The sequence below is a fragment of the Protopterus annectens genome, chromosome 1.part0 (genome assembly GCF_019279795.1).
Source record: "Protopterus annectens isolate FY-2018-M chromosome 1.part0, PAN1.0, whole genome shotgun sequence".
In the NCBI taxonomy this organism is placed as follows: domain Eukaryota; kingdom Metazoa; phylum Chordata; order Ceratodontiformes; family Protopteridae; genus Protopterus; species Protopterus annectens.
The window spans coordinates 740,575,178-740,645,938 of NC_056725.1; the positions used below are offsets into that span (position 1 = coordinate 740,575,178).

At 38.5% G+C, this 70,761-nt stretch overlaps 1 pseudogene; it reads left to right on the top strand.

The window, feature by feature from the left end:
• Window positions 1-6,502: 6,502 nt before the first annotated feature.
• On the top strand, window positions 6,503-50,828 carry LOC122794509 (annotated as a pseudogene).
• Window positions 50,829-70,761: the final 19,933 nt, after the last annotated feature.

A 70,761-nucleotide genomic window follows, 5' to 3' on the forward strand; every position in this document is an offset into this window, starting at 1 on the left:
GAGTAAAGGAGACTATGACCTCCCTTGATCTAGATGAGAATCCTTCATGATAAGGTGGGCAATGTAGAAGGTCTTCCTGACTACTTTAGCTACATGGGTGTCTAACGAGACTACTATCAACCTGGGTCCCCAGGTCCCTGATAACTTTTTCTGTGCTCAGTGGATTGTCACCTATTTGGTAGCTAGGGGTAACCTTGTTTTTCCCGAATGGTATGACTATGCATTTTTGGCATTTAACTTTAGGCGTGGCTCTGGCACCAGTTATCCATTCCTGTGAGACCCTTCTGAAGGATATCTGTGTCAGATGTGTTTTCTACTATGGCGCCCAGTTTGCAGTCATCTGCAAACTTTGTCAGCCATAACCCTCCTGTGTTTGCTTGTACTGGAAAAGTAGATGCCAAACAAGAGTGGGCCCAGGACTGAGCCCTGTGGGACACCACTTGTGACAGGCTTTGAGTCTGACATGGCGCCAGCAACTCTGACCCTGTGGGTTCTGTCACTCAGCCAGTTTGCAACCCATCTTGTGATGTATGGGTTAACATTTAAGCTGATGAGTTTTTCAATGATACCCGAGTGGGGTATTGTATCAAGGCCTTAGCCAGATCGAGGTAGGCTGTATGGACTGCCTTTCCCTCATCAATGGCTTTGGTGACTGTTTCAAAAAGTCAACCAAGTTTAAAAGGCATGATCTGCCTTTGACAAAGCCAAACTGGGTTGGATCCAAAGTCTGCAAATTCCCTATGTCTTTATTTATGAGGTCCATTATGATCCTCTCCATGGCTTTGCAGATAAGGCTTGTCAAGCTAATGGGCGGTAATTTCCAGGGTCGGTGGAGGCACCGCCTTTGTGAAGTGGGACCACAGTTGCAGTGCGCCACCCCTGGTAATGTATCCAGAGGTAAGACTTTGATTAAACAGCTGTCCTAGCTGTGGGTTTAATTCCTCATTGAGTTCGTGGAGCACACAGCCGGGACACCATCAGGTCCCATGGATGCTGTGTTTTTGCTTTGGAGAGAGCAGTTCTCACTTGGGCTGGAGATGTTTGGGGGCTGCAATCGTTTGGTATAGATATCTCTCCTTTGGGGAGGGGAGAAGTTTGCACTGAACCTGTCAGCCAGTATGTTGGCAATGTCTGTAGGATCAGTAATCTTCACATAATTTTGAACTAGTTCTGAGCATATCTGAGAGTTTCCTCCTAGGTTTCTAACATAGCTAAAGAAGGCCTTATGATTGTCTTTGAGTCTTTAGCTATTTTTCTCTCGAAATTTGCTTTGGATGATTTTATGAGAGCTCTTAGTTTTTACTTATAGTGATCAAGGGTGTCTTACCTTTTAAGGATTTTGCTCTATCTTGTAGTAGCTTCCTCCTTTGTTGTAGAGTTTGTTTATGGCTGGGGTCCACCAGACTGGACGCTTGCCTTTGGTACAAAGAGTCTTTGTTTTGCTTGGGATTGCCTTATCCATGCAGTCCTGCAGGTGCTGGTAGAAGGCATTTGTAAGTGATTCAGTGGCTTGAGTACTGTTTTCCCCGGTTGGGGCGTTAGCGTTAAGGAGACCACACTAGTCTTTAGAAGTGTGAAGTCGGCTTTGAGAAGTTCTTTACTGTGGTCTTTTTATTTCAGGTGGGGTGGGATGAGGACCTCCAGCGAGATTAGTTTGTGATCTGATCTCACCAGTGAGGGTATACTTCGGTGTTGAACATTGTGCTCCCATGTTCGTGATGATGAGATCAAGTATGTTATCTCCTCTTGTGGGGATGGTGACTAGTTGTTCCATGGCATTTGAGTTTATGAATTCCAGGAACTTTTGGGCTAGGGTGTTTGGGCTTGAGTAGTGTTCCCAGTCTATATTAGGGTAATTGAAGTCACCTAGTATGATGGTGTTTGGTGATACATTTATCCCCTCTAGTGTTTTCAGGAAGGCCATGTGAGGTTCCTGAGTTTGTGAGGGTTCCTGAGATCTCAGGCATAACAGCATGCATTCATATCGGTGTTTTAAGAATGAAGCAGTAGTGTCACTTTAAGAAATTCCATCATGGGTTTGAATTTTGGCGGGTTTTCTAAGGAAGGCTTGCTATATAAACAAGTATGCACTACTTTTAAGCTGTTTGTCAGTTTATCTGAGGAAGTCTAACCATTGAGTTAGATGAAAAGTGTTGTATAATTTTGTTAACGTTTAGCAGTTGCCTAAGCAGATTTATCTTGAACCTGTGATTAACTTTTGTAATGGAAATGGATGAATGGTTGTTGCAACTGTGTGAAACAATTGGGCTTGTATATGTTAAGCTAGTGAATGATTGAGAGGAATCTAGTTCTGTACCTATGGGTGATGAGGTCAGTTGTTATATATTTTTTTCATTTTTGATTTTGATTTTTTATATGTATTTATTTATTTTCCAGAGCTAGCTGAAGTCCAAGCTGATTTATGTTACTGACAGAGTAATTATTTTGACAAAGGGAAATCTTTTTTTAAATTATTGCTTGTGGATATGCTTAACTACCTCAGGTTTTTGCTTGATGTGAGTGTTTTAGCCTTATTGATTACTGCCATTATGAACATTTTGTTGGGTGTAATAATAATCCCATAGTTGTTGTACTTGATGAGATTTGTAATTGAAAAATGCTGTTTTGCTTATTAATAGCCCCTTTTTATATCTGTGGTAAATGAAGGATTGCTAGTTTCCTTTACTTTTTTCTCAAGGTAGGTATTTGTCATGTTGTGAAAGAATATTTGAGAAGAACTGGAAACTGGAGTTGCACTTAGGTTGGCTAGTCACTGCAAGCAGTCAGGGAGGTAAGTTCCTAGATTACGGCACCAATACATTTCTAATTTACAGCTTGGTATGCAAAGAATGCTGAGAACTGTCCATGAAATATGTAAAACCACTCTAGACAAAAAGCAGAGGACACATCCAGTACCCCTGACTGAACAAAATTATTTACATGAGTTGCCCTTTATATGGGATGAACTTAATGAAAGAAAAAGCCCTGAATTTCTATTTACAAGAGGAGGCTATAGCCATAACCTCACTTTGGAATGCTGAGGAAAATACTGACTTGGTTAACCTTCAGATAAGTCATGTCAGATTCAATAAAGCTTAGGGGGAAGATAAAACACAAAGTGGAACTAGAGGAAACACAGAACATTAAATCATCATCCAAAGCAACCGAACAACCCCACTGCTTTATGCATAGCAATGATCTACTATACAGGGAAACCAAAGAGAGAAACAGAAACTGAATCAGTTTTTAGTTCTAAAACCTTTTAGAACACTTGCAATGAACTATCAAACAGTCACATTCTAGGAAGTAATTTAGGAATGGACAAGACACTTACTAGAGCTTTGGTTAGCTTTTATTGATCTGCTATTATGAAAAATATAGAAAACTTTTGTACATCCTTCCCAGAGTGTCAAATGACAGCAGCCATTCCAGGATTTAAGAGGACTCTGATACCTTCTCCCATTGTAGAGGTCAATTTTAAATGTGTAGCAATGGGCATTCTGGGTCCACTTCTACAAATGAAAAATAGTAATTAGTATTTCCTGATAATTATTGATTACGCAACAAAAACTTTCAAGACAGTACCCCTGCAAAAAATTAGTAATGGCCTTTCATGGGGTAGGAATTCCCCAAGAAAGGCTTACTAACAAGGGCACCTTATTCATATCCAAACTATCACATCTATCTTTTGTTAATCAGGTTAGTCTTATTTTGTTAATAGCTTCTTTTCAGGGGGAGACCCAAGGATGTAGGTACTATGAGCAGAAATTTGGCCAGGGCATCAGGGAACCTCCCCTACCCTTGGTAATAGGGGGAAACATTTATGTGTGACACAACAAACTTCCTGTTCCTGTTCCAGGCATGGAGGTGGCCCAGAGAAACAGAGAAAAACATGGCTGATTCAGGTTTTGCTGAAACTGAAATGAAAGTTGCTGAAAATTGTAGTGAAAATGGTAGAATTGCTGCCAGGCATTTTTTTCTGATGCTGTGGGAGCAAAAAAAGTGACATTGGAGGAAAATGAGTTTGTGAAGGAAAATGAGATTGCAGCTGAAACAGAGATGGATTCAGTGGAAAACTTTCAGAGGAGATTATTTGAAGTAGAGACAGTTACCTCTAAAAAATGCATAATTACAACACTCCAACTGGGGGAGGGTTTGCAGGATATTAACCAAAGTGAACCAGAAAAAAGAACAGTAATTTCATGAAGTGACATAGTGGAAAAAATAAATGAAGAAAAAGAATAAGAAGAGAGTGTACTAGAAAAAGTTCCGGAGACAAAAAGTTATGCACAAACTTTTGGAGAAGGAACAAAGAAGAAAGAAGAAATAAAAGAAACAAAAAAGAAGCATACATTGCATGTGAGCAGTAAAAAAGAAGAATGTTTGGACAGGTATGAGGTTTGGGATTCTGTCATAGCACCTCTCGATGTCAAAGCAAAAGAGTTAAGAGCATTTATTTTAATAATAAAGAGATTTTTTTGTGACTTGATATTCAAGATGGGGCAAGCCATGGAAATGTTTTTGGGTGCATATGAACAAAAGACAAATATTTATCCATGGTCAAAATATGTGGTGCATGAAAAAAAAAAAGAATTATGATCCAGTTTAGAACTGAAGTTGAAGCAAAAGAATTGAAAGAAAATGTGTTAACTATATGTAAAGAAGTAATAGACACTATAAAAATATATGATGAAAGAAGACTATGGGCTGGAGAATCAGGATTTGTAGTAATACTGAAAATGGAAAATGATAATGTTATGTACATACCTAGTATTATTAATGTTCATGGTAATAGGGATTTTGCGAAATACATGGGCCAACCAAAGACTTGTTATTTTTGTGGAAAAAGAATAATTGAATCAAAGATGTTACTTATGTGGTAAAATAGGGCATACTGCAAAAATGTGATTTAAAGTACAAAAAGTGTGGCAATACTGGTCATTCATGGCTAGAATGTGAAAGAATGTGCAAGAAAATGAAAATGAAGTTATAAAGGAGAAAATGATAGCAGAATGTGTTATACAAGAAAATGTACAAAAAGATGTAACTGATAAAGAGGTTGTACATGAAGTTAAAGAAAGTAACAAGGAAAAAGAAACAGAGAAGACAAGTGATGAAGAAGGTGACTGGTGTACAGTAATAAATAAAAATAATTTGATTGGGAAAAGAGTTAAAGAAAGAAAAATAAATTGCAAAAATATTAGGCTTTTAGAAAATAAGAAAGGAAAGGGATAACATTTTTATTATACTAACTGTTCTAAAAATCTGAAAATAGTAGCTTTAAATGTGAACAGTATGAAAAATCTTAAAAGAAGAATAGGCATACTACAATGTTGTGCTGCAGTAGATGCACATATTGTTTTAGAAGATATTGGATCATTAACAGAGGAAGAAAAACTTTGGAATGGTGTAGTAGTTTGGAACATGGGGAAAGAAATGTGCGTGGGCATATGTATGTTATGTCAAGAAAGCATTAACCATAATGGAACTAGGATGAATTACTGTAATAGACTTGAGACGGAAAAAAATATATAATTATAGCTTTATATGCATATGTAACAAAAAATTTGAGAGAAATGATATTTAAAATATTCTTGAATATGTTTCTGTATATATGCACATTATAGTGGTGGGTGATTTTTAACTGCAATTTAAGAAAAAAATAAGAGCAATTGTGATGTTAAAATGGTTAAAGAAATTGTGAGAAGTAGAAAGTCAAGTCTATGAAAAAATAACCACTGGACCTATAAAAGGAATGAAATTAGGACATAAATTGATTATTTTTAATATCTGATAGTTTAAAAGTAAAAAAAGGAATTATGTATGCTGAATTTTCAGATCATGTGGCTATATGGGTTAAAGTTTATGAAAATGAAGAGTATATAAGAATAAGAAAAGGAATAAAGAGAATTATTGGAAAGGAACTTTTTAGAAAAGAAAAAAGAACTTATGCAATTATGAAAAAATATATATGAACATGAGAGAGTTTTATGAGAATTGGATTGTTTGGTGGCTTCATTTTAAAGAAAAATATAAAAAAAGTGGTTTTAGAATGTATAAGGAAGAAAAGCAAAAAAGAAGACGAGAGATATACGATATTAAGTCAAGAAACTTTCACAGACTTATTAGAGAATAACAATTTATTTCATGAAAAAGAAAAGAGAAATATATAAAATTAATCAAATTAAAATTAACAACTTGATATATAAACAAAATTATTGTTTACAAGGAAAAATAGAAGAGGTAGTACCATATTTGAGTAAAGTAATAAAAGAAGGAAAAATGATAAGACCATTAAAGAATAAGGAAGGTAAGCAAATAAGACAGCAAGAAAGAATATGTGAAACAATTAAAAAATATGTATTGGAATTATTTGTTAAAAGAAAAAAAAAACACAACAAATTTATACAGGTGAAAAATGAAATAACAAAGATAATGAATATTTAGAACAAAAAAAAAAATAACTATGAAAGAATTGAATGAAATTCTAAAAGATATTACCATGACTTTTGCAACAGGACTGGATGGAATTGAATATGGTATGTATAAAAAATGAAGTGGTGGCAAAAAAATGTAGAAGTTATGAGTGAATGGTTAGAAACTGGAATTAAAGAGAAAAAAATATGCACAGGAGTTATAACATTTATATTTAAAAAGGAAATAAAGAGGAGATAAAAATTGGAGACCTATAACACTGAATAATATGCATTATATTTTTTTAATGAAAATAATAAGAAAAAGGTTACAAATAAAGGATAGAATATATGAATAAAATGTATTCAGAAGAAAAGGAAAAGGAAGTCAACAGTTATTATGGATAATAAGAGAAATAATTGATGATATCATAAATAAAAATGTAGAAGTGAAGGCTATGATAGGCAATATAAGTAAAGACAATGATAATATTCAATATAAATCATCATGGGGCATTTTACAGGCATATAATGTAAGCAAAAATATTACAAGTAATAACATCTGTTTATAAAAGGAACTATGTGAAACTAAATGTAAATGGCTAGATTGGGAACGAAATGAAAATAGAAGGTGGAATGAAGCATGGCTGCCCAGCTAGTAGTGTAATTTTCTCATTAGTTATGAATGTAATAATGAAGGAAATTAATAAAATGCCAAACATCGGTGGATACAAAATGATGAAGGAAGTGCAATTGTCAATAATGTATAATTATGCAGATGGTATTGTACTAATATAAAAAATAATGTATAGATGGAAAAAGTAAATGAAAAATTAAGTATAAATTAAAAATATAGTTTAAGTAAAAGTAAAGGATTTGGTTTTGAAAGTGTGATAAGAGGTATTGAGTTAAATTAAAAATATATAGATATATTAGGAATAATATTTGGAAGGAATGAATTCAGACAACAATAGAATAATATGCACAAAAAGTAAAGTATATGACTAATTTTTGGAAATCACATAGATTTTCATATAGAAAAAAAGCACACTTGTTGAACACTATGGTAATAGGAAAAATTGTTTATGTTGCTAACATATATATGATTCATATTATGAAACAGAACTAATGATGACTATATTTTCTTTTATATGGGGCTCTAGAATGAATCAAGTAAAGAAAGGGATTCTATATATGAAAGAAGAGAAAGGAGGTTTTGGTTTAATAAACCCAATAGTACATGCAGCATCTTTAATTTTATATACAGTATTAAAAGGAATTATGAAGGAAAGTAAAAACTTGATAGAAATGATACTATATTATAAATACAAAAAATTGTGAGAAGGAATGGAAGTTAAAAACGAAGTAAAAGCATTGTGAATGAAGAAATGAAAAAGTACCAAAACAAAATTGTGTTATAAAAACAATATATATATATATATATATATATATATATATATATATATATATATATATATATATATATATATATATATATATATATATATATATATATAAGTGTGTGTGTGTGTGTGTGTGTGTGTGTGTGTGTGTGTGTGTGTGTGTGTTGTGTGAAAAATAGAAAGGAATGGTATTTAAATATTATAAAAGCATTTTATTGCATTGATCCTTGGAAACATTTAGAAATAGATAAGAAAAGAGCCATAATGATGAAGTATAATAATTATAAAAAGATTAAAGAATGTAATGATATTTTATGGAGCTTGTCTATTAGAAAATAGCCAGTTAAGGCAAATATGTCCTGCTAGAAAAAGCAAGATAAAATATGTAATAAATGTGGATAGTTTGAGACTACTGAGCATGTGTGTTTGAAATGTGAAAGAGTTAATAATTTGTGGAAAGAAATATGTAAGTATAACAGGGTGAAAAGTCTGTTAAAAACTGAGCAAATTATTATGGACATAATATAATTTGGTTATTACTGAGCAAGAAAAAAGGAAGAAATGAAGAAAAGGCACACGGCAATGTTTTATATCTCATGGACTATGTCAAATGAGAGACAAAATGAAGTCAAATACAATGGAAAATAGGCTTTGACAAAGATTCTAGAGAAAATAATGTTTTGGTTTTGGATAAGTGTGGGGGGAAATGCTTAAACTGAAGTTTATAATGTATGGAGATTTGTAAATATATGTAAATTATGTAAATATGTAAATAATATGTATTGTATATAACAATAAAAACCCTACTTGTCATTAGTGTAAGTGGGACCATTTTGGACGAGCAACTTCCTGTTTCTGTTCCAGGTGCAGAGGTTGCCTGGAGAAACAGGGAAGCAGATGGAGAGAGAAGGAGGTGATGGAGTAGTGAAGCAAATGAAGGAGAAAGCAAATATCAAGACCAGAGAATGTGTGCAGGATTCTGATTAACTGTTTCAAAGAAACCTGTTTGATGGTGAAGATTCAGCAAATGATGAATGTATAATCATAACCCACCAGTCAGGAGGGTTGCAGGGAAGATTTACTTAAAGAAATGGTGGTGCAGAGTGAGCCAGAAAATGAAGGAGATGTTTCCTAGGGGGACATTATGGGGAAAATACAAAAGGATGATGCAGAGACAACCCTGAAGAATAATGGCGAGACAGAAAAGAAAACATATGTAAAGAAAGTAAAAGAAGGCAAAAGTGGAGTAGCAGAAAAGAAGGCAGAAGAAAATGAAAAACAGAGGTATGTGGTAAGGATTCAAAGTAAAGAAGACAAAGAAATGGAAAGGCATGAAGTGTGGGGTAATTTAATAGCTCCTTTGGGTATAAAAGCTCATGAAGTAGAAGCATTTATTATTATTAACAAAGAGGTATTTTATGACATTATATTTAAGGCTGTTTTTTCAATGGAAATTTTATTGTAGAATATGGAAAAAAGAAGACTGTTACCCATGAAATCTCTAGTTGATAAAAGCATTTAACAGGGAAACAAAAAATAAGATTCATGTACAATTCCTAAAATAAGTAGAAAGAGAAACTTTGCAAGGACATTTGAAAGCTTTATGCAAAGAAGCACTGCACATTGTAAAACTTTATGACAAAAGGGGTGTGTGGACTGGTCGCCGGGATTGTAATATTGTGTTAAAAATAGAAGGAGAAAAAATCATACATATAGAAAGCATAGTAAATGTGGAGGGGAATACGGGTGTTGTAAAATACTAGGGACAATCCAAAACAAGTTTTTTTGTTTGGAAAAGAACATTTGATAAGTAAATGTGACAAAAGAAAATGTTATATATGTGGGTAAATGGGGCATGATGCAAAAAATGTGAATTGATATGTTATAAATAACTAACTTGGACATTTCTGGGTGGATTGCAAAAATGAAAATAACAGTAAGGACAAAGAAAAAGAAAGAGAAGAAAATGAACAAAGAGAATGAAATTTAGAAGCAGTGGAAATAGAAGAAAAACTGGATGAGAAAAAAACGAATACATACGGTGTAGAACAAGGTTTTGAAATAAGTGATTACGAAAACATAAACTGGGAGGAAAGAAAGAGAAAAATGAATTCTACTGGTAAAAGAAAATTTACAGGGATAAGTGCCAAGAAAAAAAGAAAAGAAATGGATGACAAATAATATATCTAGCTAAAAATTGTGGGTTGGTCTAATGATTAAGGTGTCTGTGTCACAGATCCAGGGTACAGTGTTAAATTTTCACCTTTGCGAAGGAAAATGTGTTAGGCTTAGAATGGTCTATTAAGAAAGCTAGCCCAGTACATAGTTATGAATTTATGAAACCACAAATCTAAGGAAAAGGGAAAATGAACATGTTAGAGTGTTTTCTGTAAATGTGAGCAGTATGAAGAATATAGTAAAAAGAATAGCAATTTTGGAGTGGTGTAATATGTGTGATGTAGATATAATTATACCAGAAGACACAAGATTTTTAACAAATGAAGAAAGATTGCAAACAGAGAAACTATGAGGAGGAAAGATAATCTTGAATTTGAGGCTCTCAATAAAAATCTGCTCAAGCAACAGAGATCTCCAAAGCAGAAACGCAATCAACCTCCACCCCCCAACACAACCCAAATGACACCAAGCCCACAAACTCAGTGTGCCACTCAACTACAGCCCATAAGGTATAACAACGTACCCAACACTCTAGTCATAGGTAACTCTATAGTCAGGCACACTGATGTTCCACTCACCAGGCTAAACAAGGAGAAAGTTACTGTCAGCTGCCTGTCAGCTGCCAGGATCCGCCACATAATGCATGCACTCAGGTCACTCCTCAACAAATACAAATATGACCCTGTCATTGTCCATGTTGGTGTGAATGACCTGAGACATACCTCCCTGGACTACATGAAAAGAGACATGGAGGAGCTCTCCGATCTTGTAGCCCAGGCAGGTATGACCCTAGCCCTGAGTAGCATCCTGCCATCACAAAGAATTATACTACAGTACAAAGAAAAAATGATTGACTTCAACAATTGGCTAAGCTTCTGGTGTCATTCTAAGGGGATCCAGCCAGTATCTGTCTGCCTGGGATGACATGATTGACAGACCACGATGCTTTGGCAGAGATGGCCTGCACCTGTCACCCTTGGGATTCCAGATAATGGCTAAGGCTCTTGCCACCTCTATAGTGCCTTTTTAGGCAAGGTTCAAATGACAAATTCACCACTGTAACAGGTACAAGCAAGCAAAATCTGAGGGTAATTCTACTCAATGCTAGAAGTCTAAACCTCAAAATGCATTCACTTGAGGCACTCCTTAAAATGGAGAATATTGACATCTGTGCAGTGACAGAGACCTGGTTCAAGGCTCCAGAGAGCACCCCTGCATTACCAGGCTATAATTCATACCTCAACTTTCAGCCACCTAACCTGGACAGAAACACTAAAGACGGAGGCATGTCCATATTCATTAAGGATATCCACACCTCCAGGCTAGTTGCTCAGCGTAATGCATTCGAGATTATCCAAGTGCAACTAACTCTGGGCAAGACTGCAATCCAAATTGTAACTTGCTACAGATCTCCCACTATGCCCCAGGATTCCCAATCCTCATTTCATGATACACTGGAAAATATTAAGGTACAACCCAACACCCTAATAATGGGCGATTTCAACTACCCCACCATTAACTGGGAAAACTACTCATGTACTAGCTCTTTTGCTCAACATTTTCTGGAATTCATAAATTCCAGTGTCTTGGATCAACTTATCCACACCCCCACCAGGGGCAGAAATATCCTAGACCTGGTCATTACCAACATGGGTAACTGGTGTTCCACACCAGAGGTCAATTCCTCACTGGCCAGATCCGACTACAAGCTAATCACCCTAGACATCCACATTCCGTTCCCACCCGCCATTAGGGAAACCACCGTAAAGAAATTTCTCCAAAGCCAACTTCACGCTTCTTAAGACAGAAGTGACAAACTTCACGACACCCACTCAGACAGACAATAAAGGTATGACTGCTGAATCCTACACAAATGCACTTTATAAGCACTTACACGAGTGCATGGATCATGCTATCCCTAACAGAACCAATATGCTATCCTCCAAAAAAAGGAAGCCGATCTGGTGGTCCCCTGCCATAAACAAACTTTACAACAGAAGAAAGAAACTGTTGCAAAAAAGAGTAAAATCGAATTGATTGGAGAAACTCCCTGGTCAGCCTCAGTAAGAAGCCGAGATCCCTCATAAAATACTCTAAAGCTAGTTATGAAAACAAAATCACCACTAATTCTAAAGACCTCTACAAAGCATTCTATAGCTATGTCAAGAATCTCAGTGGCAACACTCAGATCTGCTCTGAGTTACAGCAAAATGGCACTAAATATACAGAACCAACTGATGTTGCCAACATCCTGGCAGATACGTTCAGTGCTAACATAACCCCCCATCTCACCCCCTAAAGGGCCCATCTCTATACTGGAAGAATGCAATGTTCCTATAATCATGGCTGCACAGGTAAAAACCACATTCTCCAAAGCCAAGAACACAGCATCCATGGGCCCTGACAACATCCCAGGTTGTGTTCTACATAAACTACAAAATGAACAGGCACCCCATCTAAGCACCGTGTTCAATCATAGCTTCACCTCAGGCTTTATGTCCACTGAATGGCACACAGCAATGTTTATTCCACTCCACAAAGGGGGAGCCACCAGGGACCCTGGGAACTACAGCCTCATTAGCCTAATGAGCCTGGTCTGCAAGGCCATGGAACATATCATCATGTTACTTATAAACAAAGACTTTGGTAATCTCCAAACTCTGGACCCCACCCAGTTTGGGTTTATGAAAAGCAGATCATGTCTCCTAAACCTGATAGACTTCTTTGAAGCAGTCACCAAAGCCGTAGATGAGGGTAAGGTACTTTACACAGCCTATCTAGATCTCGCCAAGGCTTTTGACACCATCCCCCACTCTGGAATTATAGATAAACTCACTAAACTAGGCATAAATCCCTATGTCATAAGATGGGTTGCCAACTGGCTTACTGACAGAACCTACTCTGTATAAGTAGCAGACTCTAAATCCGACTTCAAACCAGTGACAAGTGGAGTACGACAGGGTTCAGTCCTGGGTCCCCTCCTGCTTGGTATCTACTTTTCTGAAGTACAAGCTAACACAGAAGGTCTTTGGCTAATGAAGTTTGCAGATGACTGCAAACTAGGAGTCATAATCAAAACTCCTAATGATGTGGAAATCCTACAAAAGTGCCTCACTGAGACAGATGCCTGGTGTCAAAGCCATGGCTTCAAGCTCAATGCCAAAAAGTGTATTGTCATCCCCTTTGGTAAAAACTCTGTATCCATGAGCTGCCAGATAGCCTAGGTGGTAGTCTACTTAACACCAAAAGTGTAATAGGAGAACTTGGGACACAGGTGGACAGTAGTCTCCCCTCTACTCGTCACTTATTAGACCCATTATAGAGTACAATGTCCCCTTTGGTATGCACCTCACAAGACATCTACAACAACTGGAAAGGCTGCAGAAATACCTTACAAAGAGGATTACCAGACTCAAACAGATGCCCTATGCAGACAAAAAACTCCAGCTTTACTCCATCACATATCGCCTACTCAGAGGCTATCTCTGCCTAACATACAATGCTATGTCAAACCCAGAGCTACTGGACATGCTCCACTTAAAGAAATCCCAATCCCTCTGAGCTACATGCTATAGGGATCTAAATCTTATCACCACAATAAACAGAACATGCTGGAGGGATAGTTTCCTGTCCCAGAGACTTCCCATACTCTGGAACAAACTACCTATCTATATCAAACAAAGCTCCTCATTAGCACTCTTCAAAAAAATCTTGATGATTGGCTGGGAAATAGGAAATTCACCCCAGGGATCACCTCTGTGGCGCTGCTCGGCAGGGTCACAGGAAAATAATTTTCTTGGGTGGCGAAATCCAGGGTACCTTTTTGGCTAGGCTTATATAGGCCCTAGGGCCAATAGCCTAGTACCTACCTATGAACCTATGAAAAATGAGAGATGTTCTGAAATAGCTGTATTCTATAGAAATATAGTAAAGATATTAGATGTAACTTTAGCAAAATTGGGAAGATTAACAATTCTAGATTTAAAATGGAAAAAGCAAGTGTATAGAATTATAGCATTGTAGGTTTATACTAAATCTAAAGAAAGGGAAACGTATTTCATCAAATTTGAGACTGTTGTGATAAATATGAATGTGAATATTATAATAACAGAGACATTTAGTTGTGGTTTTAATAGGCAAGCATAAAAAGAAAGGAAATTATATGACAAATGTTAGAAGTTAAAACTTTAGGACAAAAATTCAAAAACTTACAAAAAGAGTATGTATAGAACTGAAATAGATCATTTTATAGTATCAGAAAGTTTAGCTATAAGAGAAGGAAACAGGATTTTCTGATAATCTTGCAATATGGCTAGATATAAAAGAAAACAAGGAATATATAAAAATATGCTAAGGAATAAAAAGGATAAATAAGAAAGCATGGAATGATGAAGGAAAGAGATTAGTAATACAGTTAACGAAAGATCATATTACTATGAGAACATTTTATAAAAATTGGTCTGAATGTTGGCGATACTTCAGGAAAAATATGAAAAAAACTTTTTTTACAGTGGCAATATGATGTGAAAAAAGTAGAGAAAGAAAAATATAAAAGAACATTAAATGATGCATTGGAACATTTAGAACATAATGATAGAAAGTAATTTGACAAAGGAAAATAAATATTTGAAAGAAATCAAGAAAAAATACAAGAATTGTTATACAGGCAAAATATTTTTACTAAGAAAAAGACAAGAAGTATCAAGTTACTTAAGCAGAGTAGTAAATGAAGGTGGTAGTGTAATGTGAGAAATAAAAATGTAAAAAAGAAATAGAAAGAATTCAGGAAAAGATTATAAATAGTGTGCTACAATATGTGCAATAAATGTTTGAATTTCTTTCAAATTTGAAAAAAAAATCAAATTTCAGATTTGAACCTAAAATTGGAAATATTATGAAAGCATATATACTATAAAGGGAAGGGTTGTCAAGAATTATTAATGATAGTTAGAGAAATTGCGGATGATATTATGAGTGTTGTTGCCTCACAGTAAGACGCTGTCCAGTTCGATTCTCAGCTAGAGAGTCTTCTGTGTGGAGACATGCATGAATGGGCATACCTTTGTTGAAGGTTGTGCATCAGGGCTGGCAGCTCAGTATGTAAAAATCAACTGCCAATCATTAGCGGACCGGAGTTCTGCTGTGGCGGCCCCTAACCGGGAAAAGCCGAAAGACACAACAACATTATGAACAAAAAAGAAAAACCGAAAATCATTTGACACAATTGGACATGAAATTGTATGGGTGATAGTGAAAGAATATAAGTGAGAAATATGGGAAATTATGTATGTCAGCATATAGTAATAATAAAGTAAAGATAATTGTAAATGGCTGGTTAGGGCAAGAGCTACATATGAAGAATGGTGTAAAATAGGGATGTCCAGTGAGTTATATATTCTTTGCATTAGTTACGAATGTGATAGTATGTGAAATAAATTACAAAATGAAGGAGTTGGGGTATATAATACCTGAGGGGTTAAAAATTCCAGTCCTGTTAACATATCCAGATGACATTATAATAATTGCAAAAAACTAAATTTGGATAAAATAAGTATTAATTTGCACAAATAAGTCTTTAGAGGTGATAAGGATTACTTTAAATAAAGAGAAAAGTAGGTGATGTAGTAAAGATCGGGAGTATATATTTCACAATGAATTAAATTTATGTGTAGATATAACATTTGGGAATAAGGATGTAAGTAAGTAATAAAAGACAGAACCCTCAGGGTCAGAGTTGCTGGAGCCATGTCAGACTCAAAGCCTGTCACAAGTGGTGCCCCACAGGGCTCAGTCCTGGGTCCACTCTTGTTCGGCATCTACTTTTCTGAAGTACAAGCAAACACAGGAGGGTTATGGCTGACAAAGTTTGCAGATGACTGCAACACATCTGACACAGATATCCTCCAGAAGGGCCTCACAGAAACGGATAACTGGTGCCAGAGCCATGGCCTGAAGTTAAACGCCAAAAATGCATAGTCATACCCTTCGAAAACAAGGTTACCCCTCGCTGCCATATAGGTGGGAATACAGTGAGCACAGCAAAAGTAATCAGAGATCTGGGGACCCAGGTTGACAGTAGCCTTCGTTTGACACTCATGTTGCTAAAGTAGTTAGGAAAACCTTCTATATCACCCACCTGATCATGAAGGATTCACATCTAGATCAAGGAGGTCATCGCCCCTGTACTCATCACTCATTAGACCTATGATTGAGTACAATGCCCCGCTCGAATGTATCTGACCAAACACCTGATGCAGCTTGAAAGGCCCTAAAAGTTCCTCACCAAAAGGATAAAGGGTCTCAAAAATATGTCTTATGCTGCCCGACTGAAAGAACTCCAGCTCTATTCAGTCTCATACCGCTTGCTCAGAGGTGACCTGTGCCTGACATATAAGGCCATGTCAAACCCAGATTTGATGAATATGCTTCACCTCAAAAATCTAGATCCCTCAGAACCACAAGGCGGAGACTTAAACCTTGACACGGTTATAAATAGAACGTGCTGGAGGGACAGATTCATCACCCAGAGACTCTATGCTGTGGAACAAAATCCCGGTACATGTGAGGCAGAGCACCTCTCTGGCCTTGTTCAAGAGGAATCTTGACCAATGGATGGGAGATTGCAGATATACCCCAGGGATTACTTCAGTGTCACTGCTTGACAGAGGCACAGCAAAATGATAGGCATAGTTTTTATTCAAACTAAAGGGATGGCGAAAGCCACATAACTATGGGCTAGGCTTATAAATGCCCTTGGGCAGATAGCCTAGTATGAACCTATGAACCTATGAACCTATAAGTAGATTTCAATGGGAAAAACACTAGAAGAAATAAAGCAAGCATGTCTTTTCTGGAGAACATATAAATTATCATTAAAAAAGCCTTATTTGATTAATTCAGTACTGATGAGAAAATAGCATACTTAGCAAGTGTATTTATATTGCAAACAGTATTTGAAAAGGAATTATTGCAGGTAATTTTTTTTTTTTCATTTATATGGGCTTCTAGATTAAACACATTAAAAAGAGAAATTTTTTTTATGCAAACAAAGAAAAAGGAGGTTTAGGATCAATTAACCCAGTGGTATATGCTGCTTCATTAAATTTGTAAAAAGTGTTAAAGTGGATAAATGAAAAAGATGAGAAATTAATAGCAAAACTGTATAAATGTAAATATGATAAATTTGGGGGTATGGTAAAAAGAAGTAAAACAGAAAAAGAGTGTATAAATGAAAAAATAAATTGTTACCAAGAAAAAAAAAATGTTTTTGTGGAAGATAAAAATTGATGATATAGAAAAATATAGAAAAGTATGGTATAAGAATGTAATGATAAAACATTACTATGTAAAACCACTGGAAAATCTAACAGATGAAAAATTAAAACTATACAAATAAGAAGCAAATGGTGTAATCACAAAGTAGAATATCAAGATTTTTTGTGGAGACTAGTAATAGATAAATTACCAGTAAAACGAAATATGCAATATAAAAAGAAAAGTGATAGAATATGTTTACATTGTCAAGAAGAAGAAGAAACTACATATCATTTTTTAAATGTAAAAGAGTATAACATTATGGGAAAACTATATAAAGAAGATTTTTTGAATATATAAAATAAGTGGATAAAATAAACATGGATATGATTAAATATGGATATTATAAGAATATAAATAAATAATATGTTAAAAGAATAGATAAAAAAGTTATTTTATGTTATATGTTTTGCATGGTATGAAAAATAAATGAAATTATGTTTAATGGCAAATAGATTTCAGCAACAATATTAAGTAAAACAGATGGTGGTCATGGAAAAAGTAGTGGGGGTCTAATCAGGATGAAAATTTAGCATGGTTGAATTGGAAATTATGTATATGTGTAAACAGATTTGTACATTTATATATTTGTGCATACAAATAAAGGATCCCTACTCTTTTTGATAGGTATGGTGGGATCTTTTGCATCCACTCATGCTACCACCATCTCAAGCATTGGACCTTGTTTTAACATCTCATCTGAGAGACAACACACTCAGGAGTGTAGCATCCCCACTTATACTACAATGCAGTGTTAAGTAATTGATCTACCTGGTGAAAGTGTAGAACCCACAGCCTTCCAAACCAAAGGCAAGTGTGCTATCTGTTGCACCACTGACATTGATGTACTAACTTTGACAGTACTGTAAATATGGAACAACTAAGGACATTGGTATACCACCCTCAAAAACTGGATAGTTTGTTTTATCAAAACTTTAATGTATGCAATAAAAAAGGCTGCAGAGTTAAATGGGAAAAACTGGGATGATCATGTGCCATGTTTTATTAAGAGAAATACCTAAAGCATCTGGACTCATAGTATTTGGATCGGGTTCAGGCGCCTAAGCAGCAAGACATTTCCCTGTGGTACATTTCACTGGGGACACATGGCTGAAGTGACAGTCAGCTGCAGAGAAATATGGCTGTTTGCAAATTCCCTGTGGGCAAAGAGAAGCACATACTGCCATGCTCACAGCTTTAATAACCAAAAGCATGGAGGCAGAAGAAGTAATGAGTGTTGTGCTCAGTGTAGAGTACATACTTATGTAACTACATGTGTGTGCTACAGCATGGAAGAAATCCTGCAGGCTAATGTAGTCACATTTATGCTCCAGTACACGTTTTAGGTAATGTTCCCTAGAGAATGTAAAAGGGGTAATGGTCCACACACACCATTTTTTAAAGGTACTGCCCATTGTGCACTGCATTTGTACTGCCACTGACATGCCCTCTGGCCAGCCTGCTGCTGATGCCTGCCATATTGCCTGCTGTCTCATGTTCCCTTGGGGACCATGGACATTGTTTCCCCCATGACTTTGGGTCTTGAAGCTGTGGGCATGGCAACACATTCTTCTCTTTGCCCACAAGGAATTTGCAAACAGCCATATTTCTCTGCAGCTGACTGTCACTTCAGCCATGTGTTCCCAGTCAAATGTACCACAGGGAAATGTCTCGCTGCCTAGGCACCTGAACCCATTTGAATCAATATATGGTAGATATTCCCAAGGCTTGCTACATATGGATGAAAAAACACCACATTTAAAAGTGTAATAGGACATTTTATAGATCTATAGGACAGGTTAAGAACTGTAATGCCTGTAGTAAGATAACATATGGAGAAGGCAGAAAAGGGAACAATAGAGAACATGTAACAGTACTGCTCATCTGAGAAAGTTCAAACTAAATGCAGTTTTTTTTTTACTAATCATCACTGACAAGTTCCTTGCCCTTTTTGAAGTGATAGAGAAAGTAAGTGAAATGAATTATAAGGTGAGCCAGCTGGAAAAGGTGAAGCTAGAACAACTGCATCACATAAGTGTTCAGAAACCATTGAGAAAAACTTCTACTAAAGTTTATGTAATAAGCATATCTAGAAGGGAAGGTAAAGATTGATTCAAGTTCCATACATTGAGTAGATGAATTGGCTGAGAAATATGGCAAGGCCAGGTTTTTTTGTGCACTTTAGACTTAACTACAGCCTACTGGTAAATCCCTGTAGCCCCAGATATTAAGGAGAAAATGGTATATTCCACACTAGATGTGTTCTTAGTTTGGTCTCCATGGAACACCTACTACATTCTGAAGAATGATGGACAAAATCCATATATTCACATCAGATATGTGGCAGTTTATCTGTATGATGTTATAGCTTTATCTGATGACTGACAGAGCCATCAAACAAGCTAAGTACAAGTTAGGTGCAGCAGGAGCCCAGCATCTGGGCTATCAAATAGGCTGGGGAAAAGTGAAATCACAGGTGAAAAAATTGAAAATATTCAAAAGTATCTGACATTATCCACAAAGAAGCAAATCATCCTTTTTTGGGCCCGACCAGCGATAATCATAAACCAATCCCAATGTCATTACTATAGCTTGCCCCATGACTGAACTTACTGAAATTAAGTTTATAAATAGACTAATGAAGTGGAACAGAAATTATGGCAACTAAAGAATATGCTGTTTGGAGAACCCATACTCATAGACCTGACTTCCCAAAACAGTTCTTAGTGCATGCCTCTGCATCAAATAGTGATAGAATATTACTTTTATTTAATGCAAACTGCCTGATAACTGTGCATTTGGACTTGTGTTTGTCCAGGAATCAATAGCATTGTAGTTATTTACCTTTGCAAGACTGTGAGTGGTCTGGCTTATTGGACATTGGTTTTGTACTTTCCTGTCACTGTTTTTTTTTTTTTAATCGAGAGCTTGAATTGCTTAAACTGTTGCCAGACTATTTTGAGTCATGTAAAATTTTCACAAATTGTAATACATTGTTTTCCTTTGAATTCATTTATCACTTACTTTGTTCTTTATTTTTGGATATGGGTGTTACTTTACCCTTTCGTATTATACACAGAGTATACTTATTTTAAATAACTTACACATCTTTCAATATTCATCATATATCATTGTATTATTTCTCTATGTTTGAATTAAATTTTTGTATGTACTTAGGATAGATGTAGTCTAGTAAAGGTGAAATTAAATTAAGTTTCACTTTGCACAATCTTTATTTTTTCAATAGTACTAGTTGTAGTTGTGGTTGATATTCTTTCATGCTCTTTTAATATATTCATCTTATAGTCTATAATTCTACTCTTCAGCTTTCTGAAAGAATACGACTTAGTATGATTACTTTACCAACATCTCTGTCGTTAGGGTGCAAACATTCTCATGCCATTTCTATTCTTATTCTGTCTTCAGCCTGTAAAACTGCAGCGTTCCACAGTTTTTGTCATTTTACTATATCTTTCTCAGCTGATTTTTTATTTAGCATTTCTTTTAATTTGTGTCAGTATTGCAGTCAAAGTTCACACTTTGCCTTTCAACCTCAGGCTTTTGCTATAGCTCTTTAAGATCACCATATCTGTCACAATTCAATTAGTTCTATTAAGTGATTAGAATACAGAGAATGTGGACCTGAAATTATGCATCTGATTTTTTTCTCATGTGAAAATCTTTTGAATTCCTCAATTTTGCATTGTGGATCATCATTATGCATGATAACAATAAGTCTTCCTTGTCTAAGGAATGTAGTTTTTCATGGATGACTCAAACATGCACGTTTTCTGTCTGCCACTGTGATTATCTCTGTGAGCTTGCAAGAACAATAATCAGAAGAAATGCCATACAGGACTTTGAAAAACAAACAAATGTATGCCATCCTGAATACATGGACAAAATTAGACTTCACTACCAATATGATCATGTACTGTATATTACTTGAACTATCTGAGTTAATATTCCAGGCTAATACATTCTATCACTATCTAATGTATCTTATATTGAATGATTCAGAGTATAAAAGATTATTCCAGATAAAATCATTTTAGCTAGCAGATCTAAGAGACTCTGTCTATCTCTCTCTCTGACACTCTCCTTGTGGGAGGAATAAAAACATCTTATTGAAGTTTCCAGTAGTTTATTCAGTTAAGCAGGTTCATATGTTCATAGGTGTGTACTAGGCTAATGGCCCTTGAGCCTTTACAAGCCTATCCCATAGAAGTGCCCTGGCATTGTGCCGCCTGATGTTAGTTCCCAGTGCCTCTATCAAGTAGAGCCACTGGAGTGATCCCTGTGGTGAACTTTCTATTTCCCATCAACTCATCAAGATTTTTCTTGAAGAGGACCAGTAAGGTGCTCTGCTTGACATGTAAGGGAAGTCTATTCCAGAGCATGGGCAGTCTCTGGGTTAAGAACCTGTCCCTCCAGCATGTTCTGTTGATTGTGGTAATAAGGTTGAGGTCTCTGTAGCATGTGGTGCAGAGGGATTGGAATTTCTTTAGATGTAACATTTCTAACAGAGCTGGGTCAGACATGGCTTTGTAAGTCAAGCAGAGATCACCTCTTAGTAGACAATATAAGTAAGAAAATAGCTGGAGTTTTTTGAGTCTGTCCATGTAGGACATGTGTTTAAGGCCTAGGGTCCTCTTTGTGAGGTACATTTGCAGCCTCTCCAGCTTTTGCAGGTGTCTAGTGAGGTACATGCCAGATGGGGCATTATACCCAATGATTGGTCTAATGAGGGAAGAGTAGAGAGAGAGATGATGACCTCTTTCTTTCTGGATGCAAAACCCTTGGTAATGAGATGTGCCACATAGAAGGACTTTCTGACCACAGTGGCAATGTGGTGATCGAAGGAGAGGTTGCTGTCAACCTGTGTCCCCAGATTTTTTTAAAATGCCTTCAGTGTTCAGTGGACTCCCATCGATGTGCTAATTAGTGGGAACTGAGTTTTTCCCAAAGGCGATGATGACACCTTTTTTGGCATTAAGCTTAAGACCATGGTTTCGACAACAGTCTTTGGTCTCAGTGAGGCCTTTCTGTAGGATGTCTGCATCACTTGGGGGTTAATAATGGCTCACAGCTTGCAGTCATCTGCGAACGTGGTCAGCCAGAGTCCTTCCATGTTGGCCTGGACATATGAGAAGTAGATGCCAAACAGGAGAGGATCCAGGACCGATACCTGTGGAACTCCTGAGTGGTATCACAGGTCTTGGCCAGATCAAGGTAGGCTGTAGGAACTGCCTTACCCTCATCCACAGCTCTGGTGACTGACTCAAAGAAGTCAACCAGGTTGAGCAGACATAATCTACCTTTCACAAAACCAAATTGTGTGGGATCTAGAGTTTGGAAATTACCTATATCCTTGTTAATTAGGTCAATGATGATGTGCTAGATATCAGACTCATCAGGCTAATGGGGTGATAATTCCCAGGGTCTGTAATCACTCCCTCCCCCTTTATGGAGAGGGATGACTGTAGCAGTGCACCATTCGGTAGGGACAGAGCCTGAGACAAGGCTGTGAGTGAGCAGAGCACACAGATGCAGTTCCAGTTCACTTTCTAGTTCATGTAGAACACAGCCAGAGATATTGGCAGGTCCCATGGATGCTGTATTCTTGGCATTGCACAATGCAGCTTTAACCTGTGCTACAGTAAGGCTGGGTGCCTAGCATTCTTCCAGTACTGTGATTAGTCCTTTGGGGGGGTAAAGTTGGCACTGAATCTGTCATCCAGTATGTTGGCAATATCTGTTGTCTCAGTATAGGAGGTATGATTATGCAGTAACTCAGACCAAACCTGGGTATTGCCATGGAGAGTCTTGATATAACTATAGAATGCCTTGTGGCTGTTTTTAGTGCCTGCTGCAATTCTGTCTTCATAGCTGGCTTTAAAGGTTTTGATGAGGGATCTCATCTTTTTGTTTAGGCTAATAAGGGAGTTTTTCCAGTCTTGGGACTTCACCTTTCTCTGAAACAGTTTCTTCCTTCTGTTGTAAATTTATTAATGGCAGGAGACTACCAGACTGGCTTCCTTTATTTGAAGGAAAGCATCTTGGTTCTGTTGGGTATGGCTAGTTCCATGCATTTATGTACGTATTTGTAGAGGGTCCCTATTAAATCAGTGAATGCTCAAAATGGCAGGTGCTGTTTAATCAACCCTTTTTACTCGAAATGGCAAAATCCTGAATACACAGAATAGCGATTTTTTTCCAAGGAAGAAAATTCACTGGGCCATTTTTGGGATTTTGCCATTTCCTCCACTGTGGTGCGATCACGAAGTTGATATATTTAAGTAGGGAGGGTGTCGGGGGGTGTGGGGGGGTGAAGCTCTCCATTTTATTTTGTGTTTGTGTTTTTTTTTTTTTTTTTTACGGAGCAGTGATTTTTTTCCCTGGAAAAAAAAATTGCTGTTCCGTGTGTTTGGCATTTTGCCATTTCGACATTTTAGGGTTGATTATACAGTGTTTGCTATCTGAAGTGAATTAATATAGACCCTTCGTACAGTGCATCGGTGTATGATTCGGCAGTCATGCATCTATTTTCCATTGGCATGGGTACCGTCAAGTTAGCCGCCTCCGTTTTTAGGAAACCAAAGTTAGCTTTGGAGAAGTTTTTTTATGGTGGTTACCCTTTCGAGGGGTGTGGGTGAGATGTAGATTTCCATGGTGATTAAGGAGGAATTGACTGTTGGTGTAGAGCAACGTTTGCCCATGTTAGTTATAACCAGGTCAAGGATGTTGCTTCCTCTAGTGGGGGTAAGAATGAGCTGGTCCAGGGCATTGGAACTGATGAATTCCAGGAAGCTTTGGGCCAGTGAATTGGTGCATGAGTAGTTTTCCCAGTTAATGGAGGGGTAGTTGAAGTCGCCTAGTATGCAAGTGCTGAGTTGGACCCTCACAGATTCCAGGGTGCTTAGGAACATGGAGTGAGAGTCTTGGGACATAGTTGGGGACCTAGAGAAGGCTACAATCTGAATTTCTGTCTTACATAGTGTTAGCTGCACCTGAAGTATCTCAGATGCATTATGCTGGGCTACTAGTCTGGAGGTGTGCATATCCATTATGAATATGGAGATACCACCACCTTTGGAGCTTCAGTTCATGTTCTCGGGCCAAAAAGTGTGGAATGAGTTATAGCCTGATAGCACAGGGGTGCTTTCTGCCACTTTAAACCCACAACACAAATGTCTCCATTTTGAGGAGTGCTTCGATTGAGTGCATCTTGAGATTTAGACTTCTAGCATTGAGCATCATGACCCTCAGATTGCATTTCTTCATAGCTGTTATGGTAGTAATTTGCTCTTGGGAGCACCACCTAAAAAAGGCACTATGGGGTAGCAAAAGCCTTATCCAGTACCCGGAAACACAGGGGTGACAGATATAGGCCATCTCTGGCAAAGCATTGAGGTCTGTCAGTCATGTCATCCCTAGCAGACAGATACTGGATCCCCTTAGAATAACACCAGAAACTTAGCCAATTGTTGAAATCAATCATTTTCTGCTTATACTGTGGTATCATTCTGGATGATGGTAGGATGCTGCTCAGGGCTAGGGTCATACCCGCCTGGGCTACATAATTCGAGAGCTCCTCCATGTCTCTTTTTATGTAGTCCAGGGACATGTGTCTCAGGTCATTCACACTCATATGAACAATGACAGAGTCATACTTGTACTTGTGGTGGAGTGACCTAAGTGCATGTGTTATGTGTTGGATTCTGGCACCTGATAGACAGCTGACTATTACCTTCTCCTTATTCAGCCTAGTGAGTGGGACATCTGTGTGCCTCACTGTTGAGTCACCTACAATTAGTGTATTGGGCAAGCTGTTTTGCTTAAGGGCTTAGGTTGAGGGGCACACTGGGTAGGTAAGCTATGTGTCATGTGGTTTGTGCTGCATTGTAGTGGTTGAGTGCATTTCTGCTTTGGAGTTCTCTGCTGTTTAGGTAGATTTCTATTGAGAACCTCTGTGAAGGTGGGTGTGTGATTTGTGTTTTTATGTGAGAGCTATGATGGTGGGTGTTCTGGAGGGCTAAGTGTTCCATGTGGTGTAGCGCAGGTGTTGACCTTCTCCTCTTGACCAGTGCATGGCTTCTAATATAGAGTTATAAATGCATCTTTCACAAGTCTGAGTGTTGGGAGGAAAGAGGAGAGGGCTGTCTGTGTACATGAGGCAGTTGCTACACTGCCTCAGAATGCCCAGGTTCACCAGGATAATAGGAGAAAGCACAGGGAACTGTCCTTTAGACCTGCAAGGAGGGATGGTCATCATTACTAAGTCTTACTGGAACTGCTTCCTTATAAGACATCTAGTGCTGATAAGACTTATGTGTGCTACAATAATTTCTACAAAAAGCCTGATGAAGTGCTAGGCAAATAAGCTAATTAAAGTGCCAAGAAAGAAGAGAACTAGCAAGATCTAAGGGAAAAATTGAAGAGCAGACTTTCTGGTACTGGTAATAGTTTATGTCAGCTTAGCAGCGCTGGGAAGCACACAAACCTGAGCAAACACTGGCTTTTAAACCTAAAATTTGAAAGGGATTGAAAAACTGCCCAAAACAGTCAATAAACTACAATTTCTGGGCCAGAAACCACTCCTGTTGTGGTAGATAGGCTACTTAGTGCTTACCCCTCCCACTGATAAGCTAGAAGGCTTCCCTCCAACACAGAAAGGTCTGGGGCACTCAGAAACTTACAAAACAGTCCTGGATACAGCAAATCTATAACTGGACTAGACTAGTTACAGGAAAGGTAGGAAACAAGCTTAGAACTTTTTTTTTCAGAAAAGCAGCTAAACAGTAATAAAAACACTTTAAATGCAATGCAAGCTATCACACATGTGTGTAACAATATTAAAGCAAATACAGTTTAAATAAATGCAGTTACATTTAAAAATGACTTAAAACAAGTGCAGAAAGTAGTAAATTCAGAAATAAATCAAAATGCAGACATGTAAAGTCTTTCTTTCTCCTTCCAGTTGCTCTTGTAGTATGCAGGATGCCAAATCTGGATCTGCAGAACTTAGGTTCTTGTTCTAAATGGTGTATTTATTCCTCCACAGGGAGGGTATCAGAGAGAGAGTCTCCTAGATCTGTAAGCTAAAGTGATTTTATCTGGACTAATTCTTTATGCTTTCTTTCATGTTAGTCCTGTCACCCTCTGGGTCACAGGTGGGATACCAGACTTCACTCAAACCCTCTGTTTTATATTGAAAGATTAATATAATTATGGCTTTATATTTGTGTCTACCATTTACTTAGGAGAGAATATTGCTTATTATTTAAGATAATCAAATCAGAAATGTTATAACTGAACCATAGCTAGGTACTTTGTACATTTTGCCTTAATGGCACCCCTCAACTCTAAGCTGATGACAAAAAAAATATTGCTAGCCTTGAGGACCAAAATGAATAAGTAAGTAAACAAATAAAAAAAAACTCTTCTTTGAAAACTGCAACTAACTGCTTGCTACAAATGTAAACAGGTGATTTGCTACAGGTATGTAACACACACACTTAAGACCTGGCCACAAATACAGTATCAGCATTCATTTCTAAATGCTGATACTGATCTACCAGCCTATCAGCATCTAAGGATCATACCTCTTAACATGTTGCACCTAGGGTAGTTACCCCTTTTCCCAGCCTTAACTATGCCTATATGCTACAAATAATAACAGGTACAGAGTTGTATATGCCAACATGGGAGTTAAGGAAGAGCTCTGTAAAAAATATAATTACAAAGGGACTCATATATTACACAAACTATTCCTAAGCTATGGAATCAAACTACTAAATCAGGTAAAGTTTGTGTAGAGCCTAGATGAGTTTAAATACTTACTTGACAGATGCTTAAGTAACAGAAAATGCTTATACAATATTAGATAGTAAGGATTCCTAGATTATCTTATAGTCTGAATGCTGGAAACTGTGAACTTATGATTTTATGAACTTATGAACTTGCTCTTTCATTGTAGTTCACTATTCCCAGATGTGATGCATATGTCTTCCCAAGCATTTGTCTTCTTAGCTGACTGGAAACTACTATATAGTCCATTTTGAACAGTAAAGTCTAGAAAAAATATTTCTTCCCTGATAATAAAATAATACTGTATTTGTTGCTTTCCAATATTATTCAGGCAGGCCACTCATTGTAACAAGTTTAGTAATTTCATTTCCTAGTCTACTTCAAATAATTGTTTATGTACTTCTGTTTAATATGTGTAACATATCTGTTATTTGTGTAGTTTCTTCTCCATTCTGTGATTTGCTTTCAGATCAAATGTTTGTAAATTAACACCTTCTGCAGTCTTGGAGTTACCTTGTACAAAAAAATCTAAATGCCCTGTTTCTATCATAGATGTATTCATTAGAATACCTGAAACCCATGCAATGTAGCTAACAGTGTCAAATATCCCTTTTGTGCATCTGTAAATGCTCTTGGCTGTGAGATCTAACTGATCTATTCCATTGCAGGATCACAGCTCCTGTACCATACTTGTAGCACAGCTGACTTATTCACATTATAGTATTTTAATGTTGGTGCTTCTAAATATTTTTAAACATTTTTGAGCATTTCATAACATGTTTCCTGTTCATGTAACCGTTCTTAGGCTACAGCTTATGTTAACAGTTTTCTTAGTCACATTTTATCTTTAATATCCATGTCTGTAGTAGTAATTTACTTGTTCTGTCTATCCACAGCCTTTTAAGATTAGATCTGTTTCTCTTAATGGCTGTCTCCTTTTACCCCATTTCTTACTCTACAGACTGTTCTGAGTAATAAATCTCATGGAACTTACAAAATTCACTGTCTCTGGGTCTATTTTCTTGCTCAGTAAAATAAGCATTTATAGTTTCTGCAGATGATTGTGCCTTTCATACAGCAAATGGTCATTTTTGTAGGGTCTCGATAACAACTCTTGAGAATCACTCTAAATGCTGCTATTTTGTGTTTGCCCTCTTCAAGAAAAGTAAATGTTTATCACTCTTTATGGCTTCTTCTACATTGACCAAGAGAAATGTAACACATGGTTCATTTTCAGACATCTTGGCTATTCCACTAGCAGTGAGGAATAAAGTAGATTTCTGGATTCAAAACTTCTTGTGTTATGACTATTTTCAATGCAGTGAGAGTGTTCTTGGTGGCTATCTAGCTAGGCCATTATTCCACCAAAAATTATACTTCTGTACTTCAAAACATAGACACTCTTAAAAAGAAAATATATTTCTTTACTTCTAAACACTTATTTCTTGCACTATGTGATCTAGATAGCAGTTAAACAACTCAAAGAAAATGATGACGTGAGCTACCTCCATGAGATTTTCAGTCATACTGAATGTATAGAAGGACTGTGGTCCATGTGGAATACTGTTTCTTTTACTTAGCTTACAGCATTTATAACTATATAAACATGCATGACAATAGGTAACATTTCGTTACACAAATTATGATGGAGAGGGTAGGAATGGAGTTGGGTACAAACTATGGATACTGCATATGTTCTTGTGCACAGAATAAAAAAATGCCTGACTATGGCAAGCACTGGAGTTATTCAGTAAAACGTTACTTAAAAATGCCAGGAGTAGGAAGTAATTACAATAAGTCTATTGCTCCTGCATATTTTCCCCTTGAACTTCTTGAAATCTCATAACAGGGTTATTAATACCACTGTAAACATAAGAACTTAATATGCCCTGAATAGCATCAGATTTAAAGTCAAGGAATTGAAAGAAACACAATTTTCTGCATAGGCTGTTTTAAATCCATCATGTTTCTTATATAATGCTGCAGGAATTTAGAACAGCAGATTGAAAAAAAAGAGAAGCTAAAATGCAAATATGGTTTAGTGGAGCATAAAGCATGGAAGCTACTACATGATAGAGCAAAATCCCAAAAGGGAAGGCATCTCTGATCAGTACTAGCAAGAAACTACGATCCCTCATAAAATCATCTAAGGCCAGCTTCAAAAGAAAAATTGTACAAGACGCTAAGGATAATCACAAGGCCTTCTTCAGTTATGTCAGGAACCTGGGTGGCAACTCTCAGATATGCTCTAAGTTAGTGCAAAATGACAAAAAATACACTGAACCCACAGACATTGTCAACATCCTGGAAGACAGGTTCAGTGCAAACTTCTCCCCCCCAAGAAAGCAAATGTCTATCCCAACAGAGTATAGCCTCCCTGACATCACAGATGCACAGATGAGAGCTGCCCTCTCCAAAGCAAAAAACACAGCATCAATGGGACCAGAAGGTGTCCCGGGCTGCATCTTACATGAGCTTCAAGAAGAACTGAACCCTCATATAAAGTCACTGTTCAACCTCAGCCTCACTACAGGATATGTACCCAAGGAATGGCGTACAGCAACAGTGGTCCAGCTCCACAAAGGCGGTGCTACAACGGACCCCGTAAACTATCGCCCTATAAGCCTGACTAGCCTGGTCTGCAAAGCTATGGAGCATATCATCATGGAACTCATAAACAAAGACATTGGAAACCTCCAAACACTGGATCCCACCCAATTCGGCTTTGTTAAGGGCAGATCTTGCCTCTTGAACCTGGTCGACTTCTTTGAAACAGTCACCAAGGCAATAGATGAAGGGAAGGTAGTCCACACAGGCTACCTGGACCTTGCAAAAGCCTTTGACACAATACCCCACTTGGGCAGCATAAATAAGCTCACCAGCTTAAATATCAACCCCTATGTCACAAGATGGGTTGCAAACTGGCTCAGGGATAGAACCCACATGGTCAGAATTGCAGGTGCCATGTCAGACTCTAAACCAGTTACAAGTGGCATCCCACAAGGCTCAGTCCTGGGACCTCTCTTGTTCGGTATATATTTCTCGGAGGTACAGGCTAACACGGGAGGACTATGGTTGACCAAGTTTGCAGATGACTGCAAACTGGGTGCCATAATCGACTCGCCGACTGACACAAGCTTCCTCCAAAAGGATCTCACAGAGACGGATAACTGGTGCCAGAGCCATGGCCTAAAGCTAAATGCCAAAAAGTGCATAGTCATCCCCTTTGGGAAAAACAAAGTGCCCACAAACTACCACATAGGTGGAAATCCATTAAGTATGGAAGAAGTAATTAGGGATTTGGGGACCCAAGTAGATAACAATCTCTCCTTTGACAATCACGTTGCCAAAGTGGTTGGAAAGACCTTTTATATAGCCCACCTTATCATGAAAGGGTTCACATATAGATCAAGAGAGGTCATTGTGCCCCTCTACTCATCACTCATCAGGCCCATAATTGAATACAATGCCCCATTTGGGATGTACCTTACCCGACACCTGCAGCAACTGGAAAGACCCCAAAAGTACCTCACCAAGAGGATCAAGGGACTTAAACAGATGCCCTACACAGTTAGGCTAAAGAAACTCCAGCTCTACTCAGTTGCTTACCGCCTACTCAGAGGCGATCTGTGCCTGACGTATAAAGCCATGTCCAACCCAGATTTAATGGACATGCTCCACCTCAGAAAATCCAAATCCCGTAGAGCTACATGCTCCAGAGACTTAAACCTCAGCACAGAAATAAATAAGACATGCTGGAGGGACAGATTCATATCTCAGAGGCTCCCCTTACTCTGGAACAAAATCCGAATCCATGTTAGGCAGAGCCCCTCAATGACCCTTTTCAAGAGAAATTTTAATGAGTGGATGGGAGATCGTAGGTTTACCCTGGGGATCTTTTCTGTGTCCCTACTAGACAGAGGCACAATAAACTAACCTTAAAAGGGCTATCTTCTGTGACCTACTATACAGAGGCACAGTCAAATAATCTAAAAGGGTGGCGAAAGCCAAACACACTCTGGCTAGGCTTATAAATGCACTAGGGCAGCTAGCCTACTATCAAACTATGAACCCATGAACCTATTAAGCTGAAAATTCTGTTTTTCGTTCTGAAAAATTAGTCTTTTTCCTTGTTGGCTATCTCAAACCCTACTTTCATTGCAGAAAGTATGGCTATGATACAAGTGACTTTAAGCAGGTATGTTATCTGCTGTGTGGATAAAAGAAATCATGTGTGGAATCAATATAAAAAAGTGTGGTGTGTAGTTTAAGTATTATGGAACAACATAGATTTCACTGTTGTACAAAAGCTGTATGTCACAAGCATGACAAAACAAAATTTACTCAAACCACTCCTCATTAAAGAAGAAGGGGTTTGTTCAGAAAGAGGAGGAAGTGAAATGTGGCTGCACCAGGAAAAAAAAAATAAGTGAATAGAAAAGGTATTTCCAGATAATGAGATGATGCAATTTCTGTACTTACAAGTTTAAAAGTATGGATAGTAACAGCTTACAGGAGAGAAAAACTGATGAAATAAATGAAGGCCCAACTAGAGTTCATGAAGGAAATAAGTTTACTGTTGGCTACAAAAGATTTTCTGAAAGATAAGTAACAGTATTCTGCATGCTTCCCTACTTTGTGAAAGAGAATTTAAGCAGTGTTCAAACACCCATAACAAAAGAAAGCTTCATAGATGAAGTACAGCAATACAAGAGGAGGTTTATGAACAAGGTTTAGAACCCCGCCAGTGTTAGAGGAAACTGTTTCTGAAGTAGCAAAAATGTGAGGTAATGCTAGAGCTACAACAATGATGCAGATGAAAGAGAAAGAAAGGAAGTATAAAAACATTACTGTTATGTCATTAACTCTGAGCTCTCTGATCATGTAGCCCAGCCTGGTATGACCCTGACCTTGAGCAGCATCTTACCCTCACCTAGAATGATGCCACAGTACAAAGACAAAATGATCGATTTTAACAATTGGCTAAACTTTTGGTGTCATTCAAAGGGGATCCAGTGTCTGTCAGCCTGGGATGACATGTTCGACAAGCCACGTTGCTTCGCTAGGGGCGGCTTGCACCTGTCACCACTGGGATTTCGGATATTGGCAAAGGCTCTTGCCACCCCCATAGTGCCTTTTTTTGGCAAGGCTCAAAAGTCAAACCCACCCCCATAGACAGCACAAGGAACAAGAAACTAAGGGTAATGCTGCTAAATGCCAGAAGTCTTAACCTCAAGATGCATGCACTCAAAGCTCTCCTCAGTATGGACAACATTGATATCTGTGCAGTGACAGAAACCAAGCCTCCAGAGAACACCCCAGCACTACCAGGCTATACCTCATATCATGCTTTTCAGCCCCAAAACCCGGACCAAACCACAAAAGGAGGGGGAGTTTCCATATTTATCAAGGATATCCACACCTCCAGGTTAGTGGCATTGCACGAAGTATCGGAGACCATCCATGTGCAACTAACAGTGGGCAAGACTGCTTTTCAGTTTATAGCATCCTACAGACCACCCTCTCAAAGTCAGGAATCCCATTCAGCTTTCCTGAAAACATTGGAGAACATGAAGATCTCTCCGAACACCATTATATTGGGCAACTTCAACTACCCAAACATTGACTGGGAGCACTACTCAAGCCCCAGCACCTTAGTCCAAAGATTCCTGGAAATTATAAACTCAAATGCTATGGAACAACTAGTCACCACTCCCACAAGAGGGGACAACATACTAGACCTGATCATTACCAACATGGGGACTCTATGCTCCACACCAGAAGTATATCCTCATTGGTAAGATCAGACCATAAATTAATTTCACTGGATGTCCACATCCCGACCCCACCCACAGCCCAGAAAACCACAGTGAAAAACTTCTCAAAAGCGAACTTCTCACTTCTCAAAACCGAAGTGTAATCCTTCAAGGCCCCAGGGTCAGTGGAAACTACAGCCCAAACTGCAGAATCCTATATAAATGCATTCTACGGACATCTCCAGGAATGCATGGATCATGCTATCCCAAACAAAACCAAGACCCAATCATCCAAAGGCAGGTGTCCAGTCTGGTGGACCCCTGCCATAAATAAACTGTACAACAGAAGGAAGAATATACATGATAAAGCAAAATCCCTAATAGGGAAGGCATCTCTGATCAGTACTAGCAAAAAATTACGATCCCTCATAAAATCCTCCAAGGCCAGCTTCGAGAGAAAAATTGCACAGGACACCAAAGACAATCATAAGGCTTTTTTCAGTTATGTTAGAAACCTGGGATGCAACTCCCAGACTTGCTCTGAGTTGATTCTAAATGACAAAAAATACACTGAACCCACAGACTTCGACAATATCCTGGCAGACAGGTTCAGTGCAAACTTCTCCCCCCCCTCCCCCCCCAAAAGAGCAAGTATCTATCCCAGCAGAGGGCTGCCTCCCAAACAACTCAGATGCTCAGGTGAAGGCTGCCCTCCCCAAAGCAAAAAACACTGCTTCCATGTGACCAGATGGTGTCCCAGGTTGAGTCCTACATGAACTACAAGAGGAACTAATCCCTCAAATAAAACAGCTATACAATCTCAGCCTCACTACAGGATATGTGCCCACAGAATGGCGTACAGCAACAGTGGTCCCACTCCACAAAGGTGGAGCCTCTACAGACCCTGGAAACTATCACCTCATAAGCCTGACTAGCTTAGTCTGCAAGGCTATGGAGAGGATCATCATGGAGCTCATAAACAAAGACATTGGGGACCTACAGACACTAGATCCTACCCAGTTCGGCTTTGTCAAGGGCAGATCCTGCCTTTTGAACCTGGTTGACTTCTTTGAAACAGTCAGCAAAGCCATAGATGAAGGGAAGGTAGTCCACACAGCCTATCTGGACCTTGCAAAGGCATTTGACACAAAACCACACTCGGGCATCATAGATAAGCTATCCAGCTTAAATATAAACCCCTATGTCACAAGATGGGTCACAAACTGGCTCAAAGACAGAACCCACAGAGTGAGAGTTGCTGGAGCCATGTCAGACTCGAAACCGGTCACAAGTGGCATCCCACAGGGTTCTGTCCTGGGACCACTCTTGTTCGGTATATACTTTTTTGAGGTACAGGCAACGTGGGGACTATGAGCTACCAAGTTTGCAGACAACTGCAAACTGGGTGCCATAATCAACTCTCCAGCTGACACAAACATCCTTCAAAAAGGTCTCACAGAGACAGATAACTGGTGCCAGCGCCATGGTTTAAAGCTAAATGCCAAAAAATGTATAGTCATACCCTTTGGCAAAAACAATGTGCCCACAAATTACCACATAGGCGGAAACCCATTAAGTACAGAGAAAGTTATTAGGGACCTGGGGACCCAAGTTGATAGCAATCTCTCCTTTGAAAACCACATTGCCAAAGTGGTTAGAAAGACCTTCTACATAGCCCACCTCATCACGAAGGGTTTCACATCTAGATCAAGAGAGGTAATCGTGCCCTTTATTCATCCCTCATCAGGCCCATCATAGAATACAATGCCCCTTTGGGATGTACCTTACCCGACACCTGCAGCAATTAGAAAGACCCCAAAAGTATCTCACCAAGAGGATCAAGGGTCTCAAACAGATGCCATATGCTGCTCGGTTAAAAAAACTCCAGCTCTACTCAGTTGCATACCGCCTACTTCGAGGCGATCTATGCCTGACATACAAAGCTATGTCAAATCCAGAATTAATGGACATGCTCCACCTCAGTAAATCTAAATCCCTTAGAGCCACACGCTCGTGGGACTTGAACCTCAGCACAGAAATAAACAGAACTTAATGGAGGGACAAGTTCATAACCCAGAGGCTCCCTTCGCTCTGGAATAGAATTCCAGTTCATGTGAGGCAGAGCACCTCACTGAATCTCTTCAAGAAGAATCTCGATAAGTGGATGGGGGATCGTAGGTTTGTCCCAGGGATTACTCCCGTGTCACTATTAGACAGAGGCACAGTAAACTAAACCTTAAAAAGGGCACAGTATACTCAAATCAAGGGGTGGCGTAAGCCATACAGAATCAGGCTAGGCTTATAATTGCCCCAGGGCAGATAGCCTAGTATGAACCTATGAACCTATGAGAGCATATTTCAGAATCAAACCAGGCAAAAGGGAAAAAAAACGCAGCCTTATAGTTGAAGGGAAAAAGAAAATTGAAAAAATGTGTCACAGAATATTAATATTATTAAATCTATTAAAAGATGGTGTGACTGTTTACAATTATGGCTTAGGTTACATTTTTTTCATGATATTCACTTAAGTTTTCAATGAGTGATATAGGAAAAGCTTATAGAAAAACACTTCAATCATAATTTACTTTAAATTTACATAATTTACTGAATCAGTGGCATGTATTTGTAATAAAGTTATCACTTAAGACTACTTCAGTATTGTTTTTATTACCCCATGCCATGTGTGCATATTGCCTCACTAGGCTTATATTTCTCTGTAACACTAAACTAGCTTAGGCGGTGCTTCTCTCTATGTCTCATAAACTTTGAACCCATTACACAACAGTATTGGTTTTAACATTTCTATAAAAAATATCAGAACTCAAAATGAACTAATGAAATGTAACTTAACAGATGTTATCTTAAAATCTGTGTACAAACTTATATCCAGAATTAAAGCATCTTTATCCCTTCTACTGAATGTTTCTCTATGTTAAAGGGCTGTCTGGAATGAAAATTATCAGTTGTTATCCTGAATTTAAATTTTACAGCCTCTGCTGTTGTTAAGAACAATACTATTTGTTCACCAATGTCTATATGATGTACACATTATTCTTAATTGGAGCTTTTCTTCTTGGGCCCCCAATGAAAATATGAGCACAGCACAGATGAACGCTCCAGTTATCAAACACAAATAGTATAAAACTGAAATACACCAGAAAATGGGATATGCAATAATATCTATCTATCTATCTATCTAGTGTGTTTTTTTAACTTATATTATTTACTAACATTTTGTTTACTGGGGTAGAGCACTTATCATAGATTGACCAATTATAGTCTTAGCCCAGGCTACATTTAAGTATTAACAACGCACATTCAAGCAAATCATAACATGAACTAACACGGTGGGGGTGGGGGGGTGGTGGTTGGTATAATGATAAAGGTGTTTACATTGAGACACAAGGTACAGAGTTTGCTTCTCACTTTTGAAAGGGAAGTTGGCTAGGCTTATAAATGGCCCACAAGGACAACTAACCTATTATACCATGATCCCCCCAAAACGTGCACGCTGATTGGCCAGCATGCCCGTTGTAAATCGAGTTATACTAATGGAAAAAGGTCCGGTCGCCCGGACTTTTTTCCATTAGTATAACTCGCTTTTTAGTCTGTTCGCTATGTTAAATGGGTTTAACATAGCGACAGTTTAAATAAGCAACGGAGATCTCCGTTGCTTATTTTAAAGCTGTCTCGCTATGTTAAACCCATTTAACATAGCGAGACAGTGTTTAAAAAGCAACGGAGATGTCCGTTGCTTATTTTAACTGTCTCGCTATGTTAAACTCATTTAACATAGCGAGACACTAAAAAGCAATGGAGATCTTGCTTTCTCCGTTGCTTTTGCTCATAGCTCTGATGTACTTCGCAGGCGCCAGTACATCAGAACTGCCGCGATGCCAGACATCTGCGGAAGGGCAGTAAACAGGCATTATACTATGCCATTATTTAAGAAAAGTAATACTTTCTTTTCTTAAATAATGTCATGGTATAATAGCAATAACCCACTTCTGGGTGTGGATAATGCTAAATTTACCCACGGTTGGCTTTGTTTGGTCCCTCGGCTTCACCTCGACCAAACCACGCCAACCGTGGGTAAATTTAGCATTACCCACACCCAGGCGTGGGTTATTGCTATAGTATATAACTATGGACCTATTGTACAAGCTATTCATTCATATTAAATGTGAGTACTATCACAGTAAAGAGAACAGACCCTTTTTACTCTAATAAAAAATGTCATAGTCTAAACTGAGATAGTAGAGCAGAGCAAGCCAGATTATGCAGAGGTGCTAGTCAGAGAAGTTTGGTAATTACATTATATTTTCAAGTAAGTATACATTTGACAAAAAATCCGACCCAATAAAAACTGGAAATAGTTTATTTTAACACCTCTAGCGCCACAGCACAAATGCCTTCAAAGGAGTTCAAGTCACACAAATGAACAAAACTCTTATATACCTTCCCCAAACTTATAATTATACTCATTAAATAATTGTTTAATTGATTAAATCAAATCCAATTGCAGTCAGCATTTATCCCAGCAGGTTCAGGGTACCATACTTCAGAATAAAAATAGTTTCTTTATACAGAAGTTTCTTCTTAACTTCTGCATATTCATATTTTAAAACAATTTTTTCTAAAATTGTACCCTGAAGACCCTCTCGATTTCCATCATGAAACTGATTGAAATACATCACAAGATGGTTTTCAAGCTTTTTATTTTTTATATCTTTCACATGTTCCTGCAGTCTTAACTTGAAAGCCCTCTGGCTTTGCCCAATATAAAACATATTACAGGAACATTTTAGTGCATACACAATACATTCTGTCTCACAACAAAATCTACCACTAACTCTAAAATCCATTCCATTAATCCTATCAAAAACCCTGACTATAAATTTACACGTAATACATTTACCACATTTACCCTTCTGTGTGGGAACTCTATTCATTTTGTTGATAGGGGTTAAAAATGAACACGGAGACTGTTTTTTTTCTAATTCTTCCTCTAATTCATTACTGTTATCACATACCCTTTTGACCCACAACATCTCCCTGTTTGATAATACCTTTAGCAAATGGAGTGGAAGGCAATTACAGCCATCCAAAAAATGTAACGCATCATTAAATTTTCTGTGTATTTTACTCTTAACTCCATTATTTTCCATTCCCTCTAAACAAATATATAAGAATGTTATTTTTACCATATTGGGCTCCATCAAATTGCAAGCCAAACCTATTTATTAATTTTGTTTATTTATTTACATTTGTTTACCGAGTAGTGTCCAACTGGGTTGAAAAAAAATGTTTTTAGAAGAGACCTGGGGAGAAAAGCTCCACAACAAAAAGAACATTATTAAGGTACAAGTAGTAAACTTAGCTTAAGTAGTACATTGCTAACAATATGTAAAATGAGCTAACAAAAATATTAAAATATTATAGCAAAATATAATAACAGAATACAATATAAAAATGCATGTTTCCAGCATACAGGAATACCAATTTTTTTAACAATATATATGAGGTACATAAGTCATGTAGCTTTACAAGGTGAGTCACTTCTGAAAGACCAAAGCTGGTCATGTAGTTTTACAAGTTAGATCATCTGAAGGAACAAAGATTAATAAAGATAAGACAGATAGTGGGATAGCCCTATGAGGGATAAGTACTATTTGAGCTAACATGTGTGAGATGAGTGGAAAAAATAGGAAGAATATTAGCTGGGAGCAATACAGTGGCATAGCCAATTATCATTGCATAGTCTTTCATGATAGTTTTAAATGTGGACAGGTTGGGCTTTTTAGTTATCTGTTGAGGAAGGGTGTTCCAATCTTTGGCTATTTTATGGGAGTAGAGGGAGTCTCTGTGATAGTTGTGAGACTGGGTTACTTTTAGTATTAATTTTTTGGATGACCTGAGGAGTCTACAGTTTGTGTTTGGCTGGACTAGGTTTGATAGAACTGTGCAGTCAGTAGGGTTGAATGTGATTTTTATGGGCAAGTGAAAGTTGTTTTAGTAATAATAGGTTGGGAAGTTCTAGCCAGTTGAGCTGTTGGAGAGCAGTGCAGTGGTGTGTTCTGTGGGGTTGGTTGGTGACAAACTTAGCTATTCTGTTATAGCAGGAGTCTAGTTTATTTAGGTTGTTTTTTTGATAGGTTAGTAAAGACCTCAGAGCAGTAAAGGAGGGTGGATAGCAAGTGGGATCTTGTAATGGCCAGTCTAGCTTGTTGGGTCAGGTAAGGTTTAACCCTGTATAGAGCGCCTAGTTTAGAGTGGATTTTTTTAGATGGTCAGGTAGACGTGTTTATCAAATTTTAGTGAGTCATCTATGGTAGCCCCTAGCATCTTGGTCTGATTGATGGGTTCAAGTTTTGCACTGTTGTTAGATAGTATGGAGAGGGATTGTGTACTGGGTTTGGAAGATTTATTAGAGAAAATTATGAGCTTGGTCTTATTTGGATTTAGGATGAGTTGGTGGCTGGTGAGGTACCTTTCAATCTCTTGGAATGATGATTGCATTTTGTGTTGGAGTTCTTTTGGGGAGTAGGCTGAGCAGATAAGGGATGAGTCATCTGCATATTGAATGATGGTGGCATGTTGGGTGGCAGTATATAGGTTGTTGGTAAATATTATGAAGACGGTGGGGTATTATTTTACAAATCTAATATGAATTGTCCCACTTTATCAAGACCTCCAGTGTATACAACAATTAAGTCATCTATGTATCTATAGTATTTCATAACATGTTTTTTTTACAAAATCAAGATTGTACAAAATGCTCTGTTACAAACAAGCCCATCATTATACTAGCATGCATGGAGGCAAAAGGTGATCCCATTCCTGCTCCTTGCAATTGGCTGTATAACTGCCCATTAAAGTCAAAATAGTTATGTTTCAAACTAAAGTCAATTAGCTCAATTATATAATAAGCCATTGGGATGTTCCCTAAGAAAAATTCTAAAGCTTCAATTCTAAATGTATGCTGTATACTGGTATAAAGACTTTTACCGTCTTTTACTAACCAGTACATGTTAGCCTTCCATTCGAAACCAGCAACTTAATTCAAGAAATCAAAGCTGTCTTTCACATATGATGACTGCCTATGTACTACAGGTAATAAATACATATGCAGAAACATCCCAACTCTATTCAAAAAGTAATTACTTGCTGACACCATTGGTCACCCTGGTGGATCATTAGTCTTTTTGTGTATCTTGAGGAGACAATAAAAAGTGGCCATCTCACAAGCTTCCACACTAAATGTCCTATTAATATCATCTTCTGAAAAATAACCCAGTCTCCAGCCCTTTTAATCAGTCCTTGATACTTTATTATTGCTTCTTTATACTGTTCTGTATTACTGTTGCACTGTTGTATACAGTGCTAGTTTCCTGATGTTTACATCACATCTTAAGATACTGTGTAAAATGTAGTGCCACTATTTTATTTCCTTTATCGGCAAGCTTAAATATTATTTCATTATCAGCCAAGTTTTGCAGGGCTTTCCACTCTTGTTTTGTTAAATTATATTTTATCTGGTCTTTGTTTTTCATAAAATCCTTATATTCTACCTCAACTGCAAAATTCAACATATATGAAAATTGTTGCACCCCCTCATGTTCAACAGGAGGAATGAAGGGCATTTTATATATTACTCTATTAGTATCTAATTGGTAATAAGCATTTAAAATACCATCTTCATCCAAATCCAAAACACATGAATAAAAACTTTCTCCCATGTCACATTGTTCATGGAAATGCAAATTTTCAAAGACTTCTAAATTATCATAATTTCTAAAAAAGTTTAAAAGATGCAATTTTCTAATTAGATAAAAAATATCACTGAGCGAATAAACTTCAAGCCACAGTAAAGCAGTGCGATTTCACAATCACTAAAATAATATCCTGATAGATTTGCAATATAAATATCATTCATATAATTTTGCAAACAGTCATGCAAAACTATAGTTCTATTAGCACCTGCCTGTACATTCAAACACTCAGTTCCCTTTCAATCATTTGTACCTTTGCTGTTGACATTGTCCCTCTTTATGGTGCGCTTTGTTGGTTCTTAGGAAATTCTCCCTCATTTTCTGTCATGCTCATCTGTTGTACTGCCTCTCAGAAAAGTTTATTGCATGTATTTAGAATCCTGAGCTGGCAGTAAAGCTGGATATGTAGAATCATCACTTTTCCATTCAGATAACCCTTCAGTGTAATCCAGTTGCACTCATTGTTCACCATGCTGTTTAGAATCCTTTTCTGGTTTTCTAAACTGGACATCGAGTCATGGCTTTTTCTCCTTGTTTTTTCACAAGTAGGCAGAACCATTATTATAGTCTTTTAAGACCCTTTATAACTTATCTGTCTTTGTGGTTAAAAGTTGTTTTTCAAATTCTCCAAGCATGGTACTGTCTGTTAAGCATTGTTCCAATTGAAAGGAGGTAACTCCTCTGATACCTCCAACTTTAGACCTATCGCTATCCTCTCCTCTCTCTCTAAAGTACTAGAAAACTGTATTCATAAACAAGTTATGCAATATCTAATATGGGAATATCTGCTTACACCTACTCAACATGGCTTCAAACCCAAACATAGCACCACTACACCTCTATTATCCTTCCTCAACACTGTATCTATAGCCATGGATGACCATAAACTTATTTCTTGCCTATTCTTGGACCTCTCAAAAGCTTTCAACACTGTCTCAAACTCTCTTCTGCTGTACAAACTGCATAAACTCAACTTCTCCTCTGATACTGTTGCATGGTTCTCCAGCTACCTCACTGATAGATCTCAATCAGTGAGATGCCACTCTGAACACTCCCCTCCTCTCCCTGTCAAAATGGGTGCACCTCAAGGGTCTATCCTAGGGGCTTTACCTTTTAATATCTTTACTAATAAACTCTATACCTCCTGTCCTGAGTCATCTTTAGTGCAAAACGCAGATGACTCTACAGTCATCACCACAGCCAACTCTCCCTCTAAGCTCTTCTCAGCTACTCAGGCATCTTTTAACTTAGTTGAAACATGGCTCTCCAACAACCAATTCATCCTTAACCCTAAAAAACAAAACTGTTACTCTTCCTACCTAAAATGTTCAACAATATTAAACCCTCCTTCTCCATACAGTCCCTTAATAACACTCACATTCAGGTAGACTCCAGTACTAAGCTCTTAGGCGTAACCATCGGCAGTCATCTTAAATTTGACTTGCATGTTAATAACTGTATCAAAAGGACTCATTCAAAACTAGGGCTCCTTTACCATAACAAGAAGTTCCATAACTCTGAAGCCAAGATTACTCTCTCTCTTACCTACCTTCTACCCAGTCTAATGTACAATTCTCAAATTCTATCAAATCTTAACTCAGCACTCCTGACCAAACTCGAATCTACCTACAACAAGGCAGCTAGATTTTCTGCCCACCAAACATACAAATCCCATCACTGTCTATCTCTAAAACACTTAAACTGGCTTGAATTATCCCACCACCTTCTCTCTCAGCTCCAGATCATCCATTCTATCCTATACCAGCCTTCCTACTGCCCAGCACTATCCCCTCTCATCTCCCATTATTCTCCCTCCAGACCTCTCCGAAGCTCTAACCAAGACCTACTACAAATCTACAAACCCAAGTCTAAATTTAGATGAAACATGTACAGTTATCACCCCACTATTACCTGGAATAGGCTCCCAATAGAAATCAGGACCCTTACACATCCTAAACAATTTAAGAGAACCACCAAAGAGCACTTTAAAAGTCATTAGTCCTGCCACTGCACTCTCCCTCCTTAACATCCCCTACTTCTCATACCTTAATCTACTTTCTACCCTTAACTCACTCTTCTCACTAGCTTTCTCTAATCTTCCTTGACTACTCTTTCTACTGACTTTAAAATCTATTAAGCAAATTGCCACAGAGAAACATTCTACTGTAATTGTCTTGCCTTCATGCAACTACATCATGATAAAACTGGGTTTTTGTAACCATTTACCCCAAAAACTATACTCATCTTAATGACATATTTCTTTTTATACATCATGAAATAGTTATGGTATACTCCTGATTATTGACACTGTATAACATTGTATTGCTACTTAATGCCTTTTAATAATGCTGTAACATTGCTGTTTAATGTTAATTTATAATGGAAATTGTATAATATGTTGGAGCTTTTCTCCCCAGGCCTCCGCTGAAAGAGGGCTCTTCAGCTCAGTTGGACAATCCAGGTCAACAAATGTAAAATAAAATAAATAAATAATAAATAAAATTGTACAGCACTCACAACAGTTGAGAGGGACTCACAGGCAGATGTAGTCAACTCCTTTAATCTCCATTGTTTTAGAATGTCCCTTTCAACTAAAATGTTCACCCATTCTGTTGAGTAGTGATGAGTTGCAGCTATCCATCTTATTTGAAATGTTTTATCATCCTTGTCATTGGGGACAAACAGAGGAGATGGGCTCTTAAAAGCCCTCAGACCCCTCGGAGTGATATCCAATACCAGATACCATTGTAAACTTAAAAAATAAGATGCACCAAAATGTCCTTACTCATGAGCCGCTCCAGTTTGTCATACTGTTCCTGCATTTCAGCAGACAGAAGCCCAATGGGATGTTGTCCTATTGAGGTAAACAGGTTAATTGTCCTTCTGTTAGACTCTTCTTGGAGGAATATCTCCCAAGGCTTAGATAAATTTCCATTTCCATGTACTGCTGCATCACGATCCATGGTACATTCATTGAAATTAACTGTATATTGCTCTATCGTACACTGTGTGGAATCACCTGATTCTTGCCTAAAAATCCTATGCAGATGCAAAGATGGGTCACTGGACCTAGAGCACTAAATTCTGTAATACAACTGAACAAAGAGAAAAACAATAAATACAACAAAAAATCAGCACCCGATAAAAACTGGCAATACTTTATTTTAACACCTCTAGCGCCTCTGCACAAATGCCTTCAAAGGAGTTCAAGTCACACAAATTAATAAAACTCATATACTTTCCCCAAACTTATAATTACACTCATAAAATAAAACCCTGTGGAAATTATTGACTATTATTGTTTTTTTTTGTTTAAATTTAAGGAATTTGCTAATTTATACAAGATCCTATGTTCTCTTTCCATAAAGGAAAGAGTATAAGTGTTAAAATAATGCATAGTTCATTTTTAACCCCTATCAACAAAATGAATAGAGTTCCCACACAGAAGGGTAAATGTATTACTTGTAAATTTATAGTCAGGGTTTTTGATAAGATTAATGGACTGAATTTTAGAGTTAGTGGTAGATTTTTTGTGCGACAGAATGTATTATGTATGTACTAAAATGTCCACGTAATATGTTTTATATTGGGCAAAGCAAGAGGGCTTTCAAGTTAAGACTGCAGGAACATGTGAAAGATAAAAAATAAAAAGCTTGAAAGCCATCTTGTGATGCATTTCAAGCAGTATCATGATGGAAATCCAGAGGGTCTTCAGGGTACAATTTTAGAAAAAAATTGCTTTAAAAGATGAATATACAGACGTTAAGAAGAAACTTTTGTATAAAGAAACTATTTTTATTCTGAAGTATGGTGTCTTGACCCCTGCTGGGATAAATGTTGACTGAAATTGGAAGGTTTTCATTTGATTTAATCGATTAAAACAATTATTTAATGAGTGTAATTGTATGTTTGGGGAAGGTATATAAGGGTTTTATTCATTTGTGTGACTTAAGCATTTGTGCCATGGCACTAGAGGTGTTAAAATAAAGTATTTCCAGTTTTTATTGGGTGCTGATTTTTTTGTCGTATTTATTATTCACAAAAGTGTTTTTCCACAGCTCTCAGCTACATATACCAAAGTTTGCCATTTGAAATGAAAAGCATGACAAATTTATGAATGAATAAATGAACCACTGTTTAGCATCATTCTAAAAACCTACAAAACAACTTCTCTACCGAAATCTATTAACACTGTGAAGTTATTTTCTGAAGTAATGCCACATACTTCTAAATATTTTGCATGGGATTCTCTAGTCAAACTGAAAAAAATGGAAATGTTAAGACAATGTTTTAAAATATTTTATTTGTTAGCAACATAGACTTTACAAACATCATAAATATTCAACATGTACTCTAAAGTTCTTTCTTTCTGACTGATATATATTTTGACTCCCTTCCACTACCGCTGACGTTCATTCCCTTCTGCAAGTGAATCTCTCAGTCACCACTTCTAGAGTGTGGCTTAATTAAGGAAGAATACGAATATCCTCTGTCTAAAGAAGGAGGGTTAGCATTAACTTCTTGGTCCATCTCTCCCTGTGCATCCTTCTGGTGCCAGAGTCACTGACTGATCTTGGGTCATGGCAGCACCGTTGGAACCCTGACACTGTGCCAACTGACCACACTTTTTGATTTACTCTTTTTCTTACACTCCAGCAGCTACAGCAGCAGGCCAAACTACAGATATGAATGACTACTTTCAGTCACTGCTGTAGTTCTTCATTGCATTACTTGGACCTCAGTTTGTTTATCGTGACAATACAACAGATGCACTGCCTTAGTTAAAATCTGAAGACCTACTAACTTCTGTGCCATGTAAGTAGGATAGCTATAGTTAATTATCCAAAACAAATGGCCTCATGATGAAAATGGGAGTACTATAAGCCTTAACTGCTTAGATGACATATGTGTATTTGCCATCTGTGCATCAGTGTACATCCACACACATGCCTGCGCACACACAAGCAAGCATACCCGCACACACAAACATGCACATGCACACACACTTAAATAACAGTATGCTAAATCAGAAAGAAATAGGCAGGCAAATTATAAATTAATAGGGTGGTTGATGAGGAACAGCTGGCTATTTGATGACTAGAAACCTTCTATTCAGCTGATGTGCAGATTTTATTTCTAAGAAAAATGTCCTGGTAGGACTCTAAAAGGAGTTGTATGTACTGTAGGGAAGGTGACCTTGAGGGTGTTCATGTGTGGAAGTGCAAGGAGAAAGTACTTTAGTTTACCCTGCCTTTGTGGAATTATAGAGAGAACCTACATGGACTTAGGTCTGCTTTTGTGGTCATTTGATACTAGCCAGCTATTTTTTGTGTAAGGGAACAATGCATATGAATTGAACTAAAATTGTTACACCCAGAAAGCAAAGGGGACATTGCTTCTAGACTGAACCGAGCTTGCCAGAATCCTGCATGTAAGGGAATTTGCACCTGATTCTTTGAGAGTTAAACTGTGCCTGCTGTAAGATATGTGGCTAACTTTCTTTGCCTGAATTTCATTTTTTAAAAGAAGAATTAATTTTTATTTTATTTGTTCACCTGGTGAATTCACAGCCCTTAAATGACAAAATGGCAACAGCTATCTCCGTCATGTATTCTTACTAATATGTGCTGTGCTAACCCTAAACCTTCCCCTGCCCCTAACTCTAACACTACACCTTACGTTAAAAAATCCTTTCCAGAACACTACTACTACTACAGTAGGCAAAAGGACACACATCACATGCACCAGCACCCCCACACAACAATAAATCTACCCTCTTACCTAGCCTTTATTCTAACTCTAACCCACAAACACTCAGGACCCATTTTCGAGAGTTTACCACAAAAGGTACATGAGGAGTGCATGTCACAGTAACCATTTCTGATTCAGAGACACCCCTAGCATGATGATGAAACACAAAGACATTTATTACCACAGTGGGCTGACTCTGCTGCCAAGTTAAATTCTAAGGAGTTCAAAGAGAGAGATGTATGCTAATTATCCATGTGATCTCCCTTACAGCTGCATGAAGGAAGACATTTATGCAGTCAAGTGACTCATGGAGTTACACATTTGTGTACATTAGCACAACAGCTCCTGGCTGCTCATGGTAATGAACACTGTCTAAAGACCATGCTTATCCACTGTGGTAGAGGTAGGTGATAGGGAGTTTTGTGGTCAGGCAGTATTAGGGGGTATGTCAGTGTGTGTGTATGTGAGGGGCTGCATGTGTAAGTAAAAGTCTGCATGGGAGGTAGCAGAAGGGAAGTTAGTGAGTGGTATGTTAGGTGCGTCTCTGTGGGGGGGATGAGGAGTTGATGTGGTTGTCACACTCCCACACAGCCCTCTTCTGAACTGTAGCAATGGGTCGTATTTATCCAATGACTTCTAAACATACTGAATACAAGCTATCTACTGACTTTTTTTAATATAAAATTATAAAGTGTTTTTATAGAAAAAAAGACATAAAATAAAGCTTCTTCAGTGGACTGCAATTGCTATCTGGTGTAGTGTATATAGTAAATTCCATAGCACTGAACTCAATTTCTTATAATATATATATATATATATATATATATATATATATATATATATATATATATATATATATATATATATATATATATATATAGATTCACTTCAGAAGTTCAAAATACTGAAATCTCGAATTTCAGTATCTTGAGCCTGAGAAGTGGAATCCACAAAACAACGAAAACTAAAAACCGCGAAATACAAAACCTCGAATACCAGAAGTTTTGAATTTTACGGTTTTACTACAGTCGCATACACCATCCACCACACAAACACACACAATCACTCTACACCTGATACACACTGCACCCCCCTACTTAAATATTCTCACTCTGAAGTTGCACTACATACAAACACACACAAAACACCACCACACAAGCTACTTTCTCTTCTTACACACACATCAGAGCAACAAAACACACTGACACACATTACAGCCCCTACCCAATCCTGTTAACACACACACACACACACACACACACACACACACACACACACACACACACACACACACACACTTACCTGAATACATAACCATAGCGGAACTTTAGAAGCGCAAAATTCAAAACCTCTGGTATTCGAGGTTTTGAATTTCGCGCTTCTAAACTTTTGCTATTATGTGGATCTGGCTTCTTGGGCTTGAAATACTGAAATTCGAGATTACAGTATTTCGAGCATCGAGCTTGATGTCCACAATGATTGACAGCTGCAACTGCTCAGACTCCAGCGATATTGAGTTGAGTGATGACTGGGGTGGAAAGAAGTCTCCAAAGATTACAAGGGCTAGCAAATCACCCAAACTTCCCAGAATTAATATTGAAGCTAGAAAGTCCCCTAAGCTGTCTCGAGCTGCTCAAGAGATTTCAAGATCTCCAAGGTTACCAATTAGAAAACCTTCCATTGGATCACCTAGCCTAATTCGTAGAGAATTTCCCTTGGAAGACATAACTCAGCACAACTATCTTGCTCAGGTCACTTCTAATATATGGGGAACTAAATTCAATATTGTAGGACTGGCATCATTTCTCCCTGCAAGTCTTGGAGCAGTTATCTACAAGACTAGTCTGCTGCATCTCCAGCCCAGACAGATGACTATTTATCTTCCCGAAGTGCGGAAACTTTCCATGGAGTATATCAACCTTCCAGTATTCAACCCAAATGTATTCAGTGAGGATGAAGATGATTTGCCAGTAACTGGGGCATCTGGAGTTCCTGAGAATAATCCACCCTGCACTGTGAATATTCCAATTGCTCCAATACATAGCTCAGCTCAGGCTATGTCTCCCACACAGAGTATAGGGCTAGTTCAGTCTTTGCTAGCCAATCAGAATGTACAGCTGGATGTACTAACCAATCAGACAGCAGTAGGGGGAACAGCAGATCACAGCACAGATGGTACAAGTCAGTTTCCTGTCCCTAACAGGTATTCTAGTCCAGGTCAAATAATTTTTGGAGGAGTGGAAATGGGACTGCACCATCTCAAGTATCCCATTCATCCCAAGGGCCAGTTCAAATGCCTGCAGTGGAACATGTTGAAAGGGACCATGACCATATACCAAAACCTAAAACATTGCGTGCTGTTCCTCAGTTAGCAGAAGGAGATGCCCTTGTCTTCAGTGCTGGTCCAGAAATCCAAATTAAAATGAACCTCCACCTCCTTACCCTGGTACTATCCCAGTAGCTGCTGTAGCAACATCTCCTCCTCCTCCACCTCCGCCTCCACCCCCGCCTCCTCCACCTGTGGACCTCTGTTTGAAAAAGGCTGATTTTCCTCTTTATCCTGCAGGGCAGTTTCAGACTCCACTTGGATATGAAAGGATAACAACTTTTGATAGTATTGGGAATGTAGAGGAGGTGTAACAAGGGCAATGTGTAACCAGAACATGTTCACCTTACCAGGGCCTGGAACTTCCTCACTGCGGCTGTCTAATTTAGAAAACAAAAGGGACACAAGCCATATGCTACTGCAACCCTCAACAGATTAACAGTTCCTCGATATTCTGTACCAAATGGAGATCCACCACCATATCCCGATGTTGCTAACCAAAGCAGACATCAGAGGATAGACAGCAGCCTTATTCATGCAACTTTGAGAAGAAACAGCAGAGAAGCAACTCTTAAAATGTCACAGATGGTAGACAGTCAGAGAGGTACACTTCCACGAGTCCCCAAACCGAAGAGTAGCATTGTGGCGGCACAGTACCCTCTGGACACCAGCAGCATTATACACTTGTAGCCAGTGCAGCAGTAGTAACAATAGTAGCAATGGTAGCAGCAATGCCGCATGTGGCAGTAACACTGGTGGAAGTAGTAGTAGTGGCACTTCTGCAGTTGCAGGTGTTGACCTGATGTGGCTGCTGGTGGAAGTTCTCAGCACAGCACTGTTATTGTTCATTCTGCAAGTACCTCCCTTGACATCCCAATCATCCTACAATTTACTGAGTCCTCCTGATAGGTGTCATGACCGGACTGAGTACATTAATTCTGCATTTACTGAAGATGAAGCACTTTCAACACTGTCAGGTAGAGAAGTCCATGAGACATATGACTGTAAGTGAAGCAGGAGTAAACGTGAAGCGGCCACCTCCATATCATTGGGATCCAGTGTCAAGTGAGGAGATATGGGTCCCTCAAGAAAGGACTATTCAGAGTTCTGTACCCAGCTTTCATAAACCTCCTCCTCTAATACTTAATCAGGCACAGCACTTAGATATGTCTCGAGTGCCATTCCATTCACCAAAATCCCCAACAAGTCCTAGTGCTTCTTTTCAGACAAACTTTGGGATAGGAGTTTCCTATCCAGGCAATTACAATGGACCTCCTCTTCAAGGACTACAACCACCATGCTCCCCCAAAGAAGCAGTGGCCCCATTGCAATTTGCTCAACCAGAGGCAGCTGTTGTTTTGCAACCTGGATACCCACCTAATCTTGCATGTTGTCCTTTACCATCAATGTACCCAGGTAGTAGTACTTGTTCTAGCTTGCAGTTGCCACCAGTTGCTTTGCACCCGTGGAATTCCTATAATGCTTGTCCTCCTATGCAGAATTCACAAGGAACTTTACCCTCCAAGTCACATATGCTTGTGGAAAAGTCAGTTATGTCCCCACCCTCCACAGAAGTTCAGGGGCATGCTGGCACAGAAGCCTCTGCAGAAACCTCAGACAACTACCAGGAGGTACTTTCACTAACAGAAAGTCCAATTCCACAACGGTCAGATAAGTTTGTCAAAAAAAACAGGAAGCGTTTGGACAGTAGAGCAGAGGAAGGCAATGTGCAAGCTATTACTGAAGGAAAAGTCAAAAAAGAAGCAAGAACTCTAACAGACTTCAACTCTCTCATCTCCAGTCCTAGACTAGGGAGAGAAAAGAAAAAAATCAAAAGCCAAAAAGACCAGCTGAAGTCAAAAAAACTGAACAAAACAAACGAGTTTCAGGACAGCTCAGAAAGTGAACCAGAACTTTTTATTAGTGGAGATGAACTTATGAACCAGAGTCAGAGTAGTAAGAAAGGTTGGAAAACCAAAAGGAATATGAGGACAGCAAATGACCTGGATGAGTTCAGATGTCACGTTGTCTTTTTTGTGTTGTTACTGTTATCTACATTAAAGCAGATTGCCGTCAAGTGGTCTTTTGGATTTATTGGAAGCTGAACTTTGCCAGAAAACAGAAGTTTGTTTTTTATGCTGCACTTTGCTGTTGGGTTAATCGTTTATATATATATATATATATATATATATATATATATATATATATATATATATATATATACACATGGGTTCACTTCAAAATCCTGAAAGCTCAAAATCCTGAATCTCAAAATCCTGAACGCTCAAAATACTGAAAACTCATAATACTGAATCTCATAAAACTAAAAAAAAAAAAAGGACACCAACATTGACTGTATTGCAGCAGAAATACTTACAGAAACAAATAAAAGATAAACCATATCTGTCTAAACCAACTATAAGCAGGGGGGCAAGCCCCCCAGCACCCCCCATGTGGGGGGCTGCTCCCCCCCATACTCCCTGCTACTTAAATAGATCAACTCCGGTATTGCACTTCACTACACTAAGATGAGTTATGCTGTAGTATAGTACATCAAAAGGGAACATGACTAAGGTTACAACAGGCAGTCATGAAGCATGTAATGGTATGTATGCCACTTTCTTCTGTGAAGTGCGATGTCAGAGTTGATATATTTAAGTTGCGGGGGTGTGGGGGTGCAGGGGGGCTTGCCCCCTGCTTATAATTGTAGATGAGTAATACGTTTCTGTATATATTTCTGCTGCAGTACAATCAGTGTTAATGCCCTGTATGTTTTTCAGTATTATGAGATTTAGCATTATGAGTTTTCAGTATTCTGAGCTTTCAGGATTTTAAGTTCAGGATTTTGAGATTCAGGATTTTGAAGTGAACCCTATATATATATATATATATATATATATATATATGTAAGTATATGTTCATGTTGGTGTACTAATTACTAATTCTCAAAGTATTTCTTTTCAACCTATTTTCTTTGTGCTTTGTACCCTGTTCCACCCATTGAATTACTACAAGGAAGCTCATATAATACTATGACATTTGCCAGCACCTGTTTTGACCTGATTGCTTGAAGTTCAGATCATTTCTGGGAAGGCTCAAGAGACAGCTTGTAAACATATAGATAAATAAACATTCTTTCACTATGTGGGAAGTACCAACTTTTGTAATAAGTGTAGTACTGAACACTGCAGACATTTTATTCTGTAGTTTTGAGTGTATTTTCATGTGTGTGTGTGTGTGTGTGTGTGTGTGTGTGTGTGTGTGTGTGTGTGTGTGTGTGTGTGTGTGTGTTTGTATATTTCTTATGGATTTATAATGTGTGTGTGTGTGTGTGTGTGTGTGTGTGTGTGTGTGTGTGTGTGTGTGTGTGTTATGAATTTTAATATGTGTGTGTTTGTGTTCATGTATGTGTGTTTGCATATTTATTATGAATTTTAATGTGTATGCGTGGGTTTATATATTTTGTATGGACTGTAATGTGTGTGCATGCATGTGTGTGAGTGTTTGTATATTTCTTTTGGTTTTTAATGAGCTTGTGTTCATATGCATTGTGGCATAGCACCAGCGCTAACTATACTAAACATGTTTCAGGGTTACTACAGAGTTATTTAGAGCTGGTTAACTTGATCATGATTCTTTTTATTTTTTATTTTTTTTGCTTAATGAGGGATGTGGTTTTGTGGATGGACAACATGATTTTGTTTTGCTTACATTTTGAAACTAGGTGAGGAAGATCTAGTTTGATTACTTAGAAATAATTTTTTCATGGGAGTCTTTCTAGTGTTTATAGTGGAGCTTGGAGGGTTTATAAATTAGGTTGAGTGGTGGGTTTATTAATGAGGGGGAGTTCAAGATCTGGGTCTTGGAGTGGAATGCATTAAGTTTTGTAGCCGTGTTTTGCTGCTTGTGTGACTGAATGCATTCTAACAAGAGGGTTGAATGAAACGATGGGTCTATACAAACAAGATCGTGACTGCTGAAAAACTACATGGGACTGCTGGTGATACAGAGTCTTCATTTCACAGATGTACGCAAGTTTTTATTTCTGCAGATATGTTTTACCTTTGCTTCTTTCTGCATTTATTCACCATGAGAAGGGATGGGCAGGTAATGTGTTTCAGCTTGTTTATCATGGTTCAAAATGAAACCTACTGAAAAACTTCTTCACATGTTCTCTTTATAAGTACATTTCTGAGGAAAACAATGTGGGAGAAAATTATTCAAGTATCGTGAATGAGCTGTCTTTTAAAGTTTTGTTTTACTTTTTCTTTTTTTTATGTATTTATAGATACACTCAACATGGTCAAACTCATCAGACACAATGCATTAACAGCAGAATGACCTGGAGACTGGCATTTTTGTAAGATTGCTGAACAGCAGAGATAGGGGAATATTTCAATTTCTCCGGTATTGTGTGATCTCACAGTTAGTATATATAAGTAATAAGGGTTTATGGGGCTTCCCCCACCCAACAAAAATAATTATTTTATTTTTTGTTTTTCAAGTACCCCATTTTTGAAAAGTATTCATTCAGTTATTCATTTACCCACACATATATATTTATGCATGTATGTACGTATATATATTTATATACATATATATATATATATATATATATATATACATATATATATATATATATATATATATATATATATATATATATATATATATATATATATATATATATATATGTGTGTGTGTGTGTGTGTGTGTGTGTGTGTGTATGGGTGTACTGTTTATAATTAAATACACCCAAAGTTGACTGGCAAAATGTCAATGTCAAAATGTCAAGAATGCTGACATTAACAAGCCAGTGTGCATGCTCTGAGAAACAATTTTGGAGCATGCAAAATTTACAACTTAAAAAACAAATAAAAGCATTATTTTTCTGTAAAGTACATAAAACTATGCTTTAATAAGAACAATAAAATGTTAACAATAAAAATAGATGAGTGCTTTCAGGTAATGTCTGCCCTTCTTCAGATCTGTTTTAGAACAGCAGCCAAGAGCCGTTTAAACTAATCATAACCAGTCAGATGTGCATAGCTCATTTCATTGATAAATCCTTCGACCTATGAATATATACAGCCACTTTCTGATGAAGTCCTATAATGAATGGATGAAAGCACTCAACTGTTTTATTGTTTTTAAAAAGTGGATTTTGCTATTTCACACCTTTAATTCTGGCTCGTGGTCATTCACAGTATTGTTTTATGACTTGTTCCTAAGGAAGGTGACTTTTGAGCTTGTTCTTGAACATTTACTGCTTTGGCTCCTTCAGAAAGCACTACATGGGCTGTTTTTTTAATATGAGTTTCTGACTGGCTGTTGTTCACATGCTGTTTTCTTTAAAATTAGCAAACTCCAAATAATTATGAAACCAAATACTGATCAATGTAAAAGAAATCCAGGCCACCTTGTTGAGGTAAAAACAGTCTTTATGATAAGCCAACAATTCCAAATATGAGCGCTTTCATCTACAAACTAGACTTCATCAGATAGGAATCATATACATCTCCTACCCTTTCCTTAAATAACATTTCCCCTAAATTAATCAATTAACATTTAAAAGGGAACTCATTTTGAAGTTGCACTTTTCAAAAGTTTACTATCTCTGTGCATTTTCCAAAATGCAGTTCCTGCAGAACAATTTCTAGGGAAAAAAACATAATAACCTTGAATTAAAAAATGTTATACATAATGTAGAATAATGTAGAATAAAATGTAATTACCTAGCATACTATAATAAAAAGGAAAATAATATTATATATATATTATTATAGTATGCTAGGTAATGAAATTTTGGATTTAAAGATATATTTTGTAAACATCCCCGACAGGATTTATGGCATTATTTATGTATTTATAACATATCTTTTGGTGCAGGTGGTTGACTCCTTTTTATATGTACAGTTATTGTTGTAGTAGTATGAGAAATGTATATATGTTTTTACATTTTATTCTACATTATGTATAACATTTTTTAATTCAAGGTTATTATGTTTTTTTCCCTTGAAATTGTTCTGCAGGAGCTGCATTTTGGAAAATGCACAGAGATAGTAAACTTTTGAAAAGTGCAACTTCAAAATGAGTTCCCTTTTAAATGTTAATTGATTAATTTAGGGGAAATGTTATTTAAGGAAAGGGTAGCAGATGTATATGATTCTTATCTGATGAAGTCTAGTTTGTAGACGAAAGCGCTCATATTTGGAATTGTTGGCTTATCATAAAGACTGTTTTTACCTCAACAAGGTGGCCTGGGTTTCTTTAAAATTAGTAAAAACTACAAGAAAAAACTAGCAAAGTTAGAGTTTTCACAGTGTGATACCTTAAACCTGTTGTAAAAGAGACCCGTGGGATATATGCAAAGGAGGTATCACACAGTGAACTCTTTAGCTTTGCTAGGTTTTTCTTGTAGTTTTAACTAATTGGTTTATCTGTGTGACCCTTTTGCTCTTTGGTTTGGATGTTATTGGCCTGAATGTGTCCATAAAGAAAAAGAAAAAAAGTCATGGACATTCAGAAGCCATATAGCTGAAACACTTGATGACCTTAAGGGGTCAGTCATTTGCATATAGGTTCATATGTGTTTACTAGGCTAGTGACTACAAGTGCCTTTTTAAGCTTAGCCATGTATCCCAAATCTCTGACAAATTCTGGTACCCTTAATAAGTGTAAGCAGGGGCTTGGGAGATGCAACATTTAAAAGCAAGGGCCGGAAGATGAACGATTAACAGGGTGTCTGTGTCCATTAGAGAACCAGGTGACAAGCCAGGGATGAATTTCTTGTTCCCCATCCAATTGTCCAAGTTACACTTGAATTGAGATGTTAAGAATTCTGCTTCACATGGATGGGGAGCCTATTCCAGAGATGGGGTAGTATTTGGGATGTATAACTATCCCTCCGGCAGGTTCTATTTATGTCACAGGCAAGGTTTAAGTCTTTTGAATGGGTAATTCTGGTGCTGTTTGCAGGAGGTCCATCAGAGTGGGGGGGGTCTGATAATGCCCTGTAGGCCAAGCATAGATCTCTCCTCAATAGGCTGTAGGAGATAGAATACGAGGAAAGGGTCTTGAGGTGGTCTGCAAAGGACATTTCACTTATGCACTGTATTCATTTAGTGAGAAACCTCTGTGGACATTCCATTTGTTGGATATGCCTAGTTAGATACATATCAAAAGAAGTATTTACTCAATGACAGAGGTGATGAATACTCAAAACAGTAGAACAATTACTTCCTTGGACCTAGATGCCATACCTTTGTTTAGACGTTTCGCAACATAGAATAATTTCCTGGCTACTGTAGACACATGATGGTCAAAGGCTAGATTACTGTCTATGTGTGTCCCTAAATCCCTGACTACTGAGTCAACTCTAAGGGTTGTGTGGTCAATAAGATAGTTACTAGGGGTGGATTACGTCCCAAAGGTTACTATTATGCATTTATTGGCATTTAGTTTTAGTCCATGGCTCTGACACCAGTTGTTTGTCTGTGTCAGCCCTTCCTGGAAAACATTTGTGTCAGTGTGGGATTCAATGACAGCTTGTAATTTTCCATCATCTGCAAATTCAGTCAGCCAGAAACCATTGATATTGGCCTTGGCTTCAGAGAAGTAAATTCTAAAAAGGAGTTGTCCAAGGACTGATCCCTGAGGGATTCCACTTGTGACTGGCCTCTTTGTAGAAGTGGATTCCATATTCTAACCTCCTGGGTCCTGTCTGTGAGCCAGTTGGCTATCCACTGGGTGGCATATGAGTTTGTACCTCACTCCATAAGTTTGTCAACAATGCTTGAGTGAGGTATTGTGTCAAATGCCTTGGCCAGGTCAAGGTAGGCAGTGTGAGCCATTTTGTTCTCATACATTGCTTTGGTGACCTTCTCAAAGACATCTACCAGGTTGAGTAGGCATGACCTGCCCTTGATAAAACCAAACTGGGTTGGTTCCATTGTCTAGAGTTTTACTATATCATTATTGATAATTTCCATGATAATTCTTTCCATGGCTTTGCATATAAGACTAATGAGACTTATGGGACTGTAGCTTCCAGGGTCTTTAGATGGCCCACCTTTGTGCAGTAGGATGACTATTGCTGTTCTCCATTCATGAGGCATGAAGCCTGTTTGGAGGCTACATTTAAGTAGCAATTCCAGCGGGCCTGATAGGTCATACGTCATGCTATTTAGAAGGCATCCTGGTATATTGTCTGAGCTCATTGATGGAGTATTATTGGCCTTAGAGTGAGCATTAAGGACCTAGTTCCTAGTGATAACAAGGGGAGTTATATTTGATTGCATTTCCTGAGGGAAGGTTGAGGGGGGAGTGGGGAAAAATTGGAACTGAATTTATTCAGGAGGTTTAAGATATCACACAGTGAAAACTTTAGCTTTGCTAATTTTTTCTTGTAGTTTTTACTAATTGGTTTACATATGTGACCTTTTTACTTTTTGGTTTATATATATATATATATATATATATATATATATATATATATATGGGTCTACCTGACATGGTCGACAGTTCATATGATCGACACTCATTTGGTTGACAGTTCATTTGGTCGACAAGCAGATTTGCCCCCTTCCCCAATGTTGTGCGACCCTGGAGTTGATATATATAGTTAGGGGGGGTGTGGGGGGCACAGCCCCCCACATTGGGGGTTGTAGGGGGTGAAGCCCCCCACCTAAAATGCTTCCCTTACCCTTCTTTCAGCATGGCTGCTGATGTCACTCACCTTCAAAGATACTTTTGCATAACTGTCCACCATATAAGCTCTGTGGCAGTTGTGATAACTGTGTAATGCTATAGTATAGCAAACTAGGTAGGTAGCAGTTCCAATCCTGATCCTGGAAACTGTGTAAATCCAGTGTTTGTGTGGGTGAGTTTGTGTATCTTTGTAGAGAGCTGGTTTTGTGGTTATTCACACTTACGATACTTCCCTTACTCCTCCTTTAGCACTGCTGCTGATGTCACTCACCTTCAAAGATACCTTTGCACAGCTCTCGAACATGTAAGCTCTGTGGCACATGTGATAAATGCAGAACAATGCAGTAGCAATATCTGCATCAGTAGGGGGTTGAATCCCATTCCTGGCAAGTGTGTTTGTGTGTGTATACATATGTCTATATATATATATATATATATACATATATATATATATATATATATATATATATATATATATATACTTCAAAGAATTTGGCCCCATTTACACCCAGTACACACACAGTGCCTGCCTTTAGCAGTCATGCAGATATCATTCACCTTAGAAGTACTTGTTGACAATCCTAAACCATGTAAGTTCAGTGGTGCATGTGGTAAATGTGTAACCATAATGTTCTGAAAAGTTAATTAGATAGAGGTTTGAACCTCACTCCTGGTAAATGTGTGTAGGATAAAATATTTTGTGGAATCTCTCACCCACTACATTACCCAATGCCAGTATTTACAAGGGCTGGTGATGTTCCTCACCTTAGAAGTACCTTGGGACAACATTCATTCTATAAGCTCCATAGTGCGTGCAATAAATGTGTAAGACTGTAGAAGCAATGCATAGCTAAGTAGGGGCTCGCACCTTAGTACTGGCAAGTGTGTCTGTGTGTGTATGTCTGTCATCAGTATCCTGTGGGGGGGTGAAATTGTGTAATAACAGGATCCATTGGGGTGGGTTTTACTAAATTGTTATGTTGAGAATCTAGTACATGTCCCAATGTCCACATTACAAGGCCAACAGTTGTCAAACACTGTAGAGATTGGTGTAGACAATCCACAGCCCTAAATGTCTTGTGCCATGTGCAATGAGTACATGACAATATAGATTAGTGAACAATATAGGCAACCCTTCCTAATACTCAGAGACCACTCTCCACCCATAAATCATACACAAACACACTTGGCTAAGCAGCAACCACTATATTGGTAGTAACCCTGCATATTGCCTCACAGATAGTACCCACGGTGTGATTGCAGTGGACTACATACCTCTTGACCACAACAGGTTCACTGACATCAGCAAGTACTTTGATGTGTTACATCTCCTGACTGAATGTGTGTTATCCAGCAAGTAAAAGGACATGGCACCCTGTTCCATCCACTCAGTAGCCCAATCAATGTGTACAGTGGCCCTTTTGCCATGCTTGCCACTGGACGCCTGCAACAACTCTAGAGTCTGCAAATGTACCCCACAAATGAAATACCATGCCTTATACACATGCCTTGTATGGATAGATGCCAATAACTCCAATGAATACCAGTATCATACTGTCATTGTAGGTGCAATCACTACCTCAGTTACATAGTCAGGCCTCAACAAATGAGGTCAGGAATGCTACATCAGAAGATACCAATCTGTCCACACAACTTGCCCTAGAGACCTCAAGCACACTTCCACACTTCAAAGCACATGCATGTGAGACGTGCACAACCCATACACTGTCCATGTTATGGAATATAGATCACATACATGGTAAGCAGTGCACATTACTGGCCACCCACAATATAAATCTGGATGAGTGGATGGGGAATACAATACCAACCCCACATTGGGGACTATTTTCATGTGGCCTGATGTCAGGGTATTCCCTTTGGCTAGCCTTGTACAGCCTTCAGGCCCATTCACCTACTGCACACCTATGAAGCAATAAACCTATGGATCTCAGTACTGGCAAGTGTGTGTGTGTGTGTGTGTGTGTGTGTGTGTGTGTGTGTGTGTGTGTGTGTGTGAGAATAGTCATCCCAGTGTGTTTGGTTGATGAATATCCACTGTGGCTGTGGTTATTAGCAATTGGAGGTGTGTCCAAACCAGAACATGTACCATTCTCCATTCTACAACAGATGATGTAAATCAACATATACCTATGTACAACCCTCAGCCCTATAATCTGTGAGGCATATGCAATAACTGTGTTACAAACCAGGGATTACTGTGCACATACATTACCCTACCTATGGAATGGGAGATGTGTTTCCACATTGCCATACCCCATGGCCTGGCTGCAGGGCCACATCCTGGTGACACACAGATGCCTAGAATGGAAATGGGATACAGCATGTGAGAACACATTCATTCAGCAGTTCACTTGTGGGGGGAGAGAGGGGTAAAGCTGGCACTGAATCTGTTGCCAAGACTGTGGCCAATATCTGTTGTCTCAGGATAGATATTAGCATTCTGCAGTAACTTGTAGCACTTGTGATTAATGCTGTGGAGGTTGTTGATGTAACTATCGAAGGCTGTTGTGACTTTCGTCAGTGTCTGCTGCATCTCTGCTGCCATAGATGCCTGTCAGGGATTCCATGAGGGATCCAAAGTTGTGTTTGAGGCTAATAAAGGAGTTCAGCAGTCATGGGACACCACCTTTCCCTGCAGCAGTGCCCTCCTTCTGATGTACACTTTAGTAATGGCAGGGGACCATCACATTGTCTCCCAGTGTTTGGAGGACAGCGTCTGGGTTATGTTGGCTCTGACTAGTACCATGCATTAATGTACCTCATATTATTTCATATTAAATTTATTTAAGCTCTTCGTGGTGGTTCCTTACAGTTTCTTACATGCATTAATGTACCTGTTTGTAGAGTGCCTATGTGTATTATTCCACAGTCATGCAGCTATTTCCCATTGCCATGGGTGCAGTGAAGACATCCACCCCTGTTTTCATGGCTGCAAAGTCAGCTTTGGAAAGGTTTTGCCAGGTGGTTATCTTTGTGGGGGGTGTGGCTGATATGTTGAGTTCCATGTTAATTACAGCCCTGTGTGAATCTCACCATGCATGGATTGACATCTGTGGATGAGCAACAGTCCCATATTTAAGTGGTCAACACAGGTCAATGTTGTTGCATCCTCTACCAGAGGTCAATATGAGCTGGTCTAGGGAAATGCAAATGACGAATCCCAGAACTGTTGGGTCACTGTACTGGTGCTTGGCTACATTCCTCAGGTGATGGAGGGGAAGTTGAAGACTCTTACTAAGGCAGTGTTGCATTGGACCATCATAGATGGCAAGGTGTTGAGGAATGTGCATTTACAGTCTAGAGACATAGATGTGGACCCATAGCAGGCTATGGTCTGGATTGCACTATTACCCCAAGGCAGTTGTACCGGAAGTATCTCCAATGCATTATGATGGGATACTAGTCTGGAGGTATTCCTATCCATAATGAATATGGAGACAACACCACCTGTGGAGGTGTGGTGTGGTCTATGTTTGGGGGCTGATAGCTGTGAAATGCATCATAGCCTGATACTGCAGGTCTGCTGTCTGCTGCTAAGAACCACCTCTCCATTACAGCAGACATGTGTCCTCCCCTCTGACTGCTATGAGTAACTGCATCCTGACAGATATCCACTGTTGAGAAGCATGATCCTCAGATTGCATACATGTGTAGCTGTTATGGTGGTAATAACATTAGGAACACTGCCTAATAAGGGGGTCTATATTATAACATCAAATTCTACAAAAATCGAATGTTATAATATCGAACCCTAAACACCAAAATCTGAAAACATCGAACAGTCAGAATAGCAAATTCTTTCCCAGGGAAAAAAATTGCTATTCCGAGAAACATACACACAAAACAAACACACACAAAAAACAGCAATCCACACACATACACTTAAAATCCTACACCTAAACCTAAACTAAACTTTGCATACACTGCTAGCTATCCACTTACCTTAACCCAGCCCTAACCCTAAGGTCCGTCACTATCGCACACTCACCTCACTTGCGCCCTAACCCTAACTCACCTAATCCGCCCCCTAACCCTAACCTACACACAACCGCACACTTACCTGACCTGCGCCTTAACCCTAACTCACCTAACCCGCTCCTAACCCTAACTTACACATAATTGTACACTTACCTGAACCCGACCTGTAGCATTCCAACATATCGAATGCTGAAAACAGTAAAGCCACAGCAAAGGCCCATCAAATTCTTTCCCTGGGAAATAATTTGGTGCCCTGTACCTTCTCTGTTTTCAGCATTTTACTTTATGGAGTTGAGATTCTAACATTCAATCTTTGTAGAATTTGATGTTATAATATAGACCCCTAATAAGGCACCATAGGGGTGGCAAGACACTTAGCCAGTGCATGGCAACCCAGTGATGACAGATGTAGGACATCTGTGGCAATTCATTGGGTTCTGTCAATCATGTCATCCCAAGAGGAGAGGTTCTGGATCCCCTGAGAATGACACATAACATGCAAGCCAATGTTGCAGTCAATCATTTGTTGATAGTACCGCAGCATCATTCTGGGTGACAGTGCTACACTGCTCAGGGCTACTGTCACACCTGCCTGGACCACATAATCAGAGAGTTCAACCATGCGTCATGCCATGTAGTCCAGGGAGGTGTGTCCCAAATCATTCACACCCACATGGATATGGAGTGATACTCGTAGTTGTTGTGGAGTGACATGACTGGCTGTGGTATGTGTTAGATGCTGGCATGTGATAGATATTTGGCTTTTACCTGCTCCATATTCAACTTAGTGAGTGGGATGTATGTGCCTCAGTATTGAGTTACCCATGATCACTGTATTGTGCAAGGTGGTTAGCCTTTGGAGCTTAGGTAGGGGCACACTGTGTAGGTTAAATATGTGTCCCTTGGCATGTGCCATGTCGTGGTGTCTGAGTGGGTGTCTGTCTTGCTGGTCTGTACTGTTTGGGTAAATGTCCATTGAGTGCTTCTGGGAAGGTGGGTGTATGGCTTTTCACTGTATGTCATGGCTGTCAAAGTGGGTGTTATGGTGAACTACATTTTCCACATAGTGTGATGCAGGTGTTGATCTTATCCTCTTGACCTGCTAGTCCAGTCTTTGCTGAAGAGTGCATATGTCCACATTGGGTGATATATGGGTAACCCTCTCATGTCTAAGTGTTTGGAGTTTAGAGGGGAGGGTTGTCTGTTTACATGAGGCAGTTGCAACAGTGCCCCAGAATGGACAAGTGCACCAGGTTAATGGGTGAAAACACAGATAACTGCCCTTCAGATGTGCCAGGACAGGTGGAGATTACTAGTAAGAACTGGGGCTACATGATGAAAGAGTACTGCTGACAGCTCCCAGGTGTGCCACACTTCTTGATACAATAACCTGGTGAAGTGCCATAATTCCAGTTGAAGTGCAAGACAAAAAGAACTAGCATGATGTAGGGGTGGAACAAGAGGCAGACTGTCGGCCACCTGTAATACTTACCACAGCTGTGCAGTTATCAGCAGCTTTGGTCATGTGAAAGGTCAGTAACCTCTATAGGCATGTGGTAACTGACTAACACTAGAGTAGATACACCTAGATAGGCAGGAATTCTAATCTCAATACTGGCAAGTGTGTGTGTGAATCATGTACATATTGGCTTATACCATTTTTGACCTGCATACTACCCTTTATACTTCCCTTCACTCCAATTTAGTAGACCTGTTGATGTAATCCACCTTAGAAGTACCTTTGGAACAGGTGGAAATGTATAATCTCTGTAGTGTGTCCGATAACTGTATAGCACTATAGTAGGAATACCTAGATAGGCAGGAGTTCTAATCTCAATACTGGCAAGTGTGTGTGTGAATCATGTACTTATTGTCTCATACCATTTTTGACCTGCGTACTACCCTTTACACTTCCCTTCACTCCAGTTTAGTAAACCTGTTGATGCAATCCATCTTAGAAATACCTTTGGAAGAGTTGGAAATGTATAAGCTCTGTGGTATGTCTCATAACTCTGTAGCACTATAGTATGAATATCTAGATAGGCAGGAGTTCTAACCTAATGCTGGCAACTGTTTGTGTGTGTGTGTGTGTAAGGATCATATCAGGAGTGGCTTATACCATTTTTATGTGTATACCATACATGGCTGGTGACCACCTCCCACTGCCATTATTTTATATAGTGTGGTAACAGCATATGCCTCACATAAAGCAGGTTAAACCATTGTACAGTCCTCTGTACAGATGGGTCTGGAATATCCATATGTTTGAAACCTATACATAGTCTGAAGTCATCTTTGTGCCTTAACAATACCCATGTATGTGATATTATAGCCAAATAGGCCACAGTGAGTGCACTGACACATATGGCAGCATGCGGTATCATAGCTGACTGAATCATCATGCTGATAGGATGTCTGCCGCCCTCACAGGTGGCCTGCCTTGTAGGTGCAATACATGAGTACAGATGCTTGGTTTTACAAGTAAACTGCACCTGTTATGTGTCACATTAAAGGCTGGAAGAGGTGTGGGCTGTCATATTGTAGTCCTAATTAGTTTGTAACCGGAACACCTTGCATCTTAAGAGGGGTGTGCACACAATTTATATCCATTGTATACCAGTAATGTGTCACCCATGACCCTCCCTTAGGCCATTTGTCCAGCACAATTTGCTGGCCTCTGTCAGACATCTTGGCCTTGACAAGTTGTGAGGTATGTTACAGGAATGTTGAATTCATGTCAGATAGGCCCCAGTGGTGACCACTGTGATGCAATACAGTTAACCCCAGCACAAGTGAACATGTGCAACAAGCAATATAGCTATTACATAAAGCAATATAGCTAGTACCAATGCTTGTGTGCATGGTACATTGCATGCGCTTCACATGCCTGGGGTATTGCCAGGCAACACCAGAACAATGTCATACTCACCAGCTTCAGGCTGCTGTCCCATATGCAGACCAGAGGGTCCTAGATAGTTGTGAGTGGGAGTTATTGTCAGCAGACACACATGTGGCCTTGGTACAGGATGGATGCAGCATGTCTGCACATCTACAGTACTAACTGCAATAATACACAATGTCCTGTCCTCACCATAGATGTGCACCTCTGTGCATTAGAAAACCCCATCCAAAACTGCAATCAGAGCTGACACATGCATGCAGATACAATACAGATACATGTATGCCTGACACATTAGTGTACTAATCCCCACTGGGTCCTTACCTGCATGCTCCTCATCCAGTGTGTGTGTGTGTGTGTGTGTGTGTGTGTGTGTGTGTGTGTGTGTGTGTGTGTGTGTGTGTGTGTGTGTGTGTGTGCAACCATCCTGCACAATGCTTCCCTCAGTGTCATGGCTTGTGCATTCATGGTGTGGCCAAAGTGTGGTGAGGAGCTAGTCAATGGGTGTCAGTGGGATCTGGATGGCTGGACCCCCATCTGTGGCTAGCCTGTCCTTCGCTACAGCAGCAGCCCATTGACAGGCATGGCATTTGAGGTCAGTGGCCTGATGCTACACATGCTCATATGTTCTGCTGTGCAGACCGGCATCATTTACCCTGTGAACCCCACTATTCCACAGGCCAGTCCTCTCCCACACATCTTCTCCTCTCAGGACAAATGACAGGGCATAATGTCCAGTCACATATTGGGTGATGATGTCTGTTTCCACAACAGGGAATGCTGTTAGGTGAGCACTCTGCATGTTACCTGGAAGACATAAACAGGAAAAAAGTCACAGGAAATTATACGGTTGCCATAATCCACATCAACAGTGGATATTACTTGCAAATAATCCAGACTACACCGAAACCCTTCAAGCTATCATGGCTATAGCAGCTTGCAGTGCATGCCTGTCCCTGAGCTATCTTAGTTCCCCCAATGTGGGACACGATTGCATAATCCTCTATACTCCATTCATTTCTGTGTAGAGGGTTAACAGTGGGCATCTTCCATGTGGATGGTGTGTGGATGGTGGCAGGTCTGTGTTTGACTGTGGTATGTGATGGAGCTTTGAACATGCCTGAGTTCATGTAGGAGGCAGACACTGATGTTATTATGCCCCATAGAGATATGCTGTTGTTGCCATCAGTAGGCAATAGGTTTTTGTTCATATCTCCCTGTACAACTGGGGTGAACAGGGTACCAATGTTCCCATCTAACCTGTGTGATGCAGGTTGCCTATATCCACAGCATGTGTGTATGAGGTGTTCTTTACGCCCAGTACAGAGTGAATTGTGTTGTTTCATCTGAGCCTTACAACATGTGTCCTTGGTGGTGAGGATATGTCCGATTCATAGTCATAGTCAGCCTTACAGGAAGTCACCTGTGAACTTATATACTTGCCCAGATGTAGGTGGACTTGCTTCATAGTTGTTGCCTGAACCTGTGTGTCCCTGTACAACCAATGTATCACCCTATTATGTGGTTTGTGTATTGCTGCTATCCTCCAAAGTGGATCACTCTACCTTGGTGGAGGCTGGATATACAGATCAGTTACTCTGTGTCCATATAGCTACAGTGGATATAAAGGGTACACACCCATGATACACTGCCTGGTATTTGTGCAATTGGAACATAACACCACAATAACTCATTCCGTAACAATTCCCACCTGTAGTGTGACCTATAGCCTGTACAATTCAATTGAAAATATAACAATCGGGTCTGTGAAAACATATGGAAATAATACTCAGTATAATAATCCAGTTGAATGAGTGTGCACAATCTAGGCTTTTCCCAGTTAGGAACCTATCCTAAAGTTATCTTTAGGAGAGGCCCTGATATTAAGAACATCCTGGAAATGAAACCTAAGAGCCTTTTAGCTAGAACTGGCATGTATAAATGCAATATGTGTAAATACTGCTGGTTTGTTAAAGCAGGCACCTATTTCACAATTAGAGATATCAAATATAACATCAAGGGGAGATTTAATTGTTCAAGTGGACATGTGGTTTATCTGGCCAAATGTTCATTGTGTCCTGTATATTATGTAGGCAAAATGGACCGGAGGTTACAAGAGCACCTATATGAACATCTATATGCTATCAAGAAAGAGAAAATGGATAATGCTTTGGCAAAGCACATCAAGGAGAACCCTGACCATGAATTTTATTTCATGGTCATAGATCAGTTATTTCCGGATAATAGGGGGAGTCCTGAATCATTGATGTTGGAACTTAAGGAATTGATGTGGCAGTTAAAATTAGAAGCCTACCATTTCCCAGGTTTAAATAGCATGCTGTCTATTAACAGTGTATTAAAATTGAGAAGTTTGGATAGGTAGAACATGATGGGAATTTTGCATTGAGAAGATGATTTTATATATATATATATATATATATATATATACCTATATATAGTTTTTATCTATATATATGTGTGTGTGTATATATTTATATGTACACATGGACACATATTTACATATTTACATCTGTTCGGGTTAGATATAGATATAAGTTTTGAGTTTACTTCATGTAGTTGTGTATTAGTTAGTTTGTTTTAGTAAGTTGAAGAGTTTATCTTTAAGTGGAATTAATAATTCACTTTAATAATTTAGTATTTTAACCAATAGTAATTTGAATGTTTGCCGCTTTAATGTTGCAATGTTTGGAAATGACCGGGGGGGTGGGTCTTATTGTATCCAACGGTGATTTTCCAAGCAACAAACAACAGATAAATAATTGGTGTATGTCATATTAGAATATATTAGATTTTAACCAAATGTTTACCTGTACTTTTACACTTGAATGAAAGAGGGCGCGTTGATCACATGTTATTTTAAAGAATATTAAAGTACGCCACGTTAGTGGCACGATATTTTAAATTTCTGAAGAAGTGGTAAAAAATTGCCAACGAAAAGCTACATTGGTTTGTGGCTTAAATAAATTGATATCTTCTAGCTTTTTAGAGCATTGTTTTTCTTCATTTGGAGTATTTATTGGCTGGATTCACGGTGAATTGATCTGCAGGCTTCATTTCAGCAGTTTATCATGGCACATCTTCACTTAGCAATAGTTGGTCACCTTCTTAGAAACACCTTTGATTGTATTTCAATTGAATTGTACAGGTTAGGGGGTCACATAAAGATGGGAAACATTATGAAATGATCTTCTGTGGTCTGATTGTCATACAGCACACATACCTGACAGTATACAAGGGGTGTGTACACTTGTGATATCCACTGTATATTGGTGTGGATATAGCTGGTAGTGGTAGGAATGGACAGACGGCATAACACAGATGGACATTTCTCTGATTAATAGCTGAATATCATGCCAGCTCTAGTACCCATATCATTGTCAGGGAACTGCAACAATCAGTAGCTGTACACATTTCTGTCTGTTGTATGCACTGACATTGATATTACACACATGTGCAACATGCACATCCTATATACCTGAATGTATGAAATCCATGTGATTTAGTTTTGTACCTTCCAGCTGAACATAAGCATACATACATATGCTCAGGGGATACCTGGTATACATTTCTGTTGTATGTTAGTATGGCACACTGTAGTTACAGTGTTGCCGCTCAATCATACTTCTCAACCTGTTACAGCAGTACGTCTGGACAATGGCACACATAAATGGGGGTCAAATGGGATATCATTATTGATACTGTATTCATATAGCTGCACCATACATTAGTACGTTGATTGCATAGTAGGGTTTGACATCACTGTGAAAACACACACAAACTGTGATAACCTGGAAGATGTTCAACAGTCATAAGTAGGCTACTATGTTGCAATGTCATTGCTCACAAACATGCCAATTGGTTGGCTTACATAACACGGATATATGTGTATGTGACTACAGATAATAGTCACAAATGTGCTTATTGTCCAGCAGAACAGTGTACAGTTGAATGTTATTAATTCAATATATCACATGCAGTTCAACACACATGGCTGCAACAGTACTTTACTATGCACATGCCCTCTATAGGTGTCTTAGCTTTACAAGGCAAACATGTTTCCTACTCATAATCACAGGTAACATGGATATGGAAAACATCCCATTAACTGGCCTAGCAGTGGCACAGTCACAACTGTTTGACAGACACCCCTGTGGTTGTCATATATGAGCTGTCCTTTCCCAGGGTGAGTCAGGCTCCTGAGCTGTGATCCCACCTCACAACCTCTCAGAGCATCACATCTGGACAATGCCTAAAATGACAGGGGGATAAATAGGGACATACATTAAATATTCCTGTTACAAACATAGAAAGTTCATAGAATTATACATTTAGCATTACAGTGAATATTCTTAAGGATGTGGAGTTTTAAACTCAAGTGTTTGTCATTACCTTATGACATCAATCCTCATATATTTGCCAGAAAAGTACAGATCTCAGGAGGAACAGACAAAAATACATGATGTTTAAATGTGGACATTTTGTGAAGATCTGTACAGTTGAGAGGTGTGTGTGTGATATCTCCCGCTGCAGAGAGGGCCAGATGCTATGGCCATAGCAGCTGTTTAGCAGGACATTAATACAGCATGTCTTGTTGGGACATATATTCCTCCAAATCATATTTCCCATTATTACAGACCAAGTACTACATTCAGTTACCTGTTTACATGTTCCACTTACCTTTTTTCTTTATTCACTTTTCTATTTTGTTTAATTTGTTATTTCTCTCTCTCTCTCTCTTTCTGTCTGCACTACAGGAATAGAGCTGGTTTGAATAGGTGGCAGAATGGATTTTCTAGGTGAAGCTCATGATCAGGTGATGGCCTGTGCACCTATTGGGGTTCCCCACTTGCTAACTGCATGCAAAGCAGTAGTTCTTCCCATAGCCAATGTCATGGCAACACACACCTATAATTGAGTACTCCATGTGGGTGTTGGTCTTTTCCCTTACTTGTGAAGAAGACATCCTGGAGTTGTATGAGCTACTACCTCTTACAACAAGACTTGTGGAGACAAGCCAACTAAAAGGTGGGTAAGGTTCAAGACTTAGGAGCAGAATGTAAGTATTGCTGTTATATGTTTGGAATACTGCTAGTTTAACAGGGTTTGTCTGCACATGCTACTTCTGCATGGGTTTCAGTCAAAGTTCTGTCTCTGCATACCTCTCAACTGTAGGGCCATCCACATAATGGCCACAGGTTAGCATGTTATGTATGGGCTGTTCCCCAGACAGTTGTCCTTGGCAAATCAGTAGCACACTCTGGTGATTGAATTATGTAGTTGATAACATCCATTTTTTTCTGACTTTATATCTATCATAAAAGATATGTTACAACAAACCCTGTAATACTAGCAACTTTCTCAGTGTATGACAGCAATATTTCATGTATGGCTGTATATTTGGGTTTCTGTCCAACAGTTATGTCTGGCTTTGACCAGATGTCATACAGTAGTACGTGGATATGTATACTGCTTTATCATTATTTAATACTGTGATTCCTGCTGAGGAGAATGGCTGGGAACATGTAGAAGTCTGTACATTCAAGAGGTTTGTGTATAGAGAATGCTCTTAGATGGCCATGTAACATATTTTATGTGGGGGACAGTAACACATGTTTTAAAACTAGGCTGTTAGAACATGTCAGACATATTACTGATAAGAAATATGTCAGTTTGCTAGCTGTACATTTGAATAAATCTCACCATGGGGACAGTAATAGGTCTCAATGTACTGTTTCTGAAAACGTCGGTTCCTCAGTGTGATGAAACATTCATAAAAGGACAATTGTCATTTACAGACTCAATGTATTAATATGATACTTTATCCCATAAAGGGTTAAATGACAAGTGTAATTGGAGGCTGTGTATTCAATTATTTAATTAGGTGTTAATTGCTTCTTGTGATTAAGGCATGCATTTCTGGTAATGTTTACTCCTTGAAGGCTTTGGCCAAGACATCACAGTGTAATAAACATGTGTGAATTACTGGTTGGTAAATTTTTTTCTTTGCTATGTTCAGACATTTTATTTGTTTTGCTAAGAGGTTGTATATCTGGCCATTGTGTATGGCCTATCAAAATTTTGTAGCAGTGTACTGTTCACTTATTTATTTGGACTGTGGGGGGGGGGGGGCAGATGTGAGTATCATGGCTGCTTTTGTAGCCAACGCTGTATATGTATGTTTGTATATATATATATATATATATATATATATATATATATATATATATATATATATATATATACACACACACACACACACACATATATATATATATATATATATATATATATATATATATATATATATATACATATATATATTTATATATATATATATATATATATATATATATATATATATATATATATGTACACTTCAGTATTTATTGGTAATATTGCTGTACACATGT